Genomic DNA, 71,031 nt, shown 5'->3' with positions numbered 1-71,031 from the left:
ACTAACTACAGTTAAAAAACAGTTAGTTCCAGCCTACCAATTTGACTGGTCGAGCAGTGCTTACACTTATTATTTATTATATTTACTTCACATAATATTTCACTTCCTAGTTTAAAATTATTTATTAATTTTTTTAAATTATTATAGTAAAGTTTGGGACATAATCAGTGGACACGGCTATCGATACATTTTTCATGAATATACCTTTTGACTTAAAATATGAATGCTCATCTGATAAAGATGAAAATAAAGAAGGGACACACATTTTGGGATCTTTTTCTGCTGGCAAAGAAAAAATAAAGAAAACATTTAGCAATATTGTGTCCAAAATGTTACTTATTCTATATTCATTTCTTTTTCATAGAACTGTTGTATAAAAGTAATCATCATTCTTGCAACTGTGTGGTTAAACTGAATATCTGCATGGTTGTGTTTATGGCACGCAGCCTTCAGCTTCGAATCTGCCGCAAAATCAAGGCTCCAGTCAGATATTTTTACCTTCAAAATACACAAAAATCTTATATTGAATGTGGTGTAACTACACATGAAAGTAGTAGCTCAGTGGTTAAGGTGTTGGACTACTGATTGAAAGGTTGAGAGTTCAACTCCCAGGACCACTAAACTGCCACTGCTGGTCCCCTGAGCAAAGCCCTTAGCCCACAGTTGTATAAAAATTAGATGAATGTAAGTTGCTCTGGATAAGGGTGTCTGCTAAATGTCATAAATGGTCTTCATTCTTAACTAGCAAAATATTCTGAGGGCTTTTATTCATCACATATAGCTTTATTTTATGTTACTTTTACCAGAGTATACAATTCTTAACACAACCTGCAGTTTTCCATTAATAGCTTATCGGCATATACAGTACATCAGCATGTTGCAGTATTCATGCAAATCTGTGGACAGCATGCCACATATAAAGCAAAGACAATTTCTCATTCTACAGTTCACATCTTAATTTACACGTGTTTGGCCACAAAATCAGAATCAATACACATAAATTGGTCACAATACACAAAAACTGAAATCCAGCATTTACAACTTTTGACAATAAAACAATTTACACATCAAGTATATTGGATTGGCACTTAAAAAAAACCTGTTAGAACAGGAAGACATGGGTTTTAGAGCGACTCTGAAACCTAAATAGACATTTTTGGAAAAAACAAAACAAAAAAACTAAACAAAAAAAAAATAAACATCAGCACTTTTTTAAAAACCACAATGAATCTGGAGTAGAGTTTTTGATCACAAGAAATTTATATCATCACAGATCAAGTTTTAGTTTGTTGAATTAAGCAGCATTTCAGGACATAATTTGCAGATTCTGCTGGTTAGCATGCTCTGTGTTTTGGAGGGATTTTAAAGAGGGCTGTCACAACAAATCATGAGTCAAAGCTAGGGTCATGAGTTTTCTTAATATTTTACCATTACACAGTCACACAGTCCATCTTTCCATCAATACTTAAACTCCTATTTCCTCAGAGTTTGGTTAATTCTATTATTGCAACATTTCCAATCATTTACTTTTATCATGTCTCTTGAATAATAGAAATATTAATATTGAATTTAATTCAGCCAAATATGTGAAAATATAGAAGAAAACAGCAAAATAATGTTTAAATGATTCAACTTCATAGTTCCCCATTGTCACTAATCTAACTAATATTTCACTAATCTCTATTCGTCAGAATTTATTCAGTGCCCAAGAAAAAAAAATACAGAAAGAATTTAAAAACATAATCTTCAATTTTTATATTTTCCATATAGTGACATATATGAAGAGTTCTTCAGAATAGATTTATACTCAGCATAACATGAAATGATAAACTTGATTAAGAGTTGCAAACCTTCATCTTCATCATTAAGGCGTTTGGGTCTCACAAAACTATTCACAAGAGTTAACGTATAACAATACACCACTGTCAGACAGGGTGATGTAATGTCCTCCATGGTGTTTATTCATCCTGCAAATTGATGCATCCTGGATCAAAGCTGACATTTGCACACAGAATCATTCGGGGGATAGAGCTAAATGTTCAAAGGCCCTGGCCTCCATAGAAGAGAAAAGTTTTTCGTTTTTTTATTTTGCTATCAAGGAGGATATTTTCTGTCTGCATCAATTTACACAAGTATAAAACAACAAAATTTTCACTGCCAGTCAAATCTTTTTAAACTCCTACAATTTCTTAAACAGTTAACAAAACCTAAATCCTTGTGGAATTTATATTGAAACCGTAAATGTAATATTTTAAAACATCAATATATGTTTTAATCAGAGTGATAAGGTTTTAAGGTTTCCAATGCAATCTAAATTGTTTCATTTCAATAAAATAGTCATTTCTAATATATCTCAATTCATTCACAGCTGTTCCTTGGACAGACTTTCAAATTCTATGAAGTATTTAAAATGAGCAAATGATTAATACAAATGTTAAAATGTATTTTCAGAATCTTTTTACTGGTATTGTTTCTTTGCACAATATTTAAAGATATATCTTTTATTCAAACCAGATGAAAATTTGTACATATACATACTATAAAGGCTGAGCTAGAGTGTAAGTTATAGTCATGAATAAATATGCCACTGCTAAATGAGCTGCTAATACTATATGGTAACAAGCTTAACTGTTTATTTAAATGTACATTAAAGCCAACATGATTAAAGCACTAAGCCATCTTAAGCCTTTGCAGGCTTAAAGACCAGACAGCAGCTTCCCCAATGGAACCTCTCTCTCTCCAACTAGGCTGTCCCGTTTCAGGCTAGTACCCTTGTTCACCACTTTGATCTTCAGAGACAGGCTTTTCACCTGAGCTGAGCTCACAGAATCAAAAAAGAAGTCCTCATTGAAGACGGGATTGCGGCTGTTCTTGATTATAGTGCTTCTCTGCTTTTGCTGCTTTCCTGGGTTGAGGTAAAGTGACACACAGCAGTTAATGCTCTTTATATCAATTGTCTGGTCATAAAGATCCTCAGCAGCAATGAGGCGTACACGCAAACGTGCAGCTCCTGGGTCATAATCAACACAGAGACGCACCATGCCTCCCTTGTGGAGGTTGACTGTGTGTTCTTTTTGCTGTCTGTCTTTCCCATGCTGATGATCCAGAGGTCCACCAGCTGCAGGAGAGTGGAGCCTCCTGGGTACGCTGGGGCTGGGCTCTGCAGAGCTGCACTCATCTGTGGACAGGGAACTGTGTCTGGCAAAAGTCCTCTTGGCTTTGACAACTTTGGCCTGGGTTTCATGAGTGAAGATCTTGAGCAAGGAGGCAGAGCGGGACAGCAGGGGTGAGCTGAAAGGGGAGGATTCAGCTGAGGAGCATGTGTCACTCTCGCCCCCACTAAAATAGCGATATGGGTTGATGTGGGACGTATTGAAATCCAAAGGGTTAAGATGGCTAACTTCTATGCTGGTTTTGCCTGGTGACTTGCGTTGGGTGTTGGGGGACGTGACTGGGCTTGTGTGGTCACAGTGAAAAAGTGACTCTTTCCGGCGAGTGTGGGGACTCTCCATTAGTGTAGCAAATCCATATGAGGTCTGAGTCTTCGGAATATATGACAAAGACATAGCTGTCTGGGACTGAGGGTCAGCATTGGTGTCCCCTGCAACAACATCATCTGCACTCTCGATCTGAATGATGTGTCGGTTGGCAGCCCTTAGCAGGTTTTTGGTGTCTCCAGCTAGTTTGCTAACCAGGCGAGGACTCCGAGGGCTGCTGACTTTGTTGGCAATGGTCTGCTCTGAGGTGGAAGGCCGGAGACTGTCCTTGGGCTTTACTTCTGATGTTTCAGTCTCTGGTGGAGCGGTCACCAGCTTGGGAGGGATGAAGAAGTCCGGTATCTTATCAGGTGTGAGAACATTGCTGTAGATGGGTGCTTTGTCCTGTTTGTCTCCTGTCTCCCCTGGTCGGGGAGCATTGTTCTCCACTGAGCTCCGGATTTTCTCCAGAACCCACATGATTCTTCACGGGTCTTACCAACTAGAGTGTACAGCTGGATTTATGTCTGCAACAGTAGGTAAAGTTGATTAACATACACATATGATGATAGATGAAGGAAGTTTTGCTGGAAATGATATCCAAATGAAATAAACTGGTAACTGATTTTTTTAAATAAATGTGCTATGGAAAGTCTTTGTTAAGCAGAAAGCAAAAATTTGAAGCTTTGTTTACTTGGTGATGGCTGTTAGTTGGGAATAAAAATGTTTAAAATATGATTGCTTAAAATTAGAATCATAAACTGCATATGCAGTGTGAAGCAGGCAGGCAATTGACTTTTCAGAGAATGTTAGAGGAAACTGATAAAATAAGAAATCTCAGATTGTGTATAGTTTCTCAGGTTTTATACTAAAGAGACGTGCATATTATTGAAAAATGTTCAATCTTAATTATTTAACATTTAAATAATTATTAAAAGGAAAAATAAAACATCTTTCTTTACCATATTTTAGTTTCATTAAATATGGTTTTACAATGGTATTGATGTTATCACATTAGCTCATAGCTTTGTTCAAGCTGATTGTCTAATAATATTCTTCTAACTGAAATATTGGTGATGATACAAGAACGAATGTTATGTTCATAAAAATGTATGTCTATTGCACATAGTCTAGTCTGTTCACCATACTTACATTTAAGGAAAATGATTGGTCGATGGTTAAGACTGGTTTATGTTTTAGGCCGGTCTATGTTTTAGACTGGTCTATATTAAGACTGGTCTATATTTAAGTCTGGTCTATGATTTAGGCTGGTCTATATTTAAGACTGGTCTATGTTTAAGACTGGTCTGTGTTTTAGACTTGTCTATGTTTAAGGCTGGTTTATGTTTTAGGCCGGTCTATGTTTTAGACTGATCTATATTAAGACTGGTCTATATTTAAGTCTGGTCTATGTTTAAGACTGGTAACTGATGTTTTTTAAATAAATGTGCTATGGAATGTCTTTGTTAAGCAGAAAGCAAACAAAAAACAAAAAAATTTAGGCTGGTCTATATTGATCTTATGTTGTAAAGGGCAGGGGCGTCACTAGGCCCTTTTTAGGGGGGCTTTAGCCCTAAAGTTCTGCCCAGCCCCCCTAAAAAAATTATTTGATTAAATATTTTTTGATCGCTTCAGTCCCCTTTAAAAACGCATTTGAAGCGGCGACAAGCTCCGTCATGTCTCGGCTCCTCCCCTGAACTGAGTCTGCGTGGATTCAGCGCGTTTTTCAATCCGCAGGGACGCCGAGCAGAGCGAACATCAGAGAGTACAAGGTGTGTGTGTGCTTTTATTGATGGATTGCTATGATATGACATCTGCATCGGTGCAGCTCTTGTAATTGCAGTGTACTGGACCAATATACAGTTCGGTTTCTCATCCAATGCGTCTTCGCTGCGTTCAACTTCAGCCCTTATCGCAGTGTGATAGTATACAACCCTACCCTGGGGGCTGAGCCCCCCTAAAATGAAAATTCTAGAATCGCCCCTGGTAAAGAGGCTGTCAGGAGCAACAGGTTGTGTTGAATAAAGCCAGGCATAATCTGCAAATGAATTATCCAAAACCATAAAGATTTTAAAAGCTTCTAATAGACAAGATTATTGTACTGAAAACTACTGAAATCAATTCAGCTGCAGTGTGGACTCCAGTATGGAGCATTAAAATGCTCTTTAAAATGAACACACACGCGCGCGCACGCACGCACGCACACACACACACACACACACACACACACACACGCGCAATAGCACTATTTAAGATAAGATGAGTAAGGTAAGGCTAGTAGAACATCCTCTGAATGCTACATGGTGAATTATTATTATTATTATTATTATTATTTCCTTATAATTTCCTTAACTTGTTAAAAGAAAGCTTTAAGGGTAAAACTAGTTACTTATAAATACGTAAACCCCGAAAGACACCTGTTGTACTATAGCAGACATTACTTACTGTGAGCTTTTACAGCTTCTTACAGCTCTCCTGTGGTGAACCGCTGCACACTATCGGCTCACGTCAGTCAAGATGAACGTCCTTTATTCGAGCGCGAGCACCAATTCGCTTTCAAAAAGTGACCGTTACCTATTTATATCCCTGAGGCGGCCAATCAGAGTCCCCGAACGCTTTCGATCTCCAGCCAATCGTCAGCATCAGCATCGTTCCAGACTCACCGGCTGCGCGTGCAACTGGAGTACAGACTGCAGCCTCAAGTTACCCAACAAAATAACACTTTACTGCAGTTACCACATGTGCCATATTAGTTATTATGACAGTATTCAGTTTAAAACAGACACCACTGCATGCCTTCTTTATCAGGTACAATGCATACATTTATAAGGATTAAATCTGTATAATCTATATCACTTATATAGCCTAGGGTTAGGGTTAGAACCCTGTGTTAGATGTGAATTTGCTGTCAGATTTATTTTTGCATTCATTCTAAAGAGTGCACATCCTGCCTGCTCACAAACATCTTATACTTAACCTATAATCGTACAAAATCTAATCAACTCATCAGAATGAGTATATTTTACATGTTTTCTTGCAGTGTTATTTTAACATATCTAATAACTAATAATCTAATCATATCTAATCTAAACATTGATGTATGTAGAATGAGAGTGAACTATTAACGTTATTTAATTAATGTCGCTACCTCACAATGCAATGGTTTTGATCCTGGAGGGTTTGATTTTAATCCAGGGCTTTGAATATGATCAAATCATGTTGGCTGTATTTTTTTTAACGCTACTCAATTCATTCTTGTGGAACCAGTGTATAAATTTTGATTGTATTTTTTGTGCAAAACATTTTAAAAACACTCACTGGATAGATTAATTTCCTGGTTGTTGTTTGATTTCCTGATAATTATATATTTTATTAACACAATATTTACAACTCTTAATTAAATGTCAAACTTAAAATGTGGACGTAAACATGTAGATCTGCTACAAAGAGCAGGGGCATGATACTTTTTAGGAAATAGATTTCAGGGATTATTTTTGAGCTTCATCTAAGTTGATATGATTATAAATGAACTGAAATGCACACAAATGCCTGCACATTCTGGATTCTGCTGCTAAATTATCATACCAAAGAGTGTGAGTGCCATTGTTCAGAGGAGGGGGTTAGAGGTAGATTGAAGGTTGGTGTCTAAAACAAATCTGTTTAGGATCAAAGACAGCAATTAAAACATGGCAAATTAGATTGCTTAAGTAGTTAATTGTTTATTTGTTTGTTTGTTTATACCTTTGCCTAATAGTAAAGGTCATCTTTATTCATTTACTACAGACTGTGCATCATCATGAAGTGCTTCGAAAAAAGAACCTCATAGCAAATGAAAATTAGACTTGGGGCAGAACATCCCATAATTTTTCTGTGGTCATCAGTTGTCTTGGAGACGAGGTCATATCTATAGCAACAAACAGATGTGTACAGCTGAAAAACAGATCTATAAGTGAAAAGGTCTGTAGGAGTGAACCTTTGGTGAAAGCAATTTTAACAGTGACATAGATCACACACCCAAATGTATTGTCTGAACACGTGTCACTGCCTGTTTGCTTTTGGTGTGGCCAACGAACTGGTTATTAAATATTTAATCTTTGGTCAGTGTAAGATAAAGGGTATATTTAATTCTATATATTATTCTATAGACATAGTGATAATGTCAACAAAGTGATTATGATATGGAGAACAAATACAAAGTGGAAAGTGAGTGGATGTGTTAGTATCTTACATAAGGTCAGATAATAAAACTCACTTTTCTTTTGTTGTGTGAAAGTGGTGTACCAATAAATTCATTTATCACAGTAAGTAACAATTAGAATAATACTTTTACTTCAGAACAATACAGGGTGCACTTACGACTCAATTTTATGGTTTTCATAATAGCAGCCCATTTACCAAGTACATTAAGGACAATATACTTACGGTATATATAATAAGTACAAATAGAAAATGAAAGGATGCACTTTTATTGGAAAATGATTAACAACAGGGTGGCTAATCAACACGTTATTATATAGTAAGAATCATAAATTTAACCAGTTGATATGTAAAATATTACATATTATTACATAAACAAACTCTGAGACATGTCATGTAGAAGACAAGAATCAACAGGAGTTACATGTGCAGAGAAGAAAATCAATGGCCTGTTTCTTGAAAACAGCCTGTTTTGTTCCTATTCTTTAAGGCCCTTTGTCAGAATGATGAGTCACAGAAAATAATTTAATAGCAGCTACTTTGAGTTCAGCCAGGAATACACTGAGTGTTACAGTAAGGGGCTCATTATGCAGTTCACCACAGAAAAATTAACCACCTATTCCAAGAAGCAACATGGTTAGTCAGATGCACCTTCTCACAGTAAAATGTCAAGAGACATCTCACTGTCACGCACTTGACTTGAAAAGAAAAAAAAGCCAAAACAGGACAACAAGGGCAAATCTACAACAAATAAGCTTGACCTGAGTAAATTATAGAGAGACACAGCGGGTACAGCTAGACATGTAATAAGGAACTGAGAACTTGATGTTCCTTTGAGTTATATGTGCTACAAGGATTGGGTCAGGAACCTTCAAGAGCATGAATAAAACATCAAGAAAGTTTTACAGTTGGGTTTATTGTCCAGGCTTGGGTTTTATTAAACTGCCTGATACTAGAACTACTATTAGAACTGCTCATGCTTTGTACATGATTGAAGACCTCAAAGATTGTACCCCAAGAACAGTCTGGTTCCGACGGTCCAATCTGCTCCAATCCTGTTCATTAAAAAACAAGTATGGCTCACTATGAAAAGTAGTTAAGGCTTTTATTGAAAGATTGTGAGTTCAAATCTCAGCACCTACATCCTTCAACAAGACTCGTAACCCTTGTTTACTCTGTTGTATGTGTTGTAACACTGTCTCTATCGCAGGCTATTTTGGATGCTAAGTGTTAAACCAATCATAGTCTCTGGCATGAAGGAATAATGAGTTGTTTACTCATGCCCAGCATCAATGCACACATTATAGCAGAATTTAGTTAAAACCAAATTTTTGATCAAAAAAAAAAATCATATAATTCATGTCACTTTGTTGTCTTGCACACAAATTACTTACAATGCTTAAGCTGTATGAAGTACCGTAACATTCAACATACTTTTACAGGCGACACATTATCGTCACAACTGAGCCTTCAATTCCAAATAAACCAAGCCACATTTATGACGTCTACCCCCTATAATGAACCTTTTAATAGTTTTCCCTTCTCCAGATAATAATTTTATATAATCCTACTTTATAGCAGTGAATTAAGTGGTAAAGTCTGGCCTCATATCGATCCAAAAGTTAATGCTGTCCCCTGAAAACAAGTAAAACTTTAGTTCAGTTGTTGCAACAACTAACTGTTGCAGCAACTCATAAAGTATAACTATACAGTATAAATCAAGGCCAATCCTGCCATCCTGTGGCAAAGTGGTTTAAAAATGCTATCTACCATTTGCAGGTGTATACTGATTGATAAATTTCAGCAAATCAGTTCTGTCAGAGTCATCACACACATTACATCACTGTGCTTGTCCTTTTTATGGTCTAAAGATGCAGCACAAATTTAACAGTGCTACACTAAAAAATTGAGTATTTGGAATTTGGTAACACCCTGTATACAGAGAATAGATTTCATTTGTAAAGCTCAAACTCCAACAGAAAAACCTCAAGATGACCAGATTATATGATAAAATTATTTGTTTGTTTGATGAAAACGTGAAATACTTTATAGCCACAGTGCTGTTTTAGGTAAAGTAGAAGGAGTGAGGATAAGCACCACAGCTTGAGATTCACCTTCAGTGATACAAATTCAAATGAAACATTCAAGATCTCACCTCAGCAATAAGGAGCATGTCCTTTTAGCCACACATTGTTTATTTATTGCAAGTAAAGAAAATCTCATAAATCTAACTCATCCAAGAAGTTATCTACAAGAAGAAAAAAAAGCAAAATCCTTGATACTGTAACACACTGTTGGTACAGGTGATTCAGAAAAGGTTCCTTTCTTACTTTGCAGTACTGTTGTCAGGTTTTATTAAAGTCTTTGAGATTGAGTTTGAAGCAAAAAAGAAAGGTTGCATTTGATATGGTCAGCTGCTCTTTTGGTGATGGGCCAAAAGTGTGAGAGAGAGGTCAAGATGGACCTGGTTCTATCACTCTCTCACACACACACACACACACACACACACACACACACACACACACACACACACACACACACACACACGACGGGGGGGCGGGAGGCTGAGCATGTAGAGATACACTATACACCCTCTACTAAAAAGAAAATACTAAAAACTAGAAATATTTGTTGTGTTTAGGGACTCTGGTGCTAATTTATTGGTTGGTACAATTGGTGTTGACACATTTTACAGTTAAAGTGTTTGGCAGATGCATTTATCCAGTGACTTGCATTCATCTTATTTGTACATCCAAGCAGTTGAGGGCAGAGGGCCTTACTCAAGGGCCCAACAGTGGCAGCTTTTTGGTCCTGGGATTCAAACTTACAAATGTCCAAGCAGTTATATAAATAGGGATAAAAATGATACGTTCAGCAAACTCAAACAATAGGAATAAGGTATAAAAATGTAATATTATCTATAAGGTGTGTCATTTTAAATACCCAAGTTAAATATTTGAAATATTAGATTTCCCAACAAAAGATATTCATTTACTCCCCTCTAAATTTCTCTACAGAACATTTATTACATATTTTTATAACCTAATTTTATATATATATATATATATAAACAAACTATTAATTAAATGAATTATAAAATAATTCTGACTTAATTCAGACAAAAAAAATACAAATCATTTAGAAGTGGGAATTTATTGGTACACCACTTTCACACAACAAAAGAAAACTACAGCAGCCTACATCTATCATAATTCTGCTGAGTAAACCTCTCAATTAAAGGGAATGTAAATAGCAAATCACTGATCATTCTCATTTATTCTTGAAACATTATATTACATCATACAGTCAGAAAATACATAGTTGAAGGAATCAGTACCTTCAAACGAAGAGCACTGAGAGTACATTGAGTGATACAAGCAAAATCCAGCAAGGTTTGCGCTACAGTTGATTGGGTAAGATGGCGTATGGGCTAGGCTAGGGTGGGCTGAGGGGTTGTCAGTTGCAGGGGACAGATGGAAAGGGCATCAGTATATGGACTGCTTTTATGTGCTGGTTACACCCTATTCTCAGTGTCTTTAACATCAACGAAAACATGACCTTCTAATTGGATAATTTAATGCAAAACGTAAGGTTTAAAACAATTCCAAGGTTTTCCTAAATTGTACATACTCTTAACAGATAAAAATACATTATACGATCCAAAGTGTAGTATGATAAAGCCAACATACACTTAATATACTGTATATATTTATACATAAAAGAAATCTAGGAAAGCAACAAAAGGAATGCTGTGGATGACTTGTATGCTTGTCTTTAGACACATACAACAAAACAAAAATTATACATTTCCATTTATGCAAGATTAATTTCAAATTAACTTTGCACAGAAAATGTTCTTTTAAAAAATAATTACAGTTGCTTCTCCGGAGGTCATGGTTTAGCCTGTGTTCATATAGATTACACTTTCCATTCAGACATAATCCACCAAAAGCTGCATTCACATGCTGATAATTACCTAAATGTGTACACGTTAATGGGGAACACATCTCACTGGTTGGCCATTTATATAAACACAGTCTGAATCTTATTGTCCAGCATTTACCTTCATCTGTATTAATTTTTATTTTTGTCCTTAAACCACTGGCTAGTTAGTCATTTAAATGTTTCAATCAAATAGAACTGTACAACAAATCCTAATTAATTGCAGAACATTCAGAAGAGAAGCCATCTGTTTTAGCTGGATGTTACAATCATGTGCTACAGAGTGCTGGACCAGGTAAACAAAACGGATTCCATTTGAGTCGATTCTTTGATTAGTCAGTACGTTAGAGTGGGAAAATAAAATGAAATGGGGAGGGGGAAAAAAAAAAGCACCAAAGTGAATAAAGCAGAAAGAGAACAAACACAGGCATGAGTGTGGCCTTCGTCCAGTTCACAGGAAGTAAAAGTGATGCAGACAGAAGTGAGGTGGAGGACACATCCCAGAAAGATGGTAAGCAGCTTACCATAAACACAGAGATACAAGTAACCACTACAAGTACAATACTGACTGAAGAAATGATTTCAGCTGATCCTTTTAGCTTGGTCACTGATTTGTTCAAAATCCTTCATAATGTATGTGGAGCCTTCGACAAGAGACATCGATCTGGTTTCTTGTTCTGATGTTAAACAAGCAGCCAGCAGGAGTACTGAACTTAGTAAATAATTCTCCCACATTAGTATATTGTTCATTAACTGCAAACCTCCACAGCGTCTTTTAGTGTCTAGAAATCTTGTAAAGCTGTGTCCTTTACAATAATGGGAAAACTAACATAAGATAAAATGTTGTTGTGTTTGATTTATTCCATCAGTGTGAAAACAGAAGAACAGACATCTGATTCAGTCATCCAATATTTAAAAGAAAAACAACCCACTGGATTATTAGTGAGTAAATTGAAACAAGGTTACAGAAGTAACCAAAACACATTAGTTAACACTTTTGGAACCATGTTTCCAGGGCTTATGTATTACGGTTACTTGGGCAGTATAGTGATGGCTTTGAACTAAAATTTAGGTTGAGGGCTAAGAAAGAAAGGTAGCCAGAGCTTCAGGCATAAAACTTAAAAAAAAAAAAAAAAAAAAAAAAAAAAAATCATGTACTGAACACACTCCATAAAAGGGTTTCAATCTCACACACACACGTTTTCTACAAAGATTAAACAAAGACGCATAGAGGAGAAGAAATGAAAGAAATGAAAGAAAGGAACAAACAAAATCCAACACAATACAAAAACATATCAACCAACATTAAACGACAAATAAATCCAGTTAATAAGTGGAGAGTTAGACATTTAAGACAATGGGAGAGTAGAATGGGATGGAAAGGTTAGTGAGATCGAACAACAGACTGAGGCTGACACACAAGAAGACTAGAAAAAAGAAAGGAATAAAAGAGTAAGCTAACTCTAATCAAGAGTTCCAATAAATATAATGTAGGTAGAGACGAGGGGAAACCAGCCTCAGTGTTTATGATATGATTCTGAGTGTCAGATTCAGCAAGAGGACATGGGAATGAGAGGTCAAGGGCACTGTTGGTCTCTCCGACACAATCAGCATTGTGAGAAGGTCTGCTTTATCTCTTCCAGCACATTCCCCAGCAGTGAAGGCTCATCACATTTAGCGTCGATGGAGACCGTCTGATCAGCCTAGGACCAATAAAGTCAAAGTTACACCATGCCCACACGTATATTTTTGAATATGGATTTTGTTACAAGTGCTTTAGCCCTTCAACATTTATTCACTGTTTGTGTGGAGGGGGAAAAACGCATGTCCACCGTAGTGTTATGTTATGAATGTGTTTATCATGGTTACACACTATGGTCTGTTCAAAGACTCAAGCTAACACTTAACGTGCAAACATGGGCGTAAATCCCTCCCAATCTGAGGATTGCCCCCTCCCCATGTAAAAAAAAAAAAAATATTGCACTCTCTATTGTGAAAAATATATGTATGTATACCTAAATAATTGTGTAATAAATGAGAAATTTACACCCATGCATGCAAGTGTAACCTTAATCAGTGTTAACCAAATCACTGTCATTCCACATGAGTATGAAAACTTCTATGGCTTGTTTTTGGTGGTGATTTGTTTGCTCTTCACATTCTCTACTGCTAAATAATCAGCTATAAAGTCAGCTCTAAAGTATGTTCCTGGTATGTTGGGTCATCTAGAGCATTTAAGAACATTTCTCCAACATTCATTTACATTTACATGTATGTCACATGCAAGATTCATAAAGAACTTACGGTTTTGACCAGCAAACAAACATGGTGACCCTGGATTGACCTGCTATACATGGAGGCACAGGAGTCGATCCTCTCCACAACTGTTCCAAAACAAAAAAAAAGAGATGGTATTGAATAGTACACGAGAGATTTGGAAAGTCACATGTTTCATATCAGCTGTCTTTAGCTGGCTGTGGTGTTTTGAGAAATTTTCACACCTACAAGCTGTAAACAAATTCAGTATTCTCGTACCAATAAATCTGTAATATCTATAATATAGATCCCAATGCCTACTAGAAAAATGGTGATGAAAGCAGATTCTAGCCAACAGGTGGTGGAAAGGCATGTTGATTCCCTCCAGCTTCAGAGAGCTGCTCTTTAAGTCCCCAGACTCCAGAAGCTTGGCGTATGCATCACTGTTTACACATATTAGATCCAGTAAATAAAATATAGCTGTGCTAACAAAAAACAGTACTCAGATCTTCTCAGAAGCTTCTGTTTATTGCTGACCTGTAGCATGGAGTTGTGATTAAATATGATGTGCAGGTAAAGTGCAGTTTGAAGTCCAGTTTCTCATGAGTTGAGGAATCTTCTGACTGTGACCAAAAAAAAAAAAAAAAAGTTTTGTGATGGATGACACCTTTGTGTAAATGTGCACTGTGTGTTTAGAGGACAGTTTTACCTTTACTATGAAAGCGAGGGTTCCCTTCAGTTTCTGAGGCATCACAATGCTCTGCACTGAAAACACGAAGCGGGCCTCATTTGACACACCTGCAGAACACCAGAGCAAAAACTATGAAGTATAAAACCTCAGGTTTGTCTTTGTATGTAGAAAAACTGAAGAATCTTGAGGCCTTGGGCATAATTTATACCTCTCCATCATAGTATCTGCAAGCGTTTGCTATTCCTTAAAAGGTCTACCAACATAACACGAGTTTGCACTTTAGAGGGCAACATCAAACCATAATGTACATGTAACGAAACATGTTTCTAGAACATGAACATGGATGGCCCGTGATGTTTGATGTCTACCTTCATATAACAGCACAAAGCAAAATAAGAGTCACTCATGTGTTTTTATAATTAGGTAGACTTTAAGCCAGCAAAGAAAAGACTGCAAGAAAAGACAGTAATAAAGCACGTCTCAGGGTGGGGGGTGGGGGGTTTCACGCCCCAAGCCCAAATGCTATTAGATACACTTTCATACTCCGCCAATGAGCATTTGCTTTAGACATGGCTCTGCAGATTCATATGACCTTTTGTTGAGCTTTTGAAAGTGTATACCTTTCTTCCTATGTATGCTTCAAATATGAATATGTGAAACTACACAAAAGTAGGAGTCATTCTTTTGTAAAGAAAAGCTGATGGTAGAGTGGCAATGGGATAATGATAATCTTGTTATGAATAAGTATGGCAGGTCAATCAGGTCTCAAGTTCCATTTGTGTCATACCTGGTGGCAGCTGGAAGGGCACAACAAGCCCATCATGGGGTCCAGCTCCATCCGGCCGCTGCAGTTTTGAGTTGAGGGAATCCAGCACATTGAACTCCATGGACTTCAAGAAGTTGTTGCTCTTGTTCTCAAAGATGACCGACACAACAACTTGACTGCCATCCTGCAAATTTCCCTGAATATCGTACACCTGCAAAGAAAGAATCACAGTGCCTTTTTATTTCAATGAAATAAATTACTAACTTTTTTTTTTTAACAAGCAAGGCACTCACACCTCTGAACAGTTAGAGAAAAGCAGACTTAAGTTCCTAAGAGATTGTAATACAGAATTATGATTCCTAGGAACTTAAGTCTATTCTAAAAGGAAAAGAAAATATATTTTGATTAGAACAATCCGCTGTGCTAGCTTGGATTGGAGCACACCGCTACATTTAATATGGAGAAAATGCACTTAAGGTTTCAAGCATAATCAAACACATTGTCCTGAAGCACTGCACACAGCAAATAGCAAAAGCTCTTTAATGAAGCTGTATTTTATCTGCCAGTACCTGATCAGTATCCTCCTTCATCTTTAACAGAGATGGGAGACAGGGAACAGGGCAAAATTAAAATACCAAAATCCCATAACAGAACAGGTCATCGATGGTCTAACTAAGCAACATGGTTTAGTAGTAATAAACAAAAAAATTTAAAGTCAGCAGGACAAGCGTCATCACAGGTTCTTAATTTATTTCATTTGCCACTGGGAACTGCAGCAGGCATGAATATGACTAACTCAATGAAGTGAAGTCATTAATATACTTACCATTTTAATGTACGTGTTTTCAGCCAGGAGGCAGTAGTTTGACATGGGCTGTAAGGAGAAAACATACATGCACTTAACACATGGAGGTGAAAAAATAAATAGGACAGTAGGAGCAAACATTTTGGACAACACTGTTTTAAATCAAGCTGCAGAACCGCTTACTTTTAATGCTACTGTATTTGCTTCCAATTTTTAATCTGCCCGACTGGAATATACATCAACCATAACAATAAAACCTAATACTGATGACTAACATTGTGCAAGACCCCCTTGTGCTGCCAAAACAGGGGTTTCATGCGCTTCAAATCATTCGTGAACAATTTTTGAGTTGTGACAGAGCACTTTATTCTGCTGAAAGATGACGATGCCACTGAGAAGCCTTTCTGAGACCTTTCTTTCTGTCATAGCAGTCATTAACTTTTTCAACAATGTGAAAAAAGCGCTTCTTTGTGACTCGGTCTTGACGGAAGCTGTCGTTGGTTGTCGTTCACAGTCACCCGTCAGTGGTTGTATTGTTATAGCTGATCCCTGTGTTTATATACCTTGCAAGTGTTTTTGTGCTAGCGGTGTTTCTTATAATTAAATAAAAATGATATAAATCCTATTCGCTTTTTTAGACAAATGTGCCATTAAAACTACACTGGAATGGTAGAAGAGCGAGCTCTAAATGCACCTCTCTGCATTGGTCACCTACTGTGTCGTACAGATGTGGTGGAAAGTGACTGACCGGTAGTGGCTCCTCTTCCTCCACGGTGCCGTTCTGTACCGAATCCCTCCCATCTCCCACACTGTGGTGATGGTGGTGGTGGTGGTGGTGCCGCTTTTTCTTCTTCTTTTCCTTTTCATCTTTTTCTTTCTTCTGCTTTTTCTTCTTATGTTTAGATGATTTCTAAAAGAGAAGCAGAAAGGGCAAAATAACATTCTTGCACAAGTTCACTAGATTTGAGATGCTTTTATATCTGTGTCTTATCAGTAAAGGTAACCAATTGTAGGCGGTTTCTTTGGTTTTAACCCAAAAGAAAGAAATCAGAAACCGTGACTTACCACTTCTTCATCTTTGGGCTCGTCCGAATCAGAATCTGGGGCTGCAGCTACACTCACCTCAGTGGCTGGTGGTGGAACCGGTGCCTCCTGAAAACACTCTCCAAGTTAATGTCTACAGATACAGATTTTGGATCACATGCGAACACACACCTATGTATACAACAGAACATGCATATAAACAAGTCTGCCCTTGTAGCCGTGTTCCTGTTTAAATGATTTAATACCATTCTGGAACCTGATGCTGAGAAAAGAAGAACTTAAGAAAATTGTCTCAGAAAAAAAGTACACACTGAAATACAAGTTAAATCTGTTATCAGCAGGATCAACAGCGGCCTGTGAGAGCCTGGATTAGCAGAATTTTCAGCAATATTTCTTTATGACCGTGACTGCAATAACATGATTTTTACAGCAAACCAAGACACAAGACAATGCAAATAAAAGCTGGTCAAGTAACGACTTCACAGCCAGCCCATAAATAAATAACCACAATCCCTGTGAATAATCATTCAGGGACCTGAGAAGGAGTGAGATCTTGGCACATTGACAAGAAAAGAGAATGAAATTGCAAGATTTTGTTAGGAGAGACAAAAATAGACACCACAACATGAAAGAAATGAGGGAGGATGAAACCGGACCTTGGCAGGTGGGGGAACAGGAGCACTAGAGAGCCAGAAATCCAAATCAGATGCCTAGAACAAAAAGGGCAAGGAAGAAAATAAGTTTAAATAAAACCAGATTTATAAATACTCCTTAAGTTAAACCTCTTAGGACTTTGGGGGGGGGGGGGGGGGTCCACCCGGACAAGCAGACAGGTACTAAATTATTGTGATGCGCTTAGTGATTCTGGCGCTTACGTATTGTCCGACGCTTATCCTTAAGCATAAGTTACAACGATCAGATTTCACTATAAACAAATAAACAAGAGCTTCTTTTCTCTCAACCTTTTAGTGCTAGAGTTTGGGAAGATTTGGAAGCTGAGATGAGCTTGACCAGACTGAAGCCTTCCAGCATTGCGTACTTTATGTACTGTAGAGATGAAGCAAAGGGCTAAATCCTGTCAGCATCTCTGCTAGCAAGTATCCGAGAGGGATTATGGGTAATGAAAGAAACTGTTAACCAAAGTAAATATAATTAAAATTATATTAATTATAAATGTTGACATTCAGGGTAGATTTTTAACTTAACTGCAAAAACACCAAACATACATACATACATTGTGTGTGTGTGTGTGTGTGTGACAAAATGCCCTAAATTTATTGCTGGCTGTTGTCTCTTATCTTAAGCCAGACAAAGTGCCTAATTTTGAATAATGATGTCTGCTACATTTGTCCAAAATGGCATTAGACCTTAATAGCTGTTCATGTTAAACTCTACACTCTGCAATGTGGTGGCTTTGGATTAATCTTTCTCTAGACAATCAAGAATCCTGAACTGCTATAAGGTCACACCTCGCCAGATGTGGAGGTAGCTGGGGCTGCTGCCACGCTGGTCTCTTTTGATTGCACGGAGTTTTCTGAGTGAGGATCCACTGGCTCATCTTCCACATCATTTTTGTGTTTCTTCTTCTTTTTCTTCTTCTCTTCCTCTTTGCTCTTCTGCAACAACAAAACATTGACCAACAGGGATAAATAAATTAGTGATTGTGAATATATGAAGGAATAAAACTTTTGGAGACTTGTAAGAAAAAAAGTGTTTTATTCTCTTTTTTCCCTAAGCAATTTTTCAGCAATTACTTTTTATTTAGTAAAGAATGGCTTCATACACTTTATTCAAATTAGAGTTTATGATTAAAGTAATGGATTACTTTCTCACTCTGTACTGTCTTATCATCTCTCATGAAGGTAATAAGCCAAAATAAAATAAATACATAAAGTTTGTCATGTATCAAAAAATGGCAAAGGTCTCTGTCCTTCCTGTGTTAGAAAATTTGAAGGAACAGCTTAACAATACATGTAAATGTCAAACGATATGTATATATTTTTTTTAAAATTCACTTATGTGGTGAGTGTCACAAGCCTGCCAATAAACAAAAATAAGTAAACAAACAAAAAAACAAATATTATATATTTCATATATATATATATCATTATATTTCATATATATATATATATGAAAACAGCCACATTAATACAAACCTGCTATTTGAAAATAAACTACATGCCAGAGCTCTTTCTAAAGAAAAACCTTCTGATCATAATCGTCTATAATATACCTGGATTGACTTGGAAGCCTTCTCTACGCTGTACTTCTAAATCCTTCTATACTCATGGCCTTATGCTTTCTCTTAGGACAGTTCAGTCAGTCAAGCATACCTTTCTGTCCTTCTCCTTGTCTTTCTTCTTCTCTTTCTTCTCCTTGATGCTCCTCTTCTTAGGCTCCTGTCGGATGCTCTCTCCGTCTTCATCTGTCCCAGGGCTCTTAACAACTTCAAGGCGGTGTCCCCTCACTGGCAGCTTCTCACTGTCTGCCAGGGGCCTGGAGGGACACACACACACACCCCTTGTTCTCAGTAATCCACATTCTGTCTGTGTGTAAGGGACTAGTCTTTCTAGGCCAAGCACTGCAGGGGCAGTATTCAGTATTAAGAGTAAGCTGGGGCAGGGAATAAATAAATAAACGTTGAAGAGTTCAGACTTGACAAAGAACACAAATGGACAAAGGTGTTGAGCAGTTTTAACCAAGCAGTCATTCAGCATGAATACTGTGCTGGGACAAACTGTGTGTTACTTTAGAACAAGTTCAAGTTTCTCTTACACCAAAGTGATTTGACAACGATTAAATGTTAACTAATGAAATTAAACTTGTACGCTTTATAAATTGCTAGTTTGCTCTGTTAAAGGTCTGCCAACAAGTGAGTTCTTTTTATCACATAATTTAGCACTGCAATAAATAGCACCATCTGTTCCTCTAGTGAATATAATAAAATGTAGCTTGTCATGTTACCAAGAAACCACAAAGTACTCGGCAAGCCACAAACAAAAGGACAATTATCTGTTTAAAACGTACAGCACAGACAGACAATATTTTAAACTTGACGATGCATAAAGAAGTCCTCTGAAAACTCTGATAATATGCCAAACTAATCTTAGTTAACTTTACAAGAGCCATGCAAGCTTTTGATTGCTATCAGTTAACTCAGACTTTAATATCCTGCTCAAAAAAAATTCAAAATCACATTAACATAGTTTTTTTTTCCCCAACACTGTCCTGAGTTTAAAGGGCAGTCTGTTAATATGAAATCTGCAAAGTAAATGGATTGAATGAAAACCTCATTGACTTATTTTCTAGCACAGATTATCAAACTGAATGAGTGCTTTCCTGTCAGCAACACAGAGACATCCCTGGGTCAACTACTTCTACCAAGTACCTACAAAAACGTTGTTTAGAAAAGAAGACAGAGGCAAGATTGGTAATTACTTAGCCCATCAGACTTTCTTATGAGCCTAGCACTCACCTGCAGTTAGCACCAGAAAGCAGACTGGCAGGAAGACAGAGGTGTGTGCACAGGAGACAGAAACAAAAGAGGCAGATCAAAGTATGTGTGAAAGCGAACCGGCTATGGGCCGCTTTTACTGGTGCCCTCGACTCGTTAGGTACTCTAACAAATGATTAAAAGGAAGAAACTGAAAGGTAAATGTGTTCTTAAGAGCATGAAGAACAACAATTATGTTTACATGCCTAGTTTTGGCATGAAACCTTTGTGAAAGTGGACTGTCTAAAGGCTGACTGATCGAACCATATTCAAAACAGAGGTCACATACTTGTCTAAATCAATGTCCAGGGCTTTGTGTGGATCATTAGGATCTTTGTCGTCATCGTCACTTGGTAAGGCATTCTGCAAAAAAAGATTATATATATTAACACTGGAATACAGGATTTTACCCTTATGAATCACAACACAACCGTCTCAGTGCAGTTCACTGTCTGCATTACCTCTGGCATCTCCTCAGTGACTATATCCACGTGGTGAGCCGGTGTGATATCTTCCTCACTCTCAGGGCCAGAGTCATCTCTCTTCCCTTTCCCACGCTTCTCTTTCTTCTTCTTTTTCTCTTTCTTCTTCTTCTCTGCCTTCTCCTTCTGTCGACGCTCCTCCTCCAATTTCAGGTACTGATCAGACATGGGCATCCCTGATAGAGGGGCAATAAGTCATCGATGTATAGCCAGTACTTTAAATTTCCTGGTGTTGCTTTAACTACTACAATAAACTGACAATTTGATAAATGAAGGCACTGAAGTGCAACAGGATTTCCAGTAAGAGAGAAAAAAAAAAGGCAGAACCACAAATAAATTTTAAATAAATGCACAAAATTGACAAAAATCAATGTACAATTTATAAGATTTTACATTGGATATGAATAGTAAGTAATTACAAATACAAATTATCATTGATACTATTTAGGAAAAAAATGTTAGATAAACATTATCCAAGACACACATAAAATGAAAGATTTAAAAATATAAATGTGTATAGTTTAGTTCCCAGATTTTAATAAGACAAGTGTATATAATAAGACAACACTCTTCATTAAACAAGAGTTTACCTGGAACTTTGAGTGGCACACTAAGGTCAATCTGTACCACTGGAATGTGCTCTACACCTGGCATGTCCTGATACGCCTGTATGAACATACACAAACCATTCACTAAGGCTTGATGGCACTTTATCATACTATACAACTTTCAAACTATCAGTTTCTTAAAGCTGCTATACCTTCTGAGTGGACGGGGAGGATTTAATGTAGAAGGGGTTGTTAGCTTGTTCCTGCTTCCTGACTTCCCTTCTCTGTGTGGATTGAAAGAGACAGAATGAGGATTAGCAGAAAAGTCAAGGCACTCAAACTATAGGCAATTGTTGTGGCTGGAATAAAGGAGTTCATTTTTATGCACTCATTAGTGTTGAGTTTGTGTGCTAAAGCTGTGGTTCAGTTTAGAGCATCATGTAACTTGCTGCTTTGGACTTTATTTGGATTTCATAAACTCAAAAAGTACATGACTTGTGTTAATAGCAGACATATTAGTACATCTGGGTTTAGACAAGCATACAGATCAAAAACATTATACTACGTACAGGCACAACTCTATTATCGTTAATTTGAGCAATTATTAACATACAAAAAAAAATTTTATACCAAATGTCTGCGGGCTGTTCTTATATAACGGACTGTCTGAATTGTATGCAGTGTACATGTTTAGAAAATGTTAGGTTAGATTGGTGGGGTGTTGAAGTTGCTTTTAGATTTTCAGGTTTTAATATTAGCTTAATAATATTTATTAGACCCTGAAGAATGTTTTTTTAATTAACTAAGTGTTTACACATTTAAACATGTGCAAAGTTAAAGAAAGAAAGAGAGGACACAGGCTTTGTTGTGCAGAACAGCCAAAGACTTGCTAACATTTTGTCAAATGCACCAACACAACAGGATTTATAGAGTCATAACAGCTGCTGGGAATAAACAGACAAGATCGTTTTTCTTCTGTTGAGTTTTTTAAGCTGTGAAACTACAGTAATCAAAATATTCAGCCTTATAAAGCTTAGGCTGGCAGAGGAAACACACACAAACAGACCGAGACAGACAGAGACACACACACACACACACACACACACACACACACACACACACACACACACACACACACACACACAGGCAGAGACAGGCAGAGACACAGACAGACAGAGGCTGACAGACAGAGACACAGACAGACAGAGGCTGACAGACAGAGACACAGACAGACAGAGGCTGACAGACAGAGACACAGACAGACAGAGGCTGACAGACAGAGGCTGACAGACAGAGACTGACAGACAGAGACACAGACAGACAGAGACACAGACAGACAGAGACACAGACAGACAGAGACACAGACAGACAGAGACACAGACAGACAGAGACACAGACAGACAGAGACACAGACAGACAGAGACACAGACAGACAGAGACACAGACAGACAGACAGAGAGACACCCACACATACACAGAGACAGTCCCAGGCACAGAGACACACCCACACATACACAGAGACAGTCCCAGGCACAGAGACACACCCACACATACACAGAGACAGTCCCAGGCACAGAGACACACCCACACATACACAGAGACAGTCCCAGGCACAGAGACACACCCACACATACACAGAGACAGTCCCAGGCACAGAGACACACCCACACATACATAGAGACAGTCCCAGGCACAGAGACAGTCCCAGGCACAGAGACAGTCCCAGGCACAGAGACAGTGTGTTACACTAGACTGCAGGTATACACACCCTTGCCAGCTCTTTCTCATCAACTTCAGTGTGGCGAGGTCGAGTGTGCTTGGGCTCCTCTTTAGAAAACAAAGTCTTGGGCTTCTCATCTTCAGACTCGCTCTCAGATGGAGGTTCATTGATCCAAGCATCCAGATCCAGTCTGCAAAAAACAAACGGTCAATTAGTGCAAGGTGTTTCAATAGCCTTTGGATAAGAAGATTCCCTGAGAGGCGTATAAAGGGGAAAAACAAAAACCTGGGTATGTTTATGTAACTTCCTGCCATATTAGTATAGAAGGAAATAACTTCTCACTGCTCATATGACTACTAATTTAGTACCTAATGATATTATTACAGAATTTGGGTGCAAAGACAGTGCGTGTGTGGCATCTCTTTAGATGACTTACCCTTCAGGCACAGGCACTTTCTTCTGAGCTTTAGGAGCCACAGGGTTAAGTTCTCCTGCAAATAGCGCAGATACCTCCACAGATACTTCTACATCCTTCTGCTGCAGCTTCTGAATATATTTTACTAGCTGTAGAATGCAGGATGCCTGAGGGGAAAAAAGGAAAATCAACAGTGATCAGGGATATACAGTATGTATGCATGTGTGTGTCTGTGTGTGAGAAAGCGTGCATGTGGAAAAAGAACATTTAGAAAATGGCAAACATTTGAGAGCTTGTTTTAATGGTGTAGGTTTTAAAGCCTCACCCTCTCCTGTACTTCCAGGTTAGCACTCTGGACAAACAGAGGCAGTCTGTCTATGAGCATCTGACTAGCCTCCTGAGCAACCTGGATGTCTTCTGTCCCCTCATGTTTCTGCAGCAATGTTGCAAACAGCTTTGCAGCATTCTGCACATACACAGCCTGGATGTGGCCTGGCAAAGTTGCCACCTTGGGTCTCAACATGGCCTCTAGCGTCTGCATGGGGTCCTCCAGGTGTCTAAGGAAATGAGGCACAATAACATTAAAAGCATGGCAGCTTCCCATTTCTCAGCCGGAGTGTATTTTATAAGCAAAGACATGGCCTTTTCTTTCATCATATTTAAAGTATAAAGTTAACATTGCAGCAATGATACCTGTAGTCAATATATTTATATATCATTTCTAAATCTTAATCAGTATTCTCCAAACAAATCACAATTTGACATACTCAGAAAATTCCCCACAGATCCATGCAGCAGCATAGAGGACCTCACAAATTCCATTGCGCTGCGTGTTGCCTGTCAGCAGATGTGCATTATCTAAAAGCATGGCCATCTGAGCCACAGCAAATTCTCTGATGGCCTTCACACGGATGGCCACATCTAACATCTGAGAAGCAATGAGATGACCGTGGCGGGTGCCTTCAAGCCGTGTTAGCTCTACCAGAATGCTAATGTACCTGTGAACACAAACAGATCTCTCCAATTCAAATGGGAAACCAAATTCAAAAGGCAATCCAACATCTCCTAGGAATATAATAAGAGTAGAGTAAATAACAAAATCACAAAGTGTATTGACTGTCTTTTCACAGTGAAGTGAGGTTAAACAGGGTTTCTTACCACTCAAAGTTAGTGATGTACTGGTAGTTGCTCTGGCTACAAATGTCGATGATCTTGGTTAGCAGCTCATCTCTATATGTGGTGCCTTCAGCCTTATCTACATGCAGCATCAGCTTCTTGACAATTTCCATCAGGTTCTTCTTAGAGACCTACATGTGTGACATATTGCAATACATTGAGCAAATGCAGATGCAGCAAACAGACCAATAACTTAAGTGCTAAAGGTTAGTGGTTTGCTTAGTGTGTTTTGAATGTATTTTCCAAAGTAGCTACAGAAAATAACATGTACTAGTCATAAGATTATCAAAGTCAGAGTCTAATCAGTGTAAAAGTACAGTTAAGCAGGTTAGCAGATATTGTGTACCTTTTAAGAAAACAAAGACATTAAAATCAACAGGAAACACAAATAAAGAGGGTTAAACCGGATCGTATACCATGCCATAGAGAAGATCCAGAGCCCGCAGTCGGATGGACTCGTCCTTGTCATCCAGACACTGCAGGATCAGGTCCTTGTGTGACTGCACAGACTTTGGGTGCGTCTTTAGGATCTTGGACATAGCTAACAGACCCAAGTACTTCACTGCAATGAAAAGCACAATCAGCAAAAAAAAAAAAAAAAAGAGAGTCGTTGTTTTAAACTCATCTTCCCATGACATGCTCTCCTACATGCTTCTCTCTTTATTAAATTAAAAATTGGTAGTTTTGAGATATACTAATAATAATTTTATATATATATATACACACACACACACACTAATATATATATATATATATATATATATATATATATATATATATATATATACACACACACACACACACACACTTATATATATATATATATATATATATATATATATATATATATATATATACATATATACACACACATACACACACATACTAAATAAAGTCTAGGTTACTATGTCTACACTACATTTAAATTCAAATAATTAGACACAAACACAAAAGAAGATGAAAATACACACACAAAGACAAACACAAACACAACAGACAGACATACGAGGATTTGAGGTTTTGTAAGATTTTGTGAGCACAGTGGTGTAATAAATGTTTGACCACTGGATAATGCTGAGTCATCACGCAGATCAAGGCTTTATGCAGTTGGACTCCTTAATCGACTGAACAACCAGTGAGCAGTCTCAGCAATCACAAGGTACACTGTGACCCTGAAATATGCTTTAAATTGGTCAGGTTGAGAAAATGCATGTAAATTAACTTTACTCACCACATTTCCATGTTACACACCATAGTGATAATCTAGGCTTTCAACAACAATCTGTTCGGTTATGCTGAGAAACGAGGCAGAGTAAACGGCAAGAACTTTAGCTTAATAACTAGTTTTCTGTAATTATTTTCCATATCCAACAAGAACAATAAAAGCTCAGATTCATACCCTTGTTAGGTAAATTTCAAGTAGCAATAATAATAATTAAGAACAATGTAGCTGAAAAAAACACAAAGATCCTAAATCACGTGTTTGATGTATTTGAAAGACAAATCAAAATTACCACTACCTATTACAATGGTTGGACTTTTTTTTTTTTTTACTTCTTACTTTCGTGCAAAAAGAATCCTTATTGAGACTAAATTTAGGAATGAGAAGCTCCTGTCAAATATTAATTACAAACAAAACTCAGTCCAGGTATTACTCTACTCACTGCACTCAGTGGGATCCTGATAACTCGAACCTTACTGGGGTGCTACTCAAGTGCTAAGCTCTAAACTGAAAGATACTGGATTACACCATCAATAAAAAATAAATGATCCAATCTAGAGAATGTGAAGTCTTCATTTTTCATCACAGATCATAAATAAAAAATTTTGAACTTTTATTCCTTCTTTTGCAGAGTTAGAACTAAAGCACGAAGGGAGCTTCGAGTTATCCAGGATGGAGGTCTCCACATCCTCCATGTGTAGGGGCTTGAGGGGCTAAAACACTAACACGCAGACAATGAGAAAATGACACACTGCAGGCATTGACAGAAGGCTCACAGTTCTGGTCTGAGTCTTCAATCAGGATTCGCAGTTTCTGCACACAGAGCTGTGGATGAAGGCAACAAATAAAAGATAAGACATGAGGAAGTGAGAGTTATAGGTAGCATATTTAAGGTGTTTCCACAGCATTTTTCTTACTCTCAATTATTGACTTTATCGGGTCGGTTATAATCGTGTCAGTTATAAACCTTCTCAGTACATTGGTCTAGAATTAATTAATTTCCTATTGAATACAACTGCATACACAGCCAATCTGAGTTTACAGATATGCTCAAATTTTTTCAAATACTTCTCTATTAATGAGTAAAATGTATAGTATCTAAAAGATTGAAAAGAATTAACTTAAAAACCCAGACATTCAAACTCAAAGAAGTGAGACCCACCTGAATGCTAGCACTGTGGTTGGGCATCCCAGAGGACAGAGAAATCAACACTGCATAGGAATAAACAGGGCAATAATACTGTAAATAAACTGATATTAGGTGTTAATTATAATATTCTAACTGATTCCACTGTGTGGAACAAGAACCAACCTGCAATCACTGTGTTTACACACTCGTACAGCAGAGACATGGCAGAGGTACTGGAAGGAAAATAAATAAATAAATAAATAAATAAATAAATAAATAAATAAATAAATAAATAAAAAAATAAAAATTAGACAAAACAAAATTAGTGGCATTTGGACAAACTATAAACCGAGTTGTTACAGACAAAACAATTGGTGGTGCATCAGTGTAAACATTTTTGGAGATATTTGAAGAGTTTACTTGGTTTTTTTGGTAAATGTTTTTTGGTTAAAATGGTCAGACGTATAAGACAAAGCAGTGATATATACTGAATACAGCTGGGCTCAAAAGTTTGAATGCCTTAGGAGAATTTGATATCTCACACACACACACACATATATATATAAATCATGAGTGAGAAGGCAAAAAAAAATAATAATTTCGTGATGATTAATGACTTCACGTGACCATTATCCTTAAATAAGAGTAAAAATTTTTTCAATTCAAATTTTGTACAGCACTTTTAACAATTGACATTGTCCAAGCAGCTTTACAGAACATAAACTTAAAACAAAGGGTTAATATAAAGAATAATATAAAGATTAATATAATACAAACAAAATCAAGATTAATGTTAGACTTATATTTAAATGTGTTTGTATTTATCCCCAATGAGCAAGCATGAAGTGACTCAGGTGTCTGTGGCGAGGAAAAACTCCCTTAAATGGTAAAGAGAGAAACCTTGAGAGGAACCAGACTCAAGGGGGAACCATATCCTCATATGGCTGACACTGGAGGGTGTGATTATAAATATACATTATAAAATGTTGTATTGATGAGGAGGTTGTTGTCCTCAAAGACCACATGGAGTTTTGCATCTCCTTTTGCATTATCAGTCATATTTTCCAAATAAATGGCAATGTTTAACAATTTTTTTCCAGGGTATGTAAACGTTTGAGCACAATTGTATATATACACTGTGATGTGCATCTTTCACCTGTAATTAGTTATACTACCAGCACTACTAATCTTACCTGTGGATGAGGTTAGTTAAGGGCTCGATCAGCTTCTTCCCTAGACGAGGCTCCAAAGGGGTAAGGGCGCCAAACTTGATAGATAGATAGATAGATAGATAGATAGATAGATAGATAGATAGATAGATAGATAGATAGATAGATAGATAGATAGATAGATAGATAGATAGATAGATAGATAGATAGATAGATAGATAGATAGATAGATAGATAGATAGATAGATAGATAGATAGATAGATAGATTTTAAAAAACAACATTCATGTCATGAATCTCTAGACACATAAAAATGCAAATATGGATGTGGTGTCCTCCACATACCAGTTTGATGATTTTGATGAGGACCCAGTTGTTTGTGGAGGAGGTCATCAGCTTAAAGAAAAGGGGGGCCAAGGACAGGTAGTTCTTGGGGTTTCTCCTGGCCAACTCGCAGATGACATTAACTGCTGCCGACTGTACACCTGGTACAAGGAGAAGCACAATTTCACAAAGCACAAAGAGAAACCTCAATTACCTCATTACATTGTTAGAAACATGTATAAAAGTTTTAAACTGGCGCTTACATCATTAACCCTTATATCATTTCAACTATTGTTGAAGGTTTAAAGACTCCCTTTGGTAGTTAAAAATAATAATCATATTCTCTTCAATGGTATCGCACACATGCTACAAATGCAGCTGATAAAAGAGTAGCTTGGAAGAAAAAAAAACATTTCTTGCATTGCGTATTTGTCTTACACATGCGCACACTTACACACTTCTAAACCACTCGTGTTTTAATACAGAGGTGTGGTTTGTTGTGACTGAATGAATAAGGGACTAAAAGAGACCTCCACACCTGGGTCTGGGTCCTCCAGTTTCTCCTTGAGTCGGGGGAAGGCAGGCCGCAGAGACTCAGGGTACTTCAGGAACACCTTATACATGATGAGCACAGCCTTCTTCCTAATGTATGGCTTAGTGTGAGACATCTGAGATTTGCAGAAAGCGAGAGAATTACAAAATTTCCTATGAAATCATAAAACAAGGCAGTGCATTCAAACCTAGATCTTTCATTTAGTAGTGATGAGCAGTGTTTTTAAATTTTATTTTATGATTTTAAATTATTCTTATAATATCACACCAGAGTCATAATATCGTTGGCAAGGTCACGGGCCAGGTCAGGGGTCACAAAGCAGGAGAGGCCAGTCAGAGCCACACCAGTGTCGTACTGATTTGGACTGCTGAGATCCTGGAGTAAGGAAGGAAAAACAGTCACAGTGAAATGTAAAGATCATGACTCTTAGGCACGAAAGGCAAATTGACAATTAGAAACTTTTCCAAGGTCCTGCTGTTGTTAGAACACATCTGTTTCACACTTTTCCACAGCAAATGATATAGATTTTGACTAAGAATCTTGATATCAGAGGCTTTTCATCATCATGACAACTAACAAGAAACTTTTTTTGTTGACTAGCATTAACATAACAGTGCAGCTGAGGCAAGGAAAAAAAATCTAAATTAAATCTTGTGAATCTAGACTTGCAGAAATAGCTATGAAATGGTATAACCTGTGGTCTTGTACAAACAAACAAAGCAATCAGGTAGCTAATTCCTCATGGTTCAGCTTTCAAACTGCTAGAATTATGGGCTGTTTCGTAAAATGTTTCACAAATTACCTGAATAAGCAGCAGCACCGTGAAAGTACTTCCTATTACATCATTACATGAGCAACATATGCAGCATCGCTGAGGTGGTCAACATGCTGAGGTTGAAGGTGAACTTACTTTTCTGAAGCTAAACAGTGTTTTTGAAGGAACAAGTACATTGCTAAGCGTGAAAAGGGAACCCTGCTACTTTCCAAATAATAAAACTACAAGCTGACTGTTCATCATGAGAAACAAAATGACTGAAAAGAATACTTACCTTGCGAATCTGATTGGTCGTAAGCATGATGACATCAGTGCCTTCATGAAAGCACTGTGAGGCAGCCAGGTAACCGATTCGCTGAGAGTAAGGGAAGACACCAATTACAAAGAAAAATCATTAGCAAATCCGCTAAGCAAGTGTGCAAAGTATTAGCTAGTTAAGTATATCGATATATAGACAAATGGAAAACAAATGTGTATACGTTCATTATCCTCTTCTAAAAAGATTCTAAAGTAGTGGTTGTGCCAGACAAAAACTCAAAACGTTGGTCAACTTTTTGACTGTAAAATGTGGTGCCCTGTCCTCACGTTACACACAGATGATATTTGAGCCTGACTGTACTGTATATCATTGGTGTTTTACATAACAATATGTTCCTGACTCTGAAAAGATATTTCATCCATATGCGCTAACTAATCCAAATGGAAAAAACATTCTACAAGGAGCCAGACTGAGCCTTGACTAATGCAGTGGTAAGTTTCATATCATGCATTTTGCCTATATAATAAAGCTCTAAGGTATGTAACATCACTGTGAAGGGCATTCAGCTTAAACACAGCTATGTAATAAATAAAAACATACATTTTGCAAGCAAACTCTTTTGCATTCTTACCTTAAAGGTGAATTTGGAAGAGCTCATCACCTCAACAATATTGAATGCAGCCCAGCTGACATCATATCCAAGCATCTGCAACTGTAAACACACACACAGTCAGGCAAACTGCTTATTCAAAAATAAAGCACTATTCAAAAACAGGAAACCTGCACAGGAGCTGATGCCATCACATCTGTACATCAGAAGCCTGCCAAGAATGCAAAGTACAGATTGGTGGACTTACGTAGGTGAGCTTGCACACTGCATTGGCTTTGACGGCAATATTGTCCTGTTTGAGTTCCTGCTTGATCTCGTCGATGCATGTGGAGATGTATTTGGCCTGTGGAGAGACAGTGGATAGAATCACACACAGATATGCGTTATAGTGACTGATTGCTTCACTTCCTCCTTACAGCTTAATGATATACATCTCAGTAGTGATAAAATAGTCATACTGTCTTCAGAAGAAATGTTGGATTGGGCCAACAGAGAGGATCCGTTATGTGAAGTGTGCATTTAAGACATTTGGCCAAGACAGTGTGATCTTGTGATACTGATGCTGGTATAAAATCTTGTCCTTGACGCAACACCCTGTAAAAACCTTCTGTCAGCACTTCTGTCAGATGGAAACCTAAAACAAAACCCTCTGTCAATCAGTCTCTCTCTCTCTCATATCTGTCTTCCTCCCCTTCTTTGTCCCCTCTCTCTGTCTCTCTCACACTCACTCATGCACACTTTATGGAGTGAGGGTCATGTGTCGGAAGTCATAAGACAGCATACAGACAGAATGAGGGAGGGAATGAGGCATTATGAGAGAAACTGCAGTAGTGTATGTTTTCCCAGCTGCACAGGAATGTGAAGAAGGGCCAGATTCCTCTATTCAGCATCCCGGTTGTTTATTGTGTTATACAATGTGCTTTCTGGGTGAATAGTACTGTAAAGAAAAACCCTTTTTGGATACTTCGAGCACAATAAGAGTCTCTTGAGTGAATGAGCTGAACCTCTCTTTCACTCTCAGTACAAACATCATAAACTCGTGAAATTTTCAGAGCACCAATCACACCAATGAATTCCACACCTACAGCAGGGTGAAAAAGTAACACACTGTCTAGAAAATCTGACTTCACCTATGCACAGACAGTACTATCTGGAAAACAAACAGAAAGGGCTTGGCCAGGCAAAAGCTGAACAAACGGACACGCAAACACACCCACATACAAGCTTAATTCAGGAGGGGATGAATATTTCAAAGTTCTGTCCATGGTTGGCTGGGTAACAGACACTGTATCTAGGTGAGCTGGTACAGGTTACACAGGTGGAGCCTTTCATGACATCTGACTCCAAATGTCTCTGGATGAAGCAGAGCGAAAAGGGATACGACGCTTGAAAACCCTTGACATGTAAAAACACACTACATTTAAATGTTCCCTGAATAGAAAAGGTCTACCAGTCCTCAGTGGATGTCTGTGGACCTCACACTCATATATGGGTCTTCCCTAACCTGTTGACACATTCTTGGATGCACACAGTTGTATAGGCTGCTGTAACATTACGATTTCCCATCACTGAACCAAAAATGCTTCAGCCCCTGTGCACAAAGTGAGCTAAAGTGAAAATATGGCCTACAAGAGGCCTGCAGAGAACCCTGACCTCAGCCACATGAACACTTTTGGGATAAACTGGAAGAAATGCAGACTAAACCCAACAACACTGCCTGACTTCACTAATGGCTGAACAGATACATCCATACAGCCATGATCCAAAATCTAGTGACAGATTTATTTGAATCTATTTGAATAATATAATATTATGCAGTAAAATTGGCTTTATACAAAACAGTGGCCATAATGTCGACTTGGGATATCACTGTGGGAGTAAAGACCGGAATTGGATAAATTACCCTATGGCAGATTCTGATATTATTGTTATGTTTCAATTGGGTGACACCATAATAAGCTGCACTAATAGCTATTATGTTGTTGCAAAACAATGCATACATAGCAACATACATAGCTAAAGCAATAATTAGCAAGTTGGGTGTTTATTGTACGGTTTTTGTACTTAACTATTGTTCTTTCTCCAGAGACATTAAATAATATCTAGCTTTACATTTTTTTTTATGTTTTTGCTGCCACTTTGCGAGTCATCCTACATCATGTTAAACACTGTGCATTGTGTAAAGAATTATTAATTTGAGGTGTGTTTTTTTTGCCATTTCAGACAGAACAAGGCTTAGACATAAACCAATATTGATAAATTAGAAAACAGATAATTATTTAGCCTTCTGTCATAGATGGAGACCCTGAGCAATGATAATAAGCAATGTGTAGCATAACCGTCATTTAAGAATGAGAAGGAACAAATGCTTTCTGTAGAATGTAAAAATGGATAGTGCTACTTGGCTGCTGGAATAAAAGGATTTAGTGCTTTATTGCATTAATATTGCTACATTATGCAAATGAAGATGGATTGTTAACCACCTAAATTACATTTTTCTGTGAAATGCCTGCAAAACTAAAGAATGAGCGTTTCATGATCACATCATGTCCTGCGAGTATGCCTCAGGCATGTGGCGTGCTTAATGAGACTATAGTTGAACAAGAACTGGGGACAAATGGAGCAGCGCTGATGCACATGCAGCTGAGCAGACTGATAAAATTACAGGACAACCTGGCCTACATTACACAGCACACAGCCAAAGCCAGATGCACTGCTCTTACACAAACAGAGATGATGTCTCATGACTGCATCACGGTCAACAAGGCACTACTTAACTGTCAAGCAATAAGTAGATTAAAAAAGAAGTAGATAAAAATCTTCTTGCATCCCCGAGTTGGTACCATAAACAAAATTTTGAGAAAAATCTTCCGACGGAGTTAAGCTGCATTTGAATGCAGCATTTTACAGGGAATATACTTTGTAAAAACAGCAAGAACTTGCATTGTATCAGTTACAACTGAGTGTGAACAAAACTTAGAACACTGTTGAATGATTCAGTGACGTATATGTCCTGAGACATCATTGGCTGTCAGTGAACAGATATGTATATTGCTATATATTTAAATTTAGTGACGATTTAGATTCTTTTTTTTTTAATTATGCATGTTTATTGTTTAGATCTCTTTAGTGACCTCGTTAAACAAAAAAATTATTAATTCAAGAACTGCCGTGCATTTGATAGGGTTTCCAGCTCACATCACTGATAACTTCTGTTTCCAAAGACCAACCAGTGACCAATCACTGATCATGAGTTTACACTGGGTTCTTCCATTCCGTCCTTCTTTGAGGTTCTGTGTGGTAAATACTTACTTATCACCATCTTGTCATTATGTTGTACATTTTGTCTCACCTCAGGATGCCATGTAACCTGCTTTACGTTGTCCTGTGTCACAAGACACTGCACAGTTTTGTGATGATCCCAAAGGATCAATTCTTTCCAATGAATACGTGTTATAAAAAGAAATGACAAAAAAAAATTCCCACTTGACTTCTTCATTCTTAACTATAATTACAATTCATAAAAGCGACTTATTACCAGAAACCATTTATTTTGTGTCTATTTTGTGTTTCTTTGCATCTGTAAACATATAGTCTGTCACGTCGTGACAAATGATGCTTTATCTCTAAGAACAGAATCTATTTTACTCCTTCTGTTTTTTTTTCTCAAGAAAATTATAATTCAATTATCAAATGATCCCCTGAACTTCCCAGAAAAACAAAAAGGTCAAGTTCACGCTCGAATAATTAGCAGCTTTTATCCTAGCACTGCTAACTCGCTGTACTAGTTGCTTTTCATTAAAAAACAAAACATTTCCAATGTTGTTAAATGTCAAACAATTAAAAACCAACGTAATGTAATAATGTAAGAAGTGTCATTTGTCAGCGTATAATAATTACAATAAGTGACTGATGTAAAGAGATAGAACAGCTGTCAGGAGCTCAGCTCGTCTTAGCTAGTTTAGCTCACAGGCTAACAGGCTAGCAGGCTAACTAGGTGGCACCGATAGCCGACCTGTTTGCTAGGGGACAGCTGGATCTTGCTGCTCGGGCACACGGATGTCAGTTAGCCGGTGGACGACTCGACACTTCTGTATTCGTTCAGAAGAACAGAAGACGGTTATCTAATTGATTCCAGCTACGTGTTAGCGATGAGCTCATTTCGTTCCCGTTTGAGAGCTAACTCACGCTAAATCACACGGACCACACGTTTTGATTAAAATACCTTTATATTAGCACGTAAAGGGAAAGGTCTGTCTAATAATTTACTCCGTAACAGCCATAAGAGAACGATTTCTTATCAGTAAACAGAGGAAGTTAGCAAGCTAGCGCAGGTTAGCCGTTAATAAGAACCGTTACGTTTAGCCGTTACAGCTTGAAGCAAAACGACACGTCTTCACATCCATTACAATGGAAATGTAGGTATTATGAATAATATGTAATATCTGACCTCATCTTCCTTGTGGTTCCTAATGCCACGTACTAAGTCCTGAAGGTTTTTATCGAACATCCGATCGATGCTCCCTTTAACGATCTTTAAAGCCATGGCTGCTGCTGCAAAGCCAAGCCCCCAGTCGCTCCTGTCCGGGGAGACCAAGCGGTGTTTTCCGAGCTGATAGGCCTGCTAGACAGTCTTTCATCCACCTGAGTATCGTCCTCACAGAAGAACACTACAGTCTGCTAAATCCTAGCCTGAAGAAGGCGAGGCCAGCTGGATCCGTCCTCCTCCTGTAACTGCAAACTCACCGACTGGCAACAGACTGGTCTAAGGAAATGGCTGACAAAATGGCGCCCGGATCAGCTGACTGGACGCACTGCTGTGTCCCAAATGAATACCTGCTCCCTAACGTAAGTGCACTACACAGGGAGTGGAATAACAGTTTATTCAGTCTTAATGACGGATTATCTAGCTGATAAGGCGGCGATTTGTAATTCGGACTATATTTTGATTATAACAAAAAAAATACTGTGGTTGGTATTATTTCTAATACTTTCTAAACAATATTTACATTGTATTTTATCTGCGTTTATATTCATAGATGATTAATATTTGTCTATTATTATTATTTCCTCAGGCAAGTCAAACAAATCCCTAAAACACATACAATTATATATTTATATAAAAAGAAAAAACAAACAAATAAATAAATGGAATTATTAGGGCCACCATGCTGACGTTTATTTCCATGTCCATCAGTGGTAAAAATGGTCTGACCAGTTTACATTTGCACTAAAAACATCTATACACGCAAGACAAGCGTCAGACATAGAATTAATAATGAGAAGACTGGACAGACAGCAGGACCACTCTGTAGAATTTAGAATTAAGCCCCTTATCACTAAATCATACTGCATGTTGGTTAAAATTCGGGTGCACTACTGTATGAAAATAGTTCATTAACTCCTGCTGTGTGGCTCAATTTACATATTGTTTCGGTTAATGAAAAAAGTATTTGTTTTTTTGTTTTCTTTTTATATACAAAAAAGAAAAAAAGGGATGGAGTCTGGTTAACAAAAGGTGGCCTACTAAGTACCAAAGACACCATTTTCACACATATCAGGGCCTGGACATTTCTTTTAAATATCAGCATTTTTAAATAACATTGACTCCATCACTACGACTAAACATCATTTAGCGCAGGGTCATTGCCACACTGAACACAAACAAGGCTCTTGCTGACCTTGTTCTTACTGGGCATAACTTTTGTATAATTCTATATACAACATCATAACAGGTGTTTATAAATGGTAGACAAAACCGACACGAATGTAAGGAAAGAGTCAGAGCGTGTACATGTGTAAAAGAGCGATGAGGTCTCAAGTAAGGAGAACGTCTTCACAAAGTACACAAATCAATGACCAAATTCTCAGTTCAGCTAAGAAAAGAGCAGTTCAGGTCTTTAGCTTTGTAGTGGAGGCTCTGTGTCTGCTGTTGACGTGTGATCTGTTTCCTCCGTCATCTGTGAGTGCTGCTCAGCAGGGCTGTCCGCTCCAGGCCTGAAATAAGGTTCCATTTAGTGATAAGCACACAGGAATGCAATCACATAAAACCCACCGTTGTATATAATTCCTTGATTCTTACTGGCCAGATCTTTTTGCATCATTTTCAATAATAGCAGCTCTGACAAAACTGTTGGCCGTAATTCAAATTGCAGGTCTATTATGATGAAACTTATAATTTTATAATAACTAATGGACAGGTGCTTGAATAAAAATGTATACTCAAGGCTAAAGTAAAGGTCTCTGGAAGAATTTATAGAACATGTATACAAGTCATCTCCAGTAATGATAAAGATTTCCTCCATGGGAGACAGAGGACCTTGTTAATAGAGTTTCTCTCATTACAGACAAACCAGAAAGCAACTAGTCCTCTGTCTTTAGTGTCAAAGCACTGACAGTAAGCTTTCTGCCATCTCAGGAAAAAAAACAAGAACAAAAAAAAAGCTGGTTGAAGATGTTCCAAAACATCAAAACTATATGTAAAACTACCTATAAAACTAAATACCAAAAATTATTTAAAAAAAAAAAAAACCACACAAGCTGTCATTCATCAATAAATTACAAATTGTAATCATTGGTATAAGAGGAACAGAAAACATCACAGAATTGTGAATGATTTTCCTAGGATGGCCAATCAATAATTGTCCTTAATGTCACCATGCATTTTTCAGTTGTTACAGTATCTTTTTAGTTTCTCAAATTAACGTTTCTGAATTGACAGCCCCTGGTATAGAAAGTGTGATTGTGTGACTTCAGTAACATTCTATGTGTTTTATGATTCCCATACAGATCATAGTAGGAAAATGACTATGCAGTGTAAAAGAAGCACAACACTAAAGCTTGTGTTTATTATACAGCTAGTGTGAATTGAAATGCTTGTTAAAATTAAAGAATAACTGCCACATTCTCTAGAATCAGTACTGACATTCATTTAAGGATTTTTATCAAGAGAGATTCCCTTTGTGTAGGCAGAGACCTTGAGCTCTTCAAACCAATCACAACTGTTTTGACAGCCTACAATAACAGTTAATAAACCAATGGATAGAGCCACTGGAATGCTAAAGTATATACATTTCCAAAGACAAAATGACGATGAAGAAATAAAATAATTTAATGTTCATTATCACAAAAACAAAACAATTAAATGGTGTATGTTATGAGACTTGAGGGGGGGAAACAAAGATGGCATTTGCTTGATTATTGTATTTCATGATGAAAAAAATAAACAGGTGGTAAGACGATGCATACCAGTGAGTTTATCTAGTAGATTATTCTGTGTATATATTTACAGTAAGTAAAATTTCATTATTTACCTCTCATTGTTTTGTGATTTGTGGTCACTTTCCTCCTCCTGCTCTGGATACATTGGATCCTTAGATTCACCTTCAGACATGTCCTTTTTCTCAGCTTCCGACTCTCCATTCACCGGTTTGGTATCTTGTGTTAAACGAGATTGAAATACATCGCTGTAAATCCAAACATGGCCTGAACATGGGAAATAAGTTAAAAGCTAATAGTTTGCTTCCATGCACATTATAAATTGTCTTTCACATTAAGTATCACCTTCTCTTGGAACTTTAGTTTTTAATAAACAGAATTTAGTATTTCACAATACAAACAAAGAACAGAGCACTTAGGACCAAGGACAAATACATTTAGCAATTTTAGCAAGCTGCAATGCCATAGTGTAGATCTGCGGGACCTACAACTTTAGGTGGCTGTATGAGACTATACAAAGAAAGTAGAAAACTGGAATGAAATCAACAGAATGTGTTCACAGCCCGTCACCATCAAAGAGCACCTGTGTTCTGTGGTTCAGTTTTAATCTCCCCCTCTCCTTTCTCCTGTGGTTTTGGTTTATTTGGCTCCAACTTCCCAACAAACTGGAGTTTTAACTTGTTGTAGACCTCCGTAGCCTTTTCCATTACTGCACTGCTGGCCTTGTATCTGCGAATCTGCAAGTTGAAGAGAGACTGAGCTGAGTTTGCACTGGACGTTTCAAACATTGCAGCATACTACTTCATCTATTTAGGTGCCAGTTAAATGACAAATATGTCTCGGTAACACATTCTGTAAATGTACAGAATAACTAAATTCATATACTATAGCTATAATCAAGTCTAAAAAAAAACCTTCACTTTGTGAGCTGAATTGAGAAAATAATAAAAAGGGTTGTATATACAAATGTACTGGTATATTTTTCCTCCCACAATTCAATGAAGAATAGGATTTGAAACAAACATTGTACTGTATGGGTCATAATGCCAATCAAGTCTACATTGCATTTATTATTTGATCATAAATTGTTAAATGTTTAAATATCATTTTATAATGCTCTATAATGATTAAATAAGATTTGCGATATATTCAATAGGTGAACAGGGAAAGCAGACCTTTTTGAGTGTGGTGATGACATCAGAGTGCTTTTGCAGTATCTGACTTGTGACTGGTACAGCGCTCAACTCCTCTAAGGCCTGTAAACATTTCTCAATGTCCTGAAACAAAGACATTATTTTTTTCAAAATTACTGATGGAAAACAAACCACCACTAACACAATTCCAGGCACAAAGGCCATTCTGCTTTAATACAACCAGCAGGTTTGTCAGAAAGTGTTGATAAACTTTCTATCCAATAATAGTACCTAACCCTAACCCTATGTTTTCCACTTTGTTACTATAGAAACATTAACCTGTTATCAATTTACACAGGGCCCCATATAAGTTTTTCAAAATGGCCTGTTTTTTTTTTTTTGGAAGGAGACTCCAGTGTCAGTGCTCTGTAACAGTCAGGTAAAACTGTATTTCAAAGTTTTCATACACCAGAAAGGCTTTTGTGGGGGAAAAAAATAAGGATACATCTGTAACCAGAAAAGGTGCATTTTTTCTTAATTGACTTCAAATGAGAGAACAAAATAGAGGATAGTCAGGGAATAGCTGTTTATTCATTCATTCATTTTCTACCGCTTATCCAAACTACCTTGGGTCACGGGGAGCCTGTGCCTATCTCAGGAGTCATTGGGCATCGAGGCAGGATACACCCTGGACGGAGTGCCAACCCATCGCAGGGCACACACACACTCTCATTCACTCACACACTACGGACAATTTCCCAGATATGCCAATCAACCTACCATGCATGTCTTTGGACCGGGGGAGGAAACCGGAGTGCCCTGAGGAAACCCCCGAGGCACGGGGAGAACTTGCAAACTCCACACACACAAGGCGGAGGCAGGAATCGCCCCAACCCTGGAGGTGTGAGGCAAACGTGCTAACCACTAAGCCACCGTGCCCCCCGGAATAGCAGTTTATAGTTGCTATAATTAATAACTGCAGCAAATGTAGCATGAAAATGTAACTATAAATGGATAAACATTTGACGTCCTTCATGTCATTTGTTTTCAGCACTGATAAAATTCCGGTGATAAATTGCTTTTTTATATCATCTCATCACTGATTATTTTCTATTATTATATATGACAGCACATCTGTATTTTATCCCTTCCTTAAATGTACATCACTTTCTATTGAGGGTAAGAGTTGGTCATTCAAAAACAGCTGAAATATTTACAAGTTTTTAATAATTAAGGTAACAAACTTACAGGGTTGTCCACCTTCAGTGCAAACTTAATGTCTGTGTGCAGCTTTTGGAGCTTCTCTTCTGGAGATGGCTCTGAAGAGGCACAACAGGTTTAAAAACAAAAGTAGAGAAGTAGAGTAGAGTAAGAGAAAAGGATTATATAGAATACAGGTCCATATACAAATGATAATTAGGTGGTGAGAAAATGGTGCAAAACAATGTACCTTTTTTCTTCTCGACCCTTTTCTCAGGTGGACGCTCAGATCGTCGTTTTGGCTTCTCGGATTTAGAACTTATAAAGAAGGGCAGATCAGAAAGCATCAAAATTCAGTTCAGTATGAAAATATGAAAAAAAAAAAAAAGACAGATATTTGTCACATCCATCCATATTTGGGCACAGAGAAAGCAAAATTGGCTGCATTCTCAGGGTGGGAGAGATGGCATGCCTTGAGAAGAAGCAAATATTTCCATTTCTTACCTTGCTCTGTGTTTCTCCTCGGATCGCTGCATCTTCTTCTCCTTCCTCTCCCTTTTCTCTTTTACCTCTTTCTTTTGTCTGCCTTTCTGGCCATCTTGACGTTTAGCTGTCTTTTTTACCTGAGAAGGAAAATCAAGTAAGTGACAAATCTGTAATATTTCACAACCTGAAAACTGAATGCATTTTAAGCTTAATCCTGCCTCAGTGGGTGCTGGTGAATCAGAGTCTGATGGTGCAGGGATAGGAGGTGGTGGTGGTTTCTTGGACTTCTTGAGAGGATGGTCGTCTGCGCCTTCGTCTGAGCTACTGCTGCTGCTACTATTGCTGCTGTCATCCTCTTTCCGTCCTTTGCTCTCTTTTTCCTTCTTCTTTTTCTCGTCCTCTTCTTTCTCTCGCTCCCTTAACCGGCGAAGCTCCTCTGCCTCCTCCTTCTTCCTGCGCTCCTCCAGCTCCCGTCGCCGCTGTTCGTCTCGTTTCTTCCAGTCGCTGATTTGATCTGAATCACTGTCACTGCAAAAACAAAAACAACTCACTGTTCTCAGTTTTACATGTGTGCATAAGTATGGGCGTGGACAAGTGCTTCCTCTGCCCCAAAACATCCGAACCACAACATAGAAAACACAATCACAGCTTATGCGTTTAAACACTGCAGGTATATTTTAACCCAAATGGACATTCCATATGTAGACGGTCCGATCTGGTTACCAGGGTATGGTTTTCTTCTGCTAATACATGCTACATGACCATAACATGATTATGAACATAAATATAGATACTACTATGTATGTTATGAACATGTGATTTGAATAGAAACATACAGAGTTTACACTCAACTCACAAACCCAAGTTGATCTATTCTGGGAAACAAGAAAAACATTTTTAATAAAACAAGCCTTGCCCACCTGTCACTGCCTGAAGGTGAGGAAGGAGCTTTTTCCGGTGCTGGTTTGGGCTTTCTTGCACGTGCCTTCTGTGGTGGTTTTTCTGAAAACATACATAGACATGTACAGGTTAATATGCCCTTGTACATCTTTAGCCTCTGTTACATATAGAAGAGGCTTTTTTTTTTTGCTTCTCTGGCCATCAAGAAAGTCACTGATTCACTAAACTAAATTATGTCTGGCAAACCACTGCTGGCTTTACCTTTCTTGCGTGCCTGTGGAGCTTTCTTGGGTGGAGGATCTGATTCAGACTCTGACTTGGATCCAGACTGAGATTCAGATCCAGAGATGGCCGGCCGTGGCTTCACATCCTCAGAATCACTTCTGTCGCGCTTATGATCAGACCGTGATCCTGAGTCTGACTCAGAATCTGAGGGCGGTTTCTATAAGAGACATAAAAATATACGGTGAGAGCCACATCGATATGAATTTGAACAAGTAACCTGACTCTGAATATGATGGTTGTCACATTTCCCACCTTCCTCCTGCCTCTTCCTGCAGGTTTCCTACCTCCCCGGCCACTCGACTCCTTCTGTGGAGTAAAATCCTGAGAAGTACACAAATAATATTATATACAACAAGCTATGATTCTCGTGCTGAAGTACAAAAGAAAAAAACACAGCTGTGAGAAAAACTGTGGCAGAATGTAAAGTAAACAGCTAAACGTACATTTTTAATCTGAAAATACTTCAGACTAGTTGATGGCAATTATACACTCAAGCCTATGCTGGGAAAATTCTTTTTTTGTTTGATTGTTTTGATTTAACGGACCATTAAATATCATTTAGCATTAAACAGAGAGGTATCACAAATTCTGTTGTGATCAATGCTGTGTGAAAGATTGTTTGAGTCGCACTACTCCATCCCCACTCAGCTGAAATGAAGTCAGGTTGGAGGCACATGGCAGCTCAGAGGGGGCAATTTCAGATCGTTTGCAAAAGCCATTGAGGCTGGAGTTGAACATGGCACAAAAAATGTGTGGTGTACAAATGGCTGCTGATGCAGGAATAAGTTGATACAAATAAATTCCAAAAACAGTGACGTTTGCCGATTCGTTGTTGGGGAGATTGAGAGCTGAAGAATGACAGTAGCAAATGGGTCAGTTTTATTGCGCAGAACTGAAACATTTTAGTCTTGGTGTACACAGAGATACCTGGTCACTGTTTTTGCCAGATTCTGATTCAGAGCTGGGGGAAGGCTCTGGCTCCGAGACAGAGACACTTTCTTCTTCATCTCGCTCACTAGATGATGCTCTCCCTCTTTTCGCTGGCGGTCGCTGCAGAAAAATAATAAATATATAAAAATATAAAACAATGTCCCTCAAATGACATGTACATGAACTAGTAATGTAAATCATTCTCAGTTAGCAATCCACAATATTCTGATTACAATTGTCTGATTATAACCACGAACACAACACTGTATCCCTTCATCGTTGTCAGATAAGACTGAAGAAAATGCAACTATTTGCAGCACTTTTGGGCAAAACCTTGTGGTGCTGCAACATGGTCAGGGTCACAGATTAGAAAGAAAATACATTATTTTATCCACATTCATTAAAGAAGATTTTTAGTAGAACTCCACAAAAGATAGTATGTTAGCGTTCGGCTACCTTAGATGCTGGAGCTTTCCGTTTCACTGCTCCTCTGCCCTGTTCTTCACTTCCAGAGTCAGATTCCTCACTTCCTGATTCGGCTTTACTTGGTACCACCACCTCTTCATCTTCTTGTGCATCACTTCCTGCTGCAGGTTCGTTGTCCTCACTCTCAGATGAGCTGGCAGGCTAAGCATTGTGCAGTTCAGTTAATTTACTAATTAAGAAAGATGTTTTGATAAACAATAAATTAACAATATTGTTGTCTTTGTGATATGACCTTTGAACGGGATCAAGTAAATTATTTCTAGGGTTGCTATTTCTTGTTTTTGTAGAGAAATGTGACCCTTGAACTAGATAGCATAGGTGAGTAGGCTTTTCGAAAATATTGCTGAATTTTACAGAATATTAATTATTTATTGTTTATACATTCATAAGAATTTAGCCTGATTTTGAAACACTTAAATCACGTCACAACAAGTACTAGTGGTCTGAGATGCAGATCAAAGAGAAGACAATTAATTAATAAAATATAAATAAGACTGGGCTACTTACAGCTGGTGCTGTGTATGACGCATGTGGATTGTTTTGTATTTCCCACAATCCTTCATTAAAACCTTTCCTTTTGTTTGGCTTTCCATACCGGTCCTGGTACTTCTCATAAGCAAAGAGGTCCTTTGGTGCAAGGAAGGCTCTACATTGGAGGCAGATAAAAATAAATAAATAAATCACGAGGATCATGAAATGCCCCGTTTGCCTAAAGTATCTGCAAATCAATACAAATCACTTCAAACTTCATTACATTATTACACTTTTATAGCTGTATACTAAGTGATATCTAAATTCAGCAAGTGTCACACAACTAATTAACACCAGATGATTTCATTATAGATTCCATAGATTTGTACCAAAAAACTGCTGCTATAATGATAAAGATGCCATTTGATGCTTACACACACTTTAAACACACTTAATTCTGCTTTATATTTAACTGTGGATAGGCTTTATATTCTCATTATCCAGTGTCACCCAAAAGACGAGATACCCTTCTGGGTCCTTAGAGCAAACCCCCCCACCCCCACCCCCACCCCCCAAATGGCTCCTTGAGAGTTTTTCATTCCTACCATCACGTCTGGTTCACTGGGGATTTAAACACGGTCCAACATCTGGATTTCAGTGAAGCTACTTTGTGCTGCTGTGTTCTTTACAACTAACCCATTATGTGAGACCAGATGTGTGATGGCATAATGTCTTATAGGTCTGTGCATGAGCCATGAACAGAATTTTGGGAATGTGAAAGTAGCCAGAATTGACTCTAATCCAATAAAGTTTCAGACATGAATGTCCATGATTTAATAGAATATCAAAACAATACACAGGACAAGAAAACACGTTTGAATGATCGGTTACTCCAGAGAATACTTACGTCTCATGAGTGCCAAAGAAAAAGATCGGGATTTTATTAGGTGGCGGTTTTACAGCCCCTTCAGCCACATCTTCAATCTGGAACAGACGGGACAAAATATGTAGTGTATTACAATGTTATCAAATATATATATTCACCATCTACATTGTTAGGATCAGAACAGTTCAAAATAAATAAATAAATAAATAAAAACACCCCGGGAGCAGCAATTTGTTGTCCATGTTGAAGAGGTCAGAGAAGAATGGTCAAATTTGTTCAAGCCAAGACTACACATACTACAGTAAATCAAACAGACACTCTTTGTAACTGTGGTTAACAGAAAAGCATTTAAAAAATCCCATTGTTTCAGGTGGATGGACTACAACGGCTAAGGACAAGAATCTGAGGCTTTCAGAGGAACAGGTTGATCAAAACTAATCAGATGAAGATGAAATTAGATTAGAATCTCAACAGTACTGTTTCAGTAACCACTGTATCCTCAGGATTTTAATTTGATGTAGTCTTCTCTTCTGGCTCAGTTGTATATTTCCACATCAGGGACAAGCAGCTACTGAATATAAGCGAATGCAAATTCAAGACAAAATGAGGGAAAGTTTACACAAGTGTCCTGAAAACAAACAACACGTTACGAGTGAATTCTCCAGCTGATGATATTTATTTGAACAACAAATAAACCAAGCATGAAACACAAAGTACTTTGGATATAAAACCCGTTATAATTCTCTCAATACGCTGTGAGGAAAGTTCCTCCATAAGGCTTATTTGTTTTGCATTGCAACCTTCTCGTGGGTTTTTTTATACACAGCTGAAGCTAGCTAGTTAGCCTGTTACCTGCGTTTATCTACAGGTAGCATTACCACTTTTACACCACAACGTTTATGCAGCGTAGAAAAAAAACACAAAAGCACAACCTAAAAAGATACGGCCATAATCGTGGGAAGTCAGGAGTCTAGCTGGGGGGGTGTGTGTGTGCGTGTGTGCACCATAAGAATGCTAACGCTATCCACGGAGTTCACTTCATTTAGAGAATACTTTTCCCACCCGTATTCGAAAAGCTCCGCCTCTAGCTTCGTGATTGGCTGATCGCACTGTACACACGCCAATCACCTAATAGGTTTTTAGGTATTAGCAAAGAGCGAATCCTCGCGCGAAAAGCCGGATCCAACGAACCAATCGGAACCCGAGAGACGGTGTGACTCGGAATACAGGTGGGAGAAAGATGCAAAAGCGTCCCAAAGCCTAAAATGTCCACTTGGTTTGTGTTCGCTTACCCGAGCCGGCCAGTGCGGGTAGCCCTTCATTTTCGCGAAGACGAGATCCCCGGGTCGGAAATTGTGCGGCATTTCGTCGCTTCTTTACGCTCCGTGTTGGTGTTTTTTAAGCTTAATCTCTGGTGTTGTTCCCTGTTTGTAAACTCGTCTTCAACCTAACCATAGAAACCTCCACAGCGCGAGGTTAAGGCGGTTGGTTCCGGTACCAGCTTCCGCTAACCGACACCAACAGAACGGATGTCCCGCCTACCTGAGAGTATTGATTGGCAAGGTCGCCTGTCACTCTTGCTCTAAGCCAATCATATTTTACAGTGTGTCCAGAGCTTGGATTATATTTTTAATTAATTGGAAAAATTTCAGGCCATGTAATTCCAATTTTTATTTATTTTTTATATTATTTACAGGATAAAATGTATAATAATATTAATAATAATAATAATAATAATAATAATAATAATAATAATAATAATAGTGTAATTTTGACAGTGGAGAACAAATAATAGGCTCACATGTCATCTCTGGGCCATGAGCTGTAACACTTAAAAATGATTTCAGAATTCCTTCAGTGGTTCAAAAGGTTATGAAGAGGATTCGGATAAGCATAGCTTTTCATATACAGGAACAATTACTTCCATAAACCATGGTCTCACCTTAAATGCCCATACAAAAAAGCTCAGTAAGAATAGTAACTCAACCTGTAAGCAGTGTGCATTATTCTTATAATAAGTCACAAAAAACTCTTGTATTGCACAAAAAACTCTCATATTGTGAGAGCAAAAGGTTATCTATTCCAAAATGGACAATAACTAATGTTAACAACTACATTTGGCAGACACCCTTATCCAGAGCGACTTACATTATCCCATTTTATACAACTGAGCAACTAAGGGGTTAAGGGCCATGCTCAGGGGCCCAACAGTCACAGCTTGGTGGACCTGGGATCAAACTCACAACCTTCCCCTTGGTACATGTTGATAGCTCAACACCTTAAACACTAGGCTACCACACAACCCATGGTACTACTACATGGAACAAATAAACTTCATATACATACATTATCAGGGGTGCTGGTTCATGCACTCTTCTGTTTAGTGTGAAATCTAGGTTTTTACTGAATAATTTTGGTTCTCTAATTGGGGGTCCTCAAACAGTTTGCAGCCACGATCCCTTTAAATATAAAGTTTAAATACCACAGAATCAGAATCACAATAAATGTGACAAGAAAGGTGACTTGACTTGAATTGATCATGTTTATTGGCTAAGTGTGTTTAGCACACGCTTCAAAAGTACAAACATAAATAAAACTATCGATTTAGTTTACAGACAATGCTATACGGACTTAATAAATATATAGCATATGTGACAGGTTAGCAATTTATATAGTATATATATATATATACCTCAAATAACAGCAGTGTGCATCACACATGATGCAGTCTTCCTCATTACAGTTTTATTTTAACAACATTTTTTTGTTTGTTTTTTTACAAACATTATTAAACTATTGGAAACATATTTGTTATTTATATGTGCACAAAATAGTTTGCCTATTTACTGTAGCCTATTTACTGTGTTTTAATTCCCTTTCCAATAAGAGAACACATTAGCTGACATTGAATTTACATATTTTCTTCTAATCAAATCAGTTTGACTTGTATCACTTTTAAACTTGTTAAGACTTTCCTAAAGATTTGTATTTGTTTATTTATTGTATCGTAATGACTGAATTATTAAATCCAAATGACCTGTCAAACAAGCTAATAACTAAATTATCTTGTGATGGGTTGTAGTAATTTTACACTGATTTCATGGTAAATAAACCACTAATTTAAGTTTTGTTAGTAAACCTTTATACATATAGCACTTTATGATTTCAGATTTACATATATGTCATTTTGCCAATACCCTTATCCAGAGGGACTGATTTATTTTTTGTATAGAACTGATCAGCTGAGGGAGGGTTAAAGGCCTCGCTCAAGGGCTCAGCAGTGGCAGCTTGATCGTGTTGGGATTTGAACTCACAACATTTTAATCAGTAGTACAACAATTTGACCACTGAGCTGCTCATGCTGTTGACAACAATAATAATAACTGACAACTAATATTATAATAGTAGTACTAGTAGTAGCAGCAGTAGTAGTACTAATAGTATGCTAGTAGTACTAGTAGTATAAGTAGCAGTAGTAGTATTATAAGTAGTAGTATAAGTAGCAGTAGTAGTATAAGTAGCAGTAGTATACGTAGCAGTAGTAGTATACAGTAAGTAGCAGTAGTAGTATAAGTAGCAGTATAAGTAGTAGTATAAGTAGCAGTAGCAGTAGTATACATAGCAGTAGTAGTATAAGTAGTAGTGTAAGTAGCAGTAGTATACGTAGCAGTAGTAGTATAATTAGCAGTATTATAAGTAGCTGTAGTTGTATAAGTAGCAGTAGTATACGTAGCAGTAGCAGTATAAGTAGCAGTAGCAGTAGTATAAGTAGTAGTAGTATAAGTAGTAGTATAAGTAGCAGTAGTATATGTAGCAGTAGTAGTAGTATAAGTAGCAGTAGTATAATTAGTAGTAGTATAAGTAGCAGTAGTATACGTAACAGTAGTATAAGTTTGTACAGTATAAGTAGCAGTAGTATAAGTAGTAGTATAAGTATCAGTAGAATAAGTATCAGTAGTATAAGTAGCAGTAGCAGAAGTAGCAGTAGCAGTATTATAAGTAGCCGTAGTAGTATAAATAGCAGTAGTAGTAGTCTAAGTTGGTATCAATTCAATTCAATTCAAGTTTATTTGTATAGCGCTTTTTACAATAGACATTGTCTCAAAGCAGCTTTACAGAACATAAACACAGAGCAGAAGGTATACATAATTAATGATAAAGGAATTAACGAATAATAAAAGAAATAAGAATTAACAGAATAAAAATTCTAGATTATTATTAGTTGTATATAGTTCACAGTGTGTATGTATTTATTCCCCTATGAGCAAGACTGAGGTGACTCAGGCAGCAGTGGCAAGGAAAAACTCCCTTAAATTGGTAAAGGTAGAAACCTTGAGAGGAACCGGACTCAAGGGGGAACCCATCCTCATATGGGTGACACTGGGGTGTGATTGTAATATACAGTCAGTTAAATGTTGTATTGGTGTAAGGTTCAAGGACTTCTGATCTCCTGAGTACCACAGAGTCTAACTGGAGATGTCTCAGGATTCTTAGAGTCGGCCTCGGCTCAGTGGACGTCCAAAGGCTTCGTCCCACAGAGGACGTTGGGAGCTGGTACAATGTCTGAATGTCTCGGGATGGGTACAAAGAGAGAAGCAGTGGAAAGGGATTAACATATCTGCTGTTCATAAAAATGTGCTGGTCTGATGTACTGGTGCATGATATTATGGGATGTATTATGTGTACGCCTGACTAAAGAGATGAGTTTTTAATCTACATTTAAACTGGGAAAGTGTGTCTGCGCCCCGAACACTATCAGGAAGACTATTCCAAAGTTTGGGAGCTAAATAAGAAAACGCTCTACCACCTTTAGTAGACTTATCAGTAGTAGTAGTAGTAGGATCAGTAGCAGTAGTATAAGTAGTAGTAGTAGTAGTATAAGTTGGTATAAGTAGTAGAAGTAGTAGAAGTAGCAGTAGCAGTAGTAGTAGTAGTATTGTAATGTAATTAGACATCCCTGTCGCTAGGGGTCGCAAACACACAGTAATAAATCGCGTCCGGTTTATTTCCTGTCCGTAGTGTCAATACTCCTCTTGTAGATGTAAACAAAGTACTTGGCTGGCTTTATATGTGCAGACACACGTTTATTTTTCTGTATTAACATCGCCTCACTAAAAATGAAGAAGTTTTTCGAAGACATAAAGAAGGATGTAAAATTTAAAACAGCAGGACCAGGAAAGAAACTCACTGATGACACCAGGTATGTCTTCACTTCACTTCACTTCACTTCACTTCACTTCACGTAGAAGACATGTTTCACATGTATAACCATTAACCGTATACATGCTTAAAAATATGTATACATGATTTGTATGATTACATGATTATTCATCCTTAGCTCTGTCTTTGTTCTATGTAGCACCATGGTCTTGGAGAAATGTCTCATTTCACTGTGTACTGCAACAGCTATATATGGTTGAAATGATAAAAGCTTCATGATGCAGCATTCAGTCCCTTTTTTTGAATGTCATTTTACGATAATGGAAAAAGTGGCTCATGTAATGTACACACTGTAAACATAACCATTTTGTCAATAGAACACAACAGATCGGGCAGTGAAGTCAAGCTGTATATGGTTGAAATGATAAAAGCTTCTTCTTGACTCAAAGAAATGCATAGTATGCATACTCAAAAAATAAGTATGCAAAGTGTTTTTTTTTTTTATTCATATTAATATGCTTTTAATCTCCATATTATGTGTTTGACAGCTGTTACTGTTCCTCTAATGTAGCTTTAAATCCATCCCAGATCACTATGTAGTACATGTGTCACTTCATTAACACATGAAATAAAGCCTTGCTTAGTAAACAGAGCTGCTTGGGATTGATTGTTAGATCATATGATCAGACATCTACATTAATAAAACACTGCTAACTTCAGTTATTTTCATTTGTGTGCAATGAGAATAAATAATGACTCATTTTCTTAGTCACTTGCTTTATTTTCCCTTATATAGTGGAAATGTTACACTAATTTGATCATATTGCAGTGATCAAATTAGTGTAACATGCTACAGAGCAAGACGTTGGCTGAACTCGATTTATTCTGATGATGATAATAATTTTCATGGTGAAAGACAGGATCTTATATTTAAAGATATTGGACTTTTTATAGCCGAACCTATAGTCCCTAAATAATCCATTCTGAACATCGTTTAATCCTTATAACAAGAACTGTGTGATCTTCAGTGTTATCCAGGATTTATATTGGATTTATATTTGATTTTATTTTGAGGCCTCTCTCACCTGCTTTTCTTTACAAGCTCCTCAGCTGTATGTTGAAGATTAAACAAATTAACTAAGTAAACAAACCAGTTTCAAACAGGAATAATAAAAACACCATCGGTAAACAAATGACCACCATAATCAACAAATACATCACTGACATTTTGGTGTAAACGTATTTCATGTATTTCAGGGTGGAATATTTCTTTGAGGCGTTGTTCAATCCCACCTGGATAATTTTCATTTATTTTTAATCCATAAAGTTTCCACTTTCGCTTCCACTTTTCTTATACTTTTTTACAACCCTGATGAATGTTCTGATGTCTTTTTAGCAGTAAAGCTCCAGTTGGGCAGATAGTCAAGCAGGCTAAACCTCGTTCTGCCCCTAATGAGAGTGCACAGAGAGCCGGAGCTGCTGCTCTGGCCAGGATCGAGCAGCAGCACAAACCTGGACCATACACATCACAGGATACCATCAGAAACCAGGGTGAACTACTCTTCAGCTACTCTTTTAACCAATCACTGCTAAAGGGCAACTATTTTTTTGTGTGTGTTTTTCAGGGGCAGGGGTGTTCTTGGGTGTCTCTTTTACTATGAAATAACAAGTCAGCTTGTAGTTAGACTCAAGTTGGTATTTATTGACTATAATTCAGCTACAGTATGAAAAGAGAAGCAAGGTTTAAAGTCAAGTTAAATTTCACTTTATTCACAGGTCTTTCACAGCTCTCAATTCACTAAATCAGCTAATATATATCTGTATATATAATTGTACCAGTCTTATCAGAGTGCATCATATAAGAGGGTTGTAAGAAAAGAACACAGTGTAAAAACCTGGACTAGATTTGAGTCAAGAAACAATTTACCAAAATGCCTGGGGGGAAACATGAGTGCAGCATTCAGTCCCTTTTTTTGAATGTCATTTTATGATAATGGAAAAAGTGGCTCATGTAATGTACACACTGTAAACATAACCATTTTGTCAATAGAACACAACAGATCGGGCAGTGAAGTCAAGCTGTATATGGTTGAAATGATAAAAGCTGCTTCTTGACTCAAAGAATGCATAGTATGCATACTCAAAAATTAAGTATGCATAGTATTTTTTTATTTATTCATATTAATATGCTTTTAATCTCCATATTATGTGTTTGACAGCTGTTACTGTTCCTCTATTGTAGCTTTAAGTCCATCCCAGATCACTATGTAATCCATGTGTCACTTCATTAACACATGAAATAAAGCCTTGCTTAGTAAACAGAGCTGCTTGGGATTGATTGTTAGCAGTGCTAAACATAACCATTTTGTCAATAGAACACAACAGACTGGGCAGTGAAGTCAAGCACGAAGGCATTAAATTAGCATTCAAATTCATTCCAAAGGTGTTCAGTAGGGTGTAGGTCAGGCTGCTCGTGTTATTCCTTAGCAGCCCATGATTTTACAGAGTTTGTGCACAGTTCATTGTCATACTGAAACAGGTTTGGGCTTCTTACATCTAATAAAGAGAAATTGTAATGTAACTGTGGAAAAGTTTCTGTTTAAGTGTTGTCCACAAACTTTTGGCTATGTAGTAAATTTATTGTGAATGGAAAGTATCATGTGTCATTCTCAAAAGAATACAAAAATATAATTACACATTCACCCCAAAATAAAAGGAATAAAACACTTCAGCATGTGCAGAAAAAAAATAAACTTGGTAACAGTAACTATGATTGCACCACTGTCATTTATTATGTTAGTTTGCATATTGTACTCTCATTAAAGAATGAATTAAACAGGATCAACTTCTACCAAGTTAGATTAAAGAAGATTATTTTTGTCTATTTCAGTAAAGAGGGAGCTTGAGGCAGAGGCTGCAGCCACAGCAGTGGAACAAAAAAGCACAGACTTGGAGGCAAGAAGCAATTTACAGTATTGTACCCGCAAGTCCTGAGGTACTTGGTTATTTGGTTTTATTATACTGATCGCGTGTGACTTATGGCTTTTCCAGGGTTCTCGTGTTTCAGAGAATGAGGCTGCATGTTTTTCTGTGTCTGGAGTGTACTTCATCTGCCCTCTGACTGGGGAAACGTTAAAGAAGAGCGAGAGAGAGACACACATCAAGGAGGCCATTCTTCTGGTAGGTTTATCTATAAACATCACGATTAGCACTGGTCTGACTTGTTATATAGGAGACTTTTAACTGTTTAATTTTTGCAGAAATTCTCAGAAAATCCAGTGGAGGCTTCTGTTATGATGGTTCACACCTTTAACAAAGACAGAGAGAAAGTAAAGGGTGCCGTCGATATCATCAGCAAGTGAGCATCCTAATGGGTGTTTGTTTCTTTTCTCTTTTTTTTTTCATATTTTGTGAAAAGCCTTTATCTCATGATACATTGTTCAATCTATCGTTCAGGTACATCGAAAATATCTGTAAGAATCCAACAGAAGAGAAGTACAGGAGGATTAAAGTCAGCAACAAAGTGTTCCAGGTAAGTAGGAGACAAAAAAAATGTCAGTAATATGTCACACATTCAGTTTATTCTTTATATTATTTCCCTCCATCAGGAGAAGGTGAGTGTAATCGAGGGGAGTAGGGAGTTCTTGCAGGCTCTGGGGTTTGAGAGCACTATGCTACCAGTGGATGGGCAAGGTGAGCCAATATAATCTGCAGAATACTGATTATCACATTTGTGTCATTTATAACCCATTTCTCCCTGTTTGGCACTGACCAACTCATACCCACTCCTTCCTTATTCATTGTACTTTTTTTTTCTGGAGGTCAGTTAATGATGATCAGAGCAGGATGGGACGTCCAAAGAAGCTATTACTAATACTTTTCTACTGACACTTGGACGTGTGAAACAAGTCAACCATGCTGAGTGATATTAGAAAAACAAACAAAAAAAAACACACCACACTCAAGTTCCAGTTGGTCATTTTGGTGAAATGAGATACAGAAATACTGTACTCTAATGTGAATACATTAGTAATGTGGAGTGCAAAAGTAATTTATTAACTTTACCTGAAAAGATCAAAGATGTGAATATGATTTTTAAATGGAAAATAATTCTGAAGGTCTCCTGTTAACTGTGAATTGGTTCATAACAGTTCAAATCATTGATGGTCTGTAATGTTAGCCTAAAGATTTGGAATTGTAGACTGTGTTTGACATGAATAACATTGGCCCAAACTCAAATTACACCCTGACAGCTCGGAAGGATTTGATAGCAATAAATTTACACTTACATTAGTGTAGTCAGCTTTTGGTTGAAGGTGGAACAATGGCTATACAGTGCTTGTGCAGTTTTAGCTCAGAATCTTCCTTCACTAGCTGAACAGCTGCTACCATAATAAAAAACATTTGACTACATAATAACTGGAAATAATTATAAATGGTTGTGAGTAAGATCTACGCATGCTTCTCTTGGCTTTCTTCAGAGAACACAGAAGAGTTCTTGGTGTTGGCTGAGCAGGATGCTGCAGCTCTGGAACAGTTGAAGGTAAAGAAGGAGCAGCTGCAGAACGGAGAACCCATCCGGGCCAAGCTGGACCGCCAGGCCAAAGCTTTCAGGCCCTCACAGCATGCAATGCACTTCGAGCTGCCACCAGACTTTTACAACCTGACTGCTGAGGAGCTGAAACGAGAGCAGCAGCTTAAGTATGAAAAGGAGCCTGTTTCTCTCAAACACAGATTTTAATACTTTTGAATGAAGCATGATTTATTAAATGCTGTAGTAAGTTGCGTAAATAGACGTAAATGCATGCCAATGGCTGTTAAAATCTGTTCTGTATTTCAGAAGCGATTTAATCGAAAGGAATTCCATGTTACGAACAAAAGCCATGCGGGAAAAAGACGAGCAAAGGGAGAGAAAGAAGTATAACTATGCCCTAATAAGAGTTCGGTTACCAGATGGGAACATACTACAGGGTAAGCAGTCTTGTGTTTGCAAGGCAAACTCAGATATCTACTTTTTAATTCCACAAGGTTACTGCATATAAATAGAACACATTTGGCATGACAAAGAAATAAGTTTGAGAAATGGAGAAATTTGTGATACCCTGTAGAATATTAATCAAAGCCTTCTGACCAATCAGAAGAGAACATTTAACAGCTACAATAGACTTTGTCTAGAAGACAAATATGTAACAAATATGTTACCAAATCAGCAACCTTATCTGATCAGGATGGTGATAGTGTTAAAGGATAGGAAACATTCACAACATTAGTCAGCAATTAGTCAACAGCTTGACTCATTTGGTCAGGAGCGCTAATACAACACAACGTTCATCCTTTCCTATTGACAAGATCGTTTGAGAAGGATTTTCTGTTCGACAGTGTGTTCAATGTGGTATTCGTATTGTAAAGAATGAAAATTTCTATTGCACTGTGATGCACATGATTTATTTATTTATTTTTTGTTAAGGCAGATATTTTCCCTTTTTAGTGTTTCTAATATCAGGTTGGAACATAGTGAACTTATCAGATTTACTGTTGTGGTTTTTAATTGCTTATCATATGCACACAGGCACTTTCTGGGCATGGGACAAGGCAGCAGTGTTGTACCAATTTGTGCGTGACTCCCTGGAGGACGGCTGGCAGCCATTTGAGCTTGTTGCACCAGGAAGTCAAAAACTAAAGGATGATGAGGAATTGGCACTAAATGAATGCAACCTTGTGTGTTATCGATAAGAAATCAATAATTCAAATAATTTCGTGTCATTTCAATAATAGTTTGATCATCAATTGATGGATTATGACTTCCTTTTAGGTCCCTGCAGCTCTGTTGACCTTCTCCTGGGACTCTGCAGTCCAAGAAGACATCGCTGCAGCTGGAGGACAGAGCAGCTCTCTGCTGAAGCCAGAACTGCTTAAGAATTTGCACACCTTGAGTTGAACACCTACTGCCCCACAGTCCTCTTGCTTACCCTGCCTGGGCCTCCTGTAGTCACTCTGCTGTTATTGTGGTTGTTTTTTCCTGATGAAGTACACACCACCCTGCATTCAGTGATCAGGATGGTGATAGTGTTAAAGGATAGGAAACATTCACAAGATTTAGTCAGTACTGCTGCAGCTTGACTCATTTGGTCAGGAGCGCTAACACAACACAATGTTCATCTTTTCCTATTGACAAGATCGTTTGAGAAGGATTTATGTTCAACAGCGTGTTCAAGGTTGTTATTCGTATTGTAAAGAATGAAAATTTCTATTGCACTGTGATGCTGTCCATATTAAACTGTAGCTGTCCATTGCAACTTATCTTTTACAAGAGATTACATTTACTCTCCACTTTGTTAGAAACATGAACTACAAATTTATGCAGCATTTCAACATACCCAAAACATCAAACCTTGAGATGGATGGGCTATAACTGCAGAGGACCACATTGGTTTCCACTCTGCAAGCCAAGAACAAGAATCGGAGGCCATCATTGTAATAGGCTAATCAGAACTTGGATGAATATTAGGAGCAGGGAAAAAAAAAAGAATAGCAGCCTTTTTCCAGTCAGCTGCCCAGTTTGGGTGAGTGTACCCATTTTAGATTGGTGTGAGAATCCCAAGGGATCAACAGTTTCTGAAATACCCAAACCAGCCTACTGGGTACCAACAATCATGCCACAGTTAAAGTCACAGAAATAATTTTTCTTCTTTCTGATGTTTGAAGAGAGCATTTATTGAATTATTGAAGCACTAGCTGATTAGATAACTGCCTGAAGGTAATCGTTTATCCTATTAAAGTGGATAGTGAATGTACATCTATTACTATTTTTAATAAATTCACATGAAACAGATTTAAGCACTTTTTAGGTCACTTAAAAAAATGCGGTGAAATAGCTCCAGCATCCCTTTTTTGACAAACGATAACAAATGTGCTTGACTTCATTTTTTTAATTGTCTAACATATTTTCCAAGTCTCCATTTCAAATTTTAAAAATAACATTTTGTCTGTTCTAGAAAAACATTTTTTCCCTTTCCAGAAAACAGGACAACAGCCTACCTCCTCACAAAAGAGTAAATCATGAGAGAAACATGAACACCAGATATGTAATGCGCTTGTATAGGTAGCTAGTATATCAATGCATCCCTACCTGTATTTTCTCAACCACAGTATGGAACGTGCTTGTTAGTTTTTTTCCGTTATGAGACAATAAAAATATAATGTATAGAAAACACCTAATTTTTCATGTGCTATAAATCACATTGTTCTGCATTTGCCTAAAAAAAATAACTGAAATAAAGTATAAGGAAGCATTATCACAGTGGTCACTTCATGAATAATGTATTTATATCAAAGCACTGAACTCCACTGTACTCTTCACTGCAGTATTCTTCGGTATAACCCGATATTACATCAGTTTATGCTTAACAAATAGCTTTTTAAATAATGCTTTATTTAAACAATTATTGTAAGACACCCATCACAACAACAAATAGATGTTATTTTGGAGATTCAGAATCAAAACATTAACATGGCATTTAAACTAGTGCCTAATCCCCCCCTCCAATTTTTGGGACCTCTAAACCATTATCAAACATTACACATTGTAGAGGTTTTAAATATCATTTACACTGTGTATAGCAGCTTAGAGGAGAAAACAGCATGTGTTGGGTCTTTTTCTTTTTTCCACAGAAATGCTGCCAGCCAGGCAGGCACCAAGATGTGGAAATGACTAGTAAAGACATAAAAGTGCGATACATTTTTCAAAAAACATTATTTTTAATGAGATAAACCAGTTCAAGTATTCTGGGGGAAAAAAACATATTTATATATATATATATAAACTGTATGATTTTTTTTTTAATGGGGCTTTGCACTGAGCTGTGAGTCCAGAATCGTGTGCTGAGGTGTTGGGCCACTGTGGACCATCAGAACCTAGACGGTTTATACACAACCACCAATAATAAACCACAGATAGCTGCCTCTTGTTGAAAAAGGCCTTATTAGAGCTGAACCCCGTCCAGTAGTAGACTGTTACAGTGAACTAATAGGCAGCTCTCATTTGACAAATAGCATGACTGCTTATTTGAAGGACCTTTAATACTGTGCATTACCTGTAACTGTAGCCTAGGTTTTTTAGCCCCCATACACACAGTTAAAACAGACACTGAACAGAAGTGGTGTCTTAGGCAGTAGCTGGTGTAGGGCAGGGAAGAGAAAGAAGAGTGTCCATTGCCTCCGTGCTCTTGGTTTCTGTTCTGGGGATTTGGCTGTTCTGTTCAGAAGATCCTGGATTAAGAAGTCAACAATGAAAGACGGTCAGTGACACTTTAGTGACTACCATTTAGTGTAGATGACCTGCCTTCATTTTTAGCCCTTTTAATGTTTGTACATTTTTATGCATTTAGTATCCATTCTTTATTCAAGGTATGAATGGAATTTATTCTTTAGTATTAAAAAAAGGCATTTTACTGAATTGCAAATCAAACAATGCACATTGTATGTAAGTAATCACAGTCAGACATTAATATATAAATTAAGCATTTGCTGGTTTATCAAATCATTCAATAACATGCTGAATATTAGCCTCAAGAAACCCTATTCAATTATAAAGTCACTACATAAAAACTAGTATCACTTCTTCTCCAGCTTATTGATAGATGTAGATACGGTCATTATATTCAGCAAAGAATATGTGCTTGAAGGTTTGCACTTACCGGATTGCTCACACAAAATAACGCAGTCATCATCATCATCCTCAGTGTCTGCCTGAAAGCCATCAGTTTCAATTGCTTCAGCCTAAAAGATATACAGTAAGCGTCAGCTTAGAAGTTTTCACATTTACAACATAAAGCATTTTATCTATTGACTAATGCATTATAAATGCTATTTATATGCATTATAAATACTATTACTACTACTAATATATATATAATATCTTATAATATAACAGTCATTGTGTTGTATATAATAATATCTGTATTTCAATAATCACCATCAGCGTGATCACTATGATTATGATTAGTAATATTGCTGTTGTCGTCATATTTCATTTAATCTATCCTTACATCAATATCTACTCTTTAATAAAAGCAAAAACACTCCACCTGCTCAGGTTCTCCACATTTCTTCATGTACTTTGTAATGGACTGGTTACTGACAATCTTCCTCTTGTTGAGGGGAGTGGTGGTGGTGGAATGTGATGCAGTGGGTGAGGAGCCTTGTAACCCCGAGGTGGACTCATCACGAGTCGAGTGTGCTCCAGAGGTGATGTAGGTCCACTGACAGGGGACTGGTAAGGCCTCCTGGCCAAAACGACTCAGGACGTCTGGGTGAACATACCAGCAGGACCGCCTGTAAGTCGAGCGCTTTTCATATACAGCATTTTCCTTCATGAGACGCTTGACTTGAATCCTAAGTGAACATTACACAAGAGCAATTTAAAACCTAATAAATACATTTTAATCAGGAAAAATATCTACATGACGACTACCAAAACATATTTCTAGTTTAATGGCATGTATAATTATAACAATTCCAAGTCTTACAATTCTACCTCTAAAAGTAGTGCTTAGTGATTCTTTGGCTAGAGATGTACAGCAAGTTGTAAGAAAGTTAGCAAGAATGGCACAGGCCATTGCCTTATATGCTATATAACTGCCCCAAAAAAAAAAAATTTATATATATATATATATATATATATATATATATATATATATATATATAAAAAAACACACACACACACACACACACACACACACATATATATAAAAAGTGACAAGCAGACAACTAATTTTTCAGCAGTGTAGTATGGCTCACCTGGGGGGAACAGTGTCGGCAAAGTTCTGTGGGCTGCCAGCTGGTGAGGGTTTTTGCTGGCGACAAAACTCCTGGAACTCTGAAATAATCACCTTACTGCTGTTCACATTGCCATGCAACAAAGGCAACAGCTGAGAGAGCCCTGAGATACAACAGAAAAACTAAATTCCAATAACAGCTGAAATAAAGACTTTTCATATTAAGACATCAGGATCTAAAACATACTATCCTTTAAAAAACGTATTACTGCTTCTTGCTTAATATAAGGTAGGCAAATTCAGAAAATGAATATTTCAAACAAATTGAAAGTCTTAATAGTCTTGAAAAAAAATAATTCATTTTAAAATACTCCCAGATATTTTAGTGGAAACGCTGAACTACCGAGGGTGTAATGGATGCAAAATTTGCCTCAGCAGAATTAAATAATCACAGAAATACGACTTCATCCAATCATTTAAAAAATTTAGCAACCAAAACTTCCTTGGTTATTCCTATACCTTGATTCCTTCCTTGAATATACCTGTGAAGTCCTGTTATTGCACTGAGGGTTTAAAGTATTTACGTATGCATTTCATTTTTTGCTACAAGCCGAGATTAATAAATAAAAACTTGAACTAAACAGAATTACAGTTATGGTTTTCATGAAATTTCAATTTGACTAAATATACACATAATTGAGCAGAAAGCATGCAATTAATATTGATTAAGAAAATGTATTGACTGACAGCCCTACTTAATATACTCTGCCATTTTCTGCTGTTTAAACTTTGTTTGTCTAAAGTTGTTTTGCACTCATTTTGTCTAAAAGTTAAGTTAGTGATTACACTCTCCAAAGAGTTACTATCCATTCAGGTTGGAGCAAGAGCAGAGCGTAAGTAGACACATGCAGTAAACTCACAGTGGTCTTTTCTCTGTTGGCGTGAGGCGTTTCCTTCAGGTGTTTTGGGTTCTTCACTGTTCAGAGGCTCGATCATGCAAACCGCGTAGGGCTGCAGCATGTCTAAAAGAGGATCCTCTCCCTCCCACATGCAGCCCCTCACCACTGCCTCCAGCACTCTCAGCTTACTCTTAGCCATTAGCTCATCCCACTCACGAGCTTTCAGTTTCTGACGCACCTTCTGCTTCTCAGGGTCACCACCCTCCTACACAGACACACACACAGACCTTAGGATGCTTCTCTGGCAAATTATTATTTTTTTCCATACACATACAGGAATATGACAGTTTTCTGCCCACACTGCTTTTTTTTTGTACCTCATCCTCAAGTGCTCCTTCTCCATCTGAAAGATAACCATGGGGCACGAAGAAGCCATCATCTTCATCATCATCATCCCCTTCATCGTCATCATCCTGCCAAAAAAGCAGGAAAGTCATTCATCGATTCATCACTATTGCTATCATTTCATCACATCAGGCCATATTCCAACAAACTGTAGTTATTAAATACAACAAAATACATGTGGGAAGATTTTCAGGTAAAGAGCAGAACTATCCTAGTGTAAAAGTTGGAGGTCTTAGAGTTGTTGAGTATTCTAAAAATGCAAACTAAAAGTTATTTTGCAGTGAGGGAAAAATTATTTTGTACGTTTTCCCAATGACAAAGAAAAGATCAGTCTATAATTTTAAATAGTAGGTTTAGTTGAACAGTGAGACACAGAATAAAAAAAATATCCAGAAAAACACATTTTAAAAATGTTAGAAATTGATTTGCATTTTAATGAGTGAAATAACTCATTTTTTCCCCTATCAAATTCGGCAAGATTTCTGGCTCCCAGGTGTCTTTTATAGAGGTTTAAGAGAGTGCTCCAAATCTCATCTTGTTACCTGTATATTTAAAAAAAAAAAAAAAAGACACCTGTCCACAGAAGCTATCAATCAATCAGATTCCAAAGTCTCCACCATGGCCAAAACCAAAGAGCAGTCCAAAGATATCAGGGAAAATATTGTAGACCTACACAAGGATGAAATGGGCTACAAGGCCATCACCAAGCGTCTTGGTAAGAAGGTGACAACAGCTGGTGCAACTATTCGCAAATGGAAGAAACAGTGTCAATCTACCTCGGTCTGGGGTTCATTGCAAATCTCACATTGTGGAGTTTTAATGATCATAGGAATGGTGAGAAATCAGCCCAGAACTGCATGGGAGGATCTTGTCAATGATCTCAAGGAAGCTGGGACCATAGTCAAGAAAACGACTGGTAACACTCCTCGGTGAAGGACCAACATCCTTCAGCACCACAAGGTTTCCTCCTGAATTTGTATCTGCAAACATCTCCAAGCAAACTACAAGAAACGTCTGACTTCTGTGATTGTCAACAAGGGTTTTGCCACCAAGTACTATAAATGCCATTTATAACTTTAAGTGCGTTTTCTGGATTTTTTTGTTCTTATAATGTCTCTCACTTTTAAAATAAACCTTAAAATTATAGGCTGATGTGGGGTTTTTTTTGTCAGCAGATCAATTAATTTTCCCCGCTCACTGTACATCGAAAGCAACACTGCTCCACAATGCTTTTTCCTTTACACAGAAGTAATAAGTAAATCTAATATATAGAATCAATAAATATAATGTATGCCAAATATTTACAATCCTGGTGTTGCAATGACAAAGTTATTACTAATCAATTGAGATGTTTGTATTTTATCTGACACCACAGCAGGCAATTAAGCAGTATGGCTTATATATATATAAAAATTACAAAATAAGTATAATAAAAGAAGAAGCATCCCTCACCCCTTCACTGTGTGACAGGGACTCTCCTGGCTCCTCCTCTTCCCATTCCTCATCACTGTCAACCTCATAGTCAAGCAGCTCCTAACACAAATTGTACGTACAAATAATTTCAATTTACTCTCTATGATGAAATGTATGTTACAGGCAAGTCCTAGTAAACATCCATTTTTGGATAATGACTATTAAAATCCAGAGGATTTCACCTTGTCACGTTTGAAAGGGCAGCGAGGTGATATGTGTGTACTTTTTTTGCTCCACGTGCCCCAGTAAGCAGGACGATAATTTTCATGAAAATGAAGTAGCTTCATGCGTCCGTAACGTTTGTGGTCAGGAACACCTTCTGTTTTTGGGCAACTATCATCAACCACCACACAGTCTCTGTTCAGAAACCAAAGTAAAGTTTTAATTTGTGAAAAAAAAAAACACAAAAAACAACACTTCAACGAAATGATACCACAAATACCCTAATTGAGTGTAAGGTTCTGCTCATTAACTAACTTACTAACTGAACAGCAGGAATTGTACAAGAATTGTTACTGGGAAGTTGCAGGATTCAAAATCACAAATTAAGATATGTCAATAAATCTAATTTTTTCTGCATCAAAAATGTGATATTTGCACCCCAACCAACCGTCGGCTGACAGACAGAGATGGCTGTAGCATAGCAGGGGTTCAATCTTGTGATCTGAGGATTTGGCAAATGCTTTTATTTGCCAACACTTGCTAGTTCATTCTTCCATTTTGTTCAAATTCTGTCTGAACTAACCTCAGTGTGTCTGTATGTTTGGGTTTGGTTGGTCCTGACTTGCGTGGTTTATGCGCTATCCAGTCCTTTAAGCAGTCGAAAGTGGCGTCTGGTTCTATCAGGTACCGATCTAGTGTCTCTAGAACTGCCTCTCCACACTGCACCCGAGTAAGCGGTGCCAATGCCATATGTTCTTTGATTTCAAATGGTGCAAACTTCCCACAGACTGATGCCAGAGTCTGTAACACAATGATATTTAAAGCGTTACAGAAAATATTTGTATTTTACTTTACATAAATCCATGATTTTTTGTTAGAAAAATGACTAAAGATATTTTTAAAAAATAGTAAAATAATACTTAGAATGATTTAGAAATGCAAAATTTGCATGTCCACGAAATGTGGTTGTGTATTTTACCTTTGGTGCTAACTGAGGCTTGGGCTTCTGCAGGAATCGAGTGATCTCAGCCTTTTCTGCTTTGATTCTCTGGAAAAGAGGTTAAGGAAAGACAGACTGAATTGAAACTTTTAAGTAAACAATTAAAAAACAAAACACTAACACACAAAGGTTGAGGCCTACATTACAAATCAGATTAAGAATGTCCTAATAATTATTATAAAAAAAAAACCTCTTTCTCTTCCTTCAACCGTTTTTCCTCTTCTTTCTTTCTCTTCTCTTCAAGCTTAGCCCTACATAAATCACACAAATGATCAATAAAATGTTTTCTGTAATGAAAAAATAAATAAAAGACTGCATTCTATATTAGACTCACTCGATCTTCACTTTACGCTGCTCTTCCTTTGCCTGCTGTCTCTCTGCCTTTTCTTTATCATGTTTTTCTCTTTTCTCACGCCGTTCCCGGTCCTCCTTTTCTTTCTTCTCTTGTTTTTCTTTCTTCATCTCCTCTTTCAGTCTCCGTGCTTCCTCTCTCTTCTTCTCTTTGGCAGCTTTGGCCTCCTGCTTCTGCCGCTCTTTCTCCTCTCGATCACGCTGCTTTTCATCCAGTTCCTGAGTAGCCTGTGATTTGCAGTAAAACGTCTTAAAAGAAAAATAACTGAACTGCTTTTTCTCCCCCACAGTCTTTGTTTACAAATATACTTTAAAACATCAAAGTTTTACCTTAAGTGAGCGTCTTTTTATTTTTTTTTGCCCAGTGTTCATTCTTGGCACCTATGAAAGAAATAACAGTTTAAAAATGCATGGAGCTGAATTGTTGTTTTAGGATTTTTGAGAACTGTCATTTTAAGAGTAAATAACGAAGTAAATAATAGTTTTAAATAATGCAAATCATAAAGTTCCTGAAGCACATATGATATGCCATGATGTGTTAAGTGTCCTATTGTCTGTCTCAACAAAGATGCCCATTACAACCTAGCCACACTGCACGACTTAACAGCAAATAATAAACTTAACTAGCAATAGTGTACCGACAATCAATCTGCCACATTTAAGAACAGACGTTACACAGAAGAATTTTGTTTTGCTATTTGGCTGGCTTTGTAATGTCTGTTCTGCACATGTTCCTTAATTTTCTACTCACTGATGCAGGAGTGGTTGGTGTGCTTTTGCTAGGCTCTGGTGAACTCTCGACCAGTGATACAGAGCTGGTAGACAGCAGAGATTCATTCTCCTGACTCTCTTCAGTCTCTTCTTGCTGCTTCTGATCTTCCTCAGTGTCAGACTCCAGAGTGCTATCCAGCTGTGGGAGAGCAACACTGTCCTCAGCTTCATCAGTTTCCATAGTTTCATCTGACGACAGGGGAACGGCAGAGGCTGCTTCTGGCTCTTTTGTCTCTGTGTTATTTTGGGTATTTTTTGCAGCTTTGTCTGTAGGACATAATGCATTTGCTGGAGCAGAAGGCTCTCTGTTGACATCAGCTGAGTTTGAGTCCTCTGTTAGGTCAATAACAGAAGCAGAACTAACTGGTGGACACTTTGTGCGTCTCATAAAACCATCAAGGGGCCCGCGGCCATTTTTCAGAGCGGGTCTTGGTTGCAGGGATGCAGAGGTAGCATCAACTTCATTCTCCCCATCAGAAGCATTGGATTCATGGGTAGGAGGAGCAGAAGATGCGGTTCTGGTTCTTTTGGTTTTCACGGTTTCCTTGGGTTCCGGATTAAGTCTTTTGAAGGGAAGGCGTGCTGGAATATGGCAAAATACATTAAAATCAGAGAATGTACATGTAAATGAATATTGTTAGACCTTTCACTTATGAATGTTCAAACTTTGCTATAGGGTTTGTTTAACAATTTGATACTGATTACTGTCCCGTGTGTAAAATGGGGGAAAATAAAAATAAATAAAAAGACAAGTAGCCATGATTAAATTCAGTGTGTGAATACAATTAAAAGATTCATATTATTTCAGATTTTAAAATTAATTTGAATCACTAAGACGGATCATGTTAAAAAGCACACAAAGCATTTAAAGTTTACAATTCCAAAAAGTAAAACAGAGTATTAAATTTTGTACAACAAACATTTATGTATTTGAGTCACAGAGTTTTGTGGTCTTGAATTTTCCACCAAAAGAAAACATTAGATCTGTGTTTACATTAACTATTGGTGGATTTTTTTTTTATTATTTTTTTTAAGTGTATTGAAAAGTGAAAACTCTCTGTGGATGATTTTCCCTAGTGTAACAAAAACATCTACATCATGGACACCCCACAACTCACAGATGCTTTTGATTGCTTATGGTTAAAAACGTATGGTTAAACTGCCTGCATGTGAACATTATTAGTACTGATTTTAATCTAACATTTTAGGTACCTTGAACGAGCTTCTTGTTGGCAGTGCTGGCTTTGTCCACGCAATCCATACCTGTGTTAAGGGGGAGGAAAAAAGTAGAAAGAAGGGGGGAAAAAAAACACAAACACTTTGAACGAGAAGTTTCTTAGTTACTGCTTCAAACTTCCAGAAACTGTAATGTTCATAATCTCGGTCACAAATGTCACGTACAAAACATCTACGATGATAAATAATAAGAAACAAACTAGTCGTTTTTATGTACCGAGCCATAATTTGAACAAAGAAGTGATCCAAGCAGCTCTGCTCCAGCCGGTGACACTAAACTAAACAAGACAAAACGAACGCATTTATTTTTATGGCTTGACCTTTTAGCTTCAGTTACTTTAAGAACCGCAGTTCAGAAAACACTCTTTAAACATGTACTGTTTACACAACACCGTACATGAAACCGATAGCGTTTAACATCCAAACAATACGACGGTGAAAGAGTTAAATTAAACTTTATTAAGATGTCTGTTGCTCTCCCGCCATTCAGTGAAGCCGAGACCAGCGCTCGGAGCTCCGGCCTGCGCTCCGAGTACCGCAGCGTACACAACAAAGGCCAAATAAGACCCACTCACCAAGACCTGATAACTTCACTACTCACCGTTCACTACTCACTGATCACCGTTCACTATTCACCACTCACCACTCACCGATCACTGTTCACTATTCACCACTCACCGTTCACTATTCACCACTCACCGTTCACTACTCACCACTCACCGTTCACTACTCACCACTCACCGTTCACTACTCACCACTCACCGATCACTGTTCACTACTCACAATAATAATAATAATAATAATAATAATATTATTATTATTACTACTAATTAGTTACTAGACTGAAAGACCAGCGCCGCCGTGTGGTCATTAACCTACTGTGTTAGCTACATGCTAACAGTTCAAACCAAACAGAGCTAAAGAAAGCTAGCTGCGAGAAGCTAAATGTCAACTAGCCTAGCTTAGCTTAGCCTAGCCTAGCTTAGGACAAAAATAAACATCAAAACAACATGAAGTGCGCAAAATATATAGACATGTCAGTAAATAAGTCGCACTCGGACCTCTCCGGGGGGCGCAGACTAAAGACCCGGACGCTGAACGGTCCTCGGCTGCGAGCTTCACCGCCACCATTCGGTTACTTTACCGGAGAAAATTCACACGAACACACAAATAGGTGTGAATAAAAACGAAGCAGTGAAACTATTCACATCCAGCGAACGTCTGGGAACCGTAACTGACTCTACACTAGTAAATAAACAATAATCGTGTTTACGGCGTGTGAGTTTTTCTCTCAGACTGACTTTTAGCTGTAACTCGTTTCTCCTCGCGCCGCCTCACATCCCCGCTGAACTCCCTCGCGCTCAAGTCAGAATTGGCGGGAGCTTATCCGCGAGCCTCTGTTGCCGACGCTGATTGGTTGCCGTCGACGGAGACGGAAACCGAATTTTTCCACGCCTCCGTACAACACTGTTTACACTGGTTTTATTTAAAGCGTTCTTTATAACAAGAATAAGAAATAAACTCTATATGGTTTTACACGTGCATTGGTCCATGAAATAAACAAATATAACTGAAGTAATATAAAACATTTGTAATGACACCTTTATTTACTAGTTTAGGCTTTTATTTTTATCTTCATTAATATATAAACTTAATTCATGTATAGTACAATTATTAATGATATCAGCAAATCACATCAATACAGGGACTTTAAATTCATCGATTTATGTTGATATTGTAAGCACACAACATATTATTACATATTAAGATGATACGTGTAACTTATTTTTACAGTAATAACAACAATGGTTTAAACCTGTTGTCCTGGTTAATCTGAACCGTAACTCTAGAGAGAGAGACAGAGGTAGAGATAGACAGAGTGTGAGAGAGAGAGAGAGAGAGAGAGAGAGAGAGAGAGAGAGAGAGAGAGACAGAGAGAGAGAGCGAGACAGAAAGAGAGAGAGACAGAGAGAGAGAGAGAGACAGAAAGAGAGAGAAAGAGACAAAGAGAGAGAGGGAGAGAAAGAGAGAGAGATAGATTTTAGATTTTACAAAGACATTTATTTCGATTACTCAGAGCTTTTAACATGACCAATAAAAGGTTCAATTTAGGTTAATGCAGGAAAAAACTTACTGAAAATAAATAGATAAATAAAATAGATTTACGTTATTTGTGTATGAAACTATAAAAAACAAATTGTACATGATGTTCTTAAGACATGCTCTGTGCAAAATGCAGTTCATCATTAAAAACCGAGCAGAGTGCATTTTTAATGCACCAGATTTTCTCAAATATCATCAAGTTCGCCGTTTTCTTGTAAAAGTGAAAGTCCACTAGAATCCTGGATTTCATCATTGCTGTCACCATTTTTGCATCATTGCAGCCTCTTTGTTCTATTTTATTTTTTCAGGTGATGTAAATGCTCATCTTTGCCTGACCTACAACAAAGTTTAAGAGCTGACATTCTGCTTGCCATCTCTGAGTATATTTTACTCAGAGAGAGAGAGAGAGAGAGAGAAAAAGAGTGACAGACAGACAGACAAACAGACCACCATGATCCTGACCAAGATACAGCACTGATGATTAAAATGATGATGATTCAATGCTTTTTAGAATTTACTTGTCTGAACACCATAATAAACTTTTCTTAATTTTCTAGAAGGACAGTTTTGAACCACTGAAACACACACCGGGTCATTTAGGAGCAGAATCATGAACGTTGTCGCTCCTTAAAATTCTTAAATATATATATATATGGCGGGCCCTCGCACGTTGTTTTATCGCTATACGGTGCCTCCCAGAAAACAATGCACGGTGGGCAAGTGCATGAAGTGGGTAAATATCAGTGGACTAATTTATGCTGTTACCGACCCATTTGGGGACTGTAGGTAAATGAAACTCCACATTTTAGACAAACGGGGGCGCTAGTGAGCCACTTAAAAGACACACCTTTGTCTGACCTTTTTGTCCACACTTAACAGCCGACAAATGTGATGTATGTGTAAAATTTCAAGTTAATCTAACCATGCCAAAAGCCTTAAATATGCCTGAAATAAAAGTAAAAATTGACACGATGCCATGGCAACAGTGTTTGAGATATCAAAAATCCGTTCGCAATTTCGCATCTCTCATATCTCTGCGTCATGGTGGCCAAGTCTGGTCTCAATTGCATGAACCCCATAGGAGGAGCATTTAACAATAAGACATTTTTTGGCTTAGATAGAAGACACTTCCTGTTTCTCTGAATTCACCATAACTTAGTCGCCTCACCATGGCAGCACCGTTCGAGATATCAAAAATCCCTTCACAATTTAGCAAGTGCAATGTCTCGGTATAATGTTGACCACTTTTGGTGTCAATCGCATGAATGTCCTAGGAGAAGTATTTAAAAGTTCCCCACATGCAACTGTTGTGACTGAAACACTTCCTGGTGCCTGTTGGTGGCGCTATGTCCGAGATTCACAATAGGGACATCGATGCGATCGGAATCTTTGCCCGAACATACAGACCACGTGTCATCCCAAAAAGACATTTTTTGCTTTAGATATTAGACATTTCCTGTTTCTCTGAATTCACCATAAATTTGTCGCCTCGCCATGGCAGCACTGTTCAAGATATCAAAAATCCCTTTGAAATTTAGCAAGTGCAATGTCTCGGCATCATGTTCACCAGGTTTGGTGTCAATCGCATGAATCCTCTAGGAGGAGCATTTAAAAGTTCACCGCATGCAATTATTGAAATAATCCAAAATGGCTGACTTCCTGTTGGGCGGAGCTCATAGTTTAGAGCGCGAAAGTTGTTCAGGTCGATGAGATCTATATGCGTACCAACTCTCGTTCATGTGCATACATAATTGCCCGATCTGTGTGTAACAAGTTAATTTTAAATTGTCAACAAAGTTCTGTTATAGTAATAGGATTTATAAATTTTTGTGTTAACTTCAGCAAAACTTGCTGTTATATTTTATTTGCATTATTTGGGGTTCCTACCGTTGTTGTAGGTGGGGTCATTTTTAGTGTGACACATTGGGAAGCATGCTGCTCATATTTAGCGTGTGCTTAGAGGCACCGCGAGTGAGCAAGGAAGCGGGATGAGGGAGTATGTTTCTGGATGTGTGTGTGACTAATTATGCCCTATTCTACTCTGTTAGAGAGAGAGAGAGAGAGAGAGAGAGAGAGAGAGAGAGAGAGAGAGAGAGAGGAGAAATAAATTCAGTTCAATATAAATCTGCAACCTGGCGTGTCCGTGTGTGTCTTGGTGTCCGAGAGGTGTCATTTGAAGTCTGCTACATAAAACTGGTGCCATGACCCGGATCACTTGGTCAGCCGCAGCCGATCGCCGGGGTCAAGCAATGTGCTGTGACATCAAGGTGCTGTACTGTGTGATCAGAGTGTCTTCATAACAGATATTCAAGTGATGCTATTCGGATGTTCACACATACATACTTACCTAAACGTTGTGAAGTTTGCCGAAATCACAGACTGCTACATTTGTTGCACGTTCACATTTTAGACATTTACATACATTGGACATTAACATACATACATGCACCCTTTAAACGACTGTGGGTTTTTCATGACACAATTTTGTTAAATATTTTGGTCATCTGTAATCTATATATTTACACCTCATAAGTGTTGATTACTTATTTTGGTTGTTTTTGTTCACACCACTGTACAAAATGGCTCTTAGAGGTGAAGAGAATTCTGTAGTATATACCCCATTAGTTGGAAGAGGGAGGGGTCTGGGTA

The 71,031-nt window shown here is 37.7% G+C and overlaps 5 protein-coding genes across 14 annotated transcripts; 1 reads left to right on the top strand and 4 right to left on the bottom strand.

Annotated features, from left to right (window-relative positions):
• Nucleotides 1–776: 776 nt before the first annotated feature.
• On the bottom strand, nt 777–6,040 carry LOC113657728 (C2 calcium-dependent domain-containing protein 4C). The gene is made up of 2 exons (XM_027169697.2): nt 5,922–6,040; nt 777–4,003 (listed from the first exon to the last, which is right to left on the bottom strand). Exon 2 carries the CDS (start codon nt 3,954–3,956, stop codon nt 2,697–2,699), a length of 1,260 nt encoding a protein of 419 aa, XP_027025498.1. The 5' UTR covers nt 3,957–4,003; nt 5,922–6,040; the 3' UTR covers nt 777–2,696.
• A 4,767-nt stretch (nt 6,041–10,807) lies between these two features.
• Nucleotides 10,808–35,868, bottom strand: ap3d1 (adaptor related protein complex 3 subunit delta 1). 7 transcript variants are annotated; one of them, XM_047802549.1, is made up of 35 exons: nt 35,502–35,868; nt 31,299–31,394; nt 31,073–31,153; nt 30,457–30,537; nt 29,675–29,782; nt 29,393–29,522; nt 28,876–29,015; nt 28,556–28,629; nt 27,546–27,595; nt 27,396–27,445; nt 27,010–27,058; nt 25,428–25,573; nt 24,994–25,142; nt 24,603–24,833; nt 24,161–24,392; nt 23,857–24,002; nt 23,469–23,610; nt 21,913–21,984; nt 21,743–21,818; nt 21,132–21,328; nt 20,960–21,033; nt 20,653–20,676; nt 19,511–19,673; nt 18,647–18,793; nt 17,834–17,887; nt 17,199–17,285; nt 16,882–17,043; nt 16,155–16,202; nt 15,898–15,918; nt 15,350–15,539; nt 14,581–14,669; nt 14,409–14,494; nt 14,193–14,314; nt 13,920–13,999; nt 10,808–13,318 (listed from the first exon to the last, which is right to left on the bottom strand). In XM_047802549.1, exons 1-35 carry the CDS (start codon nt 35,595–35,597, stop codon nt 13,223–13,225), a joined length of 3,789 nt encoding a protein of 1,262 aa, XP_047658505.1. In that variant the 5' UTR covers nt 35,598–35,868; the 3' UTR covers nt 10,808–13,222. The 7 variants fall into 7 exon arrangements, with proteins under 7 accessions (XP_047658505.1, XP_047658508.1, XP_047658519.1 ...); XM_047802552.1 differs by lacking the exon at nt 15,898–15,918; XM_047802563.1 differs by lacking the exon at nt 17,834–17,887.
• A 328-nt stretch (nt 35,869–36,196) lies between these two features.
• On the bottom strand, nt 36,197–46,553 carry hdgfl2 (HDGF like 2). Its single transcript, XM_027169617.2, has 16 exons — nt 46,339–46,553; nt 45,068–45,144; nt 44,197–44,335; nt 43,660–43,830; nt 43,201–43,323; nt 42,526–42,594; nt 42,250–42,430; nt 42,009–42,090; nt 41,307–41,616; nt 41,107–41,225; nt 40,853–40,920; nt 40,651–40,721; nt 39,445–39,546; nt 38,853–39,006; nt 38,365–38,488; nt 36,197–37,048 (listed from the first exon to the last, which is right to left on the bottom strand). The coding sequence occupies exons 1-16, from the start codon at nt 46,408–46,410 to the stop codon at nt 36,952–36,954; spliced, it is 1,959 nt and encodes a 652-aa protein (XP_027025418.2). The 5' UTR covers nt 46,411–46,553; the 3' UTR covers nt 36,197–36,951.
• Nucleotides 46,554–50,028: 3,475 nt separating this feature from the next.
• ubxn6 (UBX domain protein 6) lies at nt 50,029–57,501 on the top strand. 2 transcript variants are annotated; one of them, XM_047809502.1, is made up of 11 exons: nt 50,029–50,246; nt 51,606–51,757; nt 53,097–53,161; nt 53,258–53,386; nt 53,467–53,564; nt 53,663–53,738; nt 53,815–53,899; nt 54,688–54,907; nt 55,047–55,177; nt 55,776–55,924; nt 56,019–57,501. In XM_047809502.1, the coding sequence occupies exons 1-11, from the start codon at nt 50,164–50,166 to the stop codon at nt 56,142–56,144; spliced, it is 1,314 nt and encodes a 437-aa protein (XP_047665458.1). In that variant the 5' UTR covers nt 50,029–50,163; the 3' UTR covers nt 56,145–57,501. The 2 variants fall into 2 exon arrangements, with proteins under 2 accessions (XP_047665458.1, XP_027025606.2); XM_027169805.2 differs by having other exon boundaries at nt 50,030–50,246; nt 51,603–51,757.
• Nucleotides 57,502–57,619: 118 nt separating this feature from the next.
• chaf1a (chromatin assembly factor 1, subunit A (p150)) lies at nt 57,620–67,746 on the bottom strand. 3 transcript variants are annotated; one of them, XM_027169803.2, is made up of 16 exons: nt 67,581–67,746; nt 66,256–66,306; nt 65,024–65,625; nt 64,603–64,653; nt 64,256–64,500; nt 64,112–64,172; nt 63,901–63,969; nt 63,505–63,722; nt 62,942–63,116; nt 62,739–62,819; nt 61,259–61,354; nt 60,903–61,146; nt 60,005–60,146; nt 59,293–59,599; nt 58,903–58,984; nt 57,620–58,474 (listed from the first exon to the last, which is right to left on the bottom strand). In XM_027169803.2, the coding sequence occupies exons 2-16, from the start codon at nt 66,302–66,304 to the stop codon at nt 58,371–58,373; spliced, it is 2,526 nt and encodes an 841-aa protein (XP_027025604.1). In that variant the 5' UTR covers nt 66,305–66,306; nt 67,581–67,746; the 3' UTR covers nt 57,620–58,370. The 3 variants fall into 3 exon arrangements, with proteins under 3 accessions (XP_027025604.1, XP_027025603.1, XP_027025605.1); XM_027169802.2 differs by having other exon boundaries at nt 67,341–67,640; XM_027169804.2 differs by lacking the exon at nt 67,581–67,746 and adding an exon at nt 66,497–66,515.
• Nucleotides 67,747–71,031: the final 3,285 nt, after the last annotated feature.

Source organism: Tachysurus fulvidraco, chromosome 2 (genome assembly GCF_022655615.1).
Source record: "Tachysurus fulvidraco isolate hzauxx_2018 chromosome 2, HZAU_PFXX_2.0, whole genome shotgun sequence".
Taxonomy (NCBI): Eukaryota; Metazoa; Chordata; class Actinopteri; order Siluriformes; family Bagridae; genus Tachysurus; species Tachysurus fulvidraco.
The sequence above is the reverse complement of the archived record's forward strand: the minus strand, read 5'-3'. Positions and strand labels throughout refer to the sequence as shown.

Bases quoted from the DNA above. Each gene is read 5' to 3' on its own strand.
- LOC113657728 (XM_027169697.2), bottom strand. From the start codon at position 3,956: ATGTGGGTTCTGGAGAAAATCCGGAGCTCAGTGGAGAACAATGCTCCC.
- ap3d1 (XM_047802549.1), bottom strand. From the start codon at position 35,597: ATGGCTTTAAAGATCGTTAAAGGGAGCATCGATCGGATGTTCGATAAA. The intron at 25,143-25,427 runs GTATACGATCCG...TCACACATGTAG, and splicing joins TGGATCTTCTCTATGGCATG to GTCTCTAAGAAGAACCTGAT. The intron at 21,819-21,912 runs GTATAGCAGCTT...ATGTTCATACAG, and splicing joins CCTCCCCGTCCACTCAGAAG to GCGTATCAGGACATGCCAGG.
- hdgfl2 (XM_027169617.2), bottom strand. From the start codon at position 46,410: ATGCCGCACAATTTCCGACCCGGGGATCTCGTCTTCGCGAAAATGAAG. The intron at 42,431-42,525 runs GTGGGAAATGTG...TGTCTCTTATAG, and splicing joins CAGGAAGAGGCAGGAGGAAG to AAACCGCCCTCAGATTCTGA. The intron at 39,007-39,444 runs GTCTGCTTTCCC...TTCAACTTGCAG, and splicing joins TCATCACCACACTCAAAAAG to ATTCGCAGATACAAGGCCAG.
- ubxn6 (XM_027169805.2), top strand. From the start codon at position 50,164: ATGAAGAAGTTTTTCGAAGACATAAAGAAGGATGTAAAATTTAAAACA. The intron at 53,565-53,662 runs GTGAGCATCCTA...TCTATCGTTCAG, and splicing joins GCCGTCGATATCATCAGCAA to GTACATCGAAAATATCTGTA. The intron at 55,925-56,018 runs GTGTGTTATCGA...ACTTCCTTTTAG, and splicing joins CACTAAATGAATGCAACCTT to GTCCCTGCAGCTCTGTTGAC.
- chaf1a (XM_027169802.2), bottom strand. From the start codon at position 67,410: ATGGTGGCGGTGAAGCTCGCAGCCGAGGACCGTTCAGCGTCCGGGTCT. The intron at 64,173-64,255 runs GTGAGTCTAATA...TGATTTATGTAG, and splicing joins CAGCGTAAAGTGAAGATCGA to GGCTAAGCTTGAAGAGAAGA. The intron at 58,475-58,902 runs GTAAGTGCAAAC...TTCTTAATCCAG, and splicing joins TATTTTGTGTGAGCAATCCG to GATCTTCTGAACAGAACAGC.